This window comes from Anas platyrhynchos, chromosome 30 (assembly GCF_047663525.1).
Source record: "Anas platyrhynchos isolate ZD024472 breed Pekin duck chromosome 30, IASCAAS_PekinDuck_T2T, whole genome shotgun sequence".
NCBI classification, from domain to species: Eukaryota; Metazoa; Chordata; class Aves; order Anseriformes; family Anatidae; genus Anas; species Anas platyrhynchos.
In genome coordinates, this window is record NC_092616.1 from 2,566,844 (window position 1) to 2,626,729 (window position 59,886).

A 59,886-nucleotide genomic window follows, 5' to 3' on the forward strand; every position below is an offset into this window, starting at 1 on the left:
GGAAGAGCCTAGCCTTCAGGCAGGACTCTGGGGAGCTTGCATTTTGTTATAGAGATGCTATGGGGGAGTCCACACAGAGAAAGGCTTTAAGAAAACCTTTTATATAGCCTTCAGGTGAGACAATGCAAAGTCATTCCTCACTAGCAGTGGGAGGAATCCAAGTATTTTTCTAGGAACAGCAGAAGCCCAAGCATCAATAAATAATAATAAATACATATATAATTATAATGAAAAAATAACACAACGCAAACCTGGAAGATGATATATTGTGGGTCATTTCAGAAGAGAGAATGAAACCCTATGAATACTGAAAAACAATCAATAAACACTTTTCAAATGATATCCTTGAGCAGAACTGCCACCACCAGATCCAGAGATGGGTAGGAGATGGAAGGGACTTCAGGTAGGCAAACATGGCCATGCTGAGAAACTGGAAGACCATGGCAAGGTGAGGGAGGTACGTGGAGAAGGCTTTGTGCTGTCCCTGCTCAGAGGGCATCCTCAGCACAGCTTTGAAGATCTGCACAGAGGACAGCACAATAAAGCAGTCACAAACCCACAAACACAAATCCACTGAATGAGGATCACTGCCCACTCTGGGTACAGTCTGCTCATGGAGAACACCTGGGCCCTTCAACCAACTCCACATTCCTCTCCTGGAAGATGTCCTCTGCCCTGCCCCGTGTGGGACAGCCGTGAGTAGGCATCTCAGTAAACATTTGCCATCTCCACGGTCATCAGACACCAACAGGTTACTCCTAATTCCTACCCATGGTCTCTCACTGCTCACAGCATGGCAATAAGTTTCTTCTCTCCCAAATCCATGCAGCAATAGGCCTTTCAGGGTACAGCTGCACAGCCCCGAACTTGCCACCAACTTTGAAGGAAAAGACAAGTCTTCAGGCAGTGCACTGGGGAGACCCCATTTTATTACGAAGGTGCTAAGAGAGTCAGTGCTGACAAATCATTAGACGTGTATTTACAGAGCCTCAAGACTACAGAGCACTGTCATTACTCAATAAAAGGATGATGAAGAAAATACTTTATCTTTTTTTTAGAAAATTATAAATGCAAGTGACACTGAGGATAGCAATAACTAAAACGGTAAGGACACAAGGACCAAGCCTGCAAGAAGATACTCAGAGAGTCATTTGCGGAGAAAGAAGGGAAAATAAGCACCCTTAAGAAACATCCCTGAAAACACTTTCCTAATAGCACCCTTCAGCGCCTGGTTCCTCATGCTGTAGATGAGGGGGTTCAAAGTTGGAGGCACCACTGAGTACAGAACTGCTACCACGAGGTCGAGGGCTGTGTAGGAGAAGGTGGTGGGCTTCAGGTAGGCAAACATGGCTGTACTGAGAAATAGGGAGACCACAGCCAGGTGAGGGAGGCATGTGGAAAAGGCTTTGTGCTGTCCCTGCTCAGAGGGCATCCTCAGCACAGCCCTGAAGATCTGCACATAGGACACCACAATGAAAACAAAACAGCCAAATGCTAAACTGAAACCAACCAGAAGAAGCCAAAATTTCCTGAGGTAGGAGTGTGAGCAGGAGAGCTTGAGGATCCGGGGAATTTCACAGAAGAATTGGTCCAGGGTATTTCCTCCACACAGTGGCAATGAAAATGTATTGGCAGTGTGCAGCACAGCATAGAGAAAAGTAATGCCGCAAGCAGCTGCTGCCATCTGGGCACAAGCTCTGCTGCCCAGGAGGCTCCCGTAGTGCAGGGGCTTGCAGATGGCAACGTAGCGATCATAGGCCATGACGGTGAGAAGAGAATGCTCTGCTGAAAATAAGAAGACAATCAGAAAGACCTGTGCAGCACATCCTGCATAGGAAATGGCCCTGGTGTCCCAGAGTGAATTGGCCATGGCTTTAGGGACAGTGGTGGAGATGCAGCCCAGGTCAAGGAGGGCGAGGTTGAGGAGGAAGAAGTACATGGGAGTGTGGAGGTGGTGGTCGCAGGCTATGGCGGTGAGGATGAGGCCGTTGCCCAGGAGGGCAGCCAGGTAAATGCCCAGGAAGAGCGCGAAGTGCAGGAGCTGCAGCTCCCGTGTGTCTGCAAATGGCAGGAGGAGGAACTCAGTGATGGAGCTGCTGTTGGGCATTTGATGCATCTTGGCCTCAGCTCCTATCCAAAGAGAAAGGGACATGCACTGGGTACCTATGAAAGGAGGTGACAGATTATGAAACCCATAGTTTAGTTCAGATTCAGAGCACCTGTATTACAGAGGGGCTGTTTATCATCCTCCAGCAGAAGGGGCAATTGTCCAGGGCCAATGCTGGATGTCCTTAAACCAGAGTGACTTGAACAGAGCCAGCTCATTTCCGAGCCTTACGCACCACAGTGCCCAGAGCCATATTGACTAGAACTGCATGGGCACTTTGCTCCCAGGATGCACCACCAGAGCAGGACTCAGTATTCTGGTGTCTGAGATCTGGCTTTAATCCCACTGCCAGAGAGTCTGAGCGAAATACTAAGGGCAGGAAGGTTGGAAGGAGAAACACAGAGAAATGCCCCAGTGTTCCTGCTGAGGGAGGAAGGAAATGGAGTAAGAGATGGGCAGCTGGGGGGTTCTCTTCTGAGGGTCCTCCTGCCAAGGGGAAAATGCAGCCTGAGATCCCATGGATGTGGGGGCAGAGGCTTTGCTGAATGGGAGAAGACACCAAGTGGTTGGTCAGGGCTAAGGACCTGCAGTACAGGGATGGGAGAGAGGTGCTCAAATTCCCCCTGCCAATGAGTTCCTGGGAGCCGCTCTCTCTCACTTCATGCCCATGGCTGTGCTGCCTGCAGCTGTCCCTGCCTGCAGCTGGGTCTCTGTCCCCACGCCTCCTGCCTGCAGCTCACATCCCCCATCCCACCCCATCAGAGCTGGGTGCTCAGCTCTGCCCTGCAGACACCTCCTGGCAGCAGGGCTGTGCCCATGGGCAGGTCGCTGGGGGCACGTCCTAGAGCCCAGCTCACACAGACCCTGCTAACAGTGCATGTGTGGTGCTGCAGCTTTCTAGGGGCTGAGGGGCAGGAAAGGGTCCTTTTATCCCTCCTTATGATGGCATCTCAGCTCATCATGGAGTCTCAGGCACTTCTTGGATTAACTGTTTCTGTTTCTATTTCCACCAAGCCAAAGAAGAGAAGATTGGAAGTTCAGAAGGCTCAGTAGAGCTGAGACTGAAGTCTAAATCCCCTACCATATCCCAGCTCTTGAAAAGTCCCCTTGGATACACCCTGGTTGTGCTGTGGATCTGAGAGCAGGCTGCTCCAGGCAGCAGCCTCCCACCAGCAGCAGGACCCTGCCCTGCTGGGGGGGCTCCTTCCACCCGCAGCTTCTCCCTGCAGCGCCCTGGGCAGCTCCCCGGGCAGGCTGAGTGTTGAGCCTGGCAGGCGGCAGAGGCCCTGCCCCGGCACACAGCCCCTGGGCCACAGCAGGGACCCTGCTCTGCACCACAGCCCTGGACACCCCTGCCTGCACCCCCAGCTTCTCCTGCCTCCATGAACTGCGGCTGCATTGCCCTCCAGCCAGACACTTACCGGGTGCAGGGCTGGGAAGTCTTCTCCCGCAGTGAGCTCTGGGCATGCTGCCACTTCTGCCTGCCTTTAAGCACTGTGTCTCTGCAGGCAGTGCCCCCAGGCCTGCTGCGCTGTGCAGAGGAGCTGCTCCTGGGCAGAGCTGTCTCTCTGCAGTGCTGCCCGCTTGCCAGAAGCTCCCCTTGGGCCCAGGAGCCCGGCCCAGCTCAGCAGCAGAGGCCCAGCCCAAGGCCTCCCTTGCTCTGCCCCCCACCAGGCTCCCTGCACATGGCCCTGGGGCTCCAGGGCTCACGGCTCCCGGATGGCAGCAGGGTCTCTCCTGGGGAAAACACTTGGAAGCAGACAAAGCAAACACTGACTGGCCCTCTCTAAACACTGTGCTGACTGATTCCTGTAGCAGGCATTGCCCTATGGGTGTACAGGGCTACAGGACATGCCAAAGTTCCTCTCTGTTGTTCAACTTATTCATCAGTGAGGTGGATGATGTAACAGAATGCACCCTCAGTTACTTTGCTGATGACACAAAGCTGGGAGGAGTGGCTGATACCCAAAGGGCTGTGCTGGCATTCAGAGGGACCCTGACAGGCTGGAGAGAGAAGCTGAGAGAAACCCCATGAAGTTGAACAAGGGCAAGTGCAGGGTCCTGTCTCCTTCCTAGGGAGGAAAACTCCCAGCACCAGTACAGGCTGGGAATGACCTGCTGGAGAGCAGTTTTGCACAGAAGGACCTGAGATTCCTGGGAGACAGCAGGCTGCACACGAGTCAACAGTGTGCCCTTGTGGCCAAGAAGGCCAATGGGATCCTGGGTGCATTCGGATGGGTGTTGCCAACAGGCCAAGGGAGCTGATCCTTCCTGCCATAGTCAATGTGACAACCTGGCAGCCTTGTGCCTTGGTATTACTGTGAGATCAGCCAAATGGGATGAAGGCTTTGCACCTCGTCCCTTCCATTGAGAGAGGGGTTTTGCCTCTCGGCAGAAGCTGTCGCGGCTGCATGTCACCTGGGCAGCCTCTGTGAGTGGCATGCAGCCTTGGGGCTTGAACTTGTGCAAAGACTTCGTTCTCTTGCTTTCTAATATCCACTGGCATCAAGTCCAAGCCAACCAACCCAAGACCTTCACCAGAGCTGGTCATCAGGGAAAAGCACTTCCAGGACTCCTTGCAACAGGCTACAATAATTCTACTATAGCTTATGTCAATCGTGAGTGCCTGGAGTGTTTTGGACTCTTCTAGAGGTGAATTTGGAGAATGGGAATGCTCTATGCAAACACAAATGTGCTTTGATATTTTAGCTTGTGCTCAGTGACTTCTGTCCTAGAGCATGGCAGGTTATTGAATGAAAGCCTGGAATATCTGGAGTGCATCCTAGTCCTAGAGCCACTCACACACTGGCTGACGCTGACTGGGTTACTGAAAATACAGTCTGGTGGGGGACTTCAACTTCCCAGATGTCTGCTGGAAAGACAACACAGCAGAGAGGAAACAGTCTAGGAGGTCTCTGGAGTGGGTGGAAGATAACTTCCTGACACAGCTGGTCAGTGAGGCAACCAGGGAAGGTGCCCTGCTGGAACTTTTTGCTTGTGAACAGAGAAGGACTTGGGAGGGATGTGAAGGTTGGAAGGCAAATCTTGGGCATAGCAATCACAAATTAACAGAGTTTTTGAGTCATGGAGAAGTAAGGAGCAGGGTTAGCAGTGTTGCCTCCCTGTATTTCTGGAGGGTTAAATTTGGCTTGTTAAGGAGACTGATTGGCAGAGTCCCTCAGGAGGCAGTCCAGAAGGGGAAAGGAGTCCAGGAAGGCTGGACACACTTCAAGAACGAAATTGTAAAGGCACAGGAAAAGGTCATCCCCATGTGCTGAAAGATGAGTCAGCAGAGAAAATCAGTGTGGCTGAACAGAGCTTTGGCTAGAGCTGAGGAAGAAAAAGGGTTTATGACCTTTGGAAGAAGGAGCAGGACACTCAGGAGGATTAACTACAAAGATGTTGTGAGGTTGTGCAGGGAGAAAATTAGAAGGGTTAAAGACCAACTGGAACTCAGTCTGGCTACTGCCGTAAAGGAGAAATAATTTTTTTTAAGTGCCTTAGCAACAAAAGGAGGACTAAGGTGAATCTCCATCCTTAATTTTATGTGGGGGGAAACACCGTTGAGAAGAGATGAGGAAAAGGCAGAGGTGCTTAATGCCTTCTTTGCCTCAGCCTTTAGTAGGAAGTCCAGTTGTTCTTAGGGTACCCAGCCCCACGAGCTGGTAGACAGGGGTGAGGAGCAGAATGAAGCCCTCCTAATCCAAGAGGAACTGTTTAGTGACCTGCTACTCCATTTTGACATACACAATGGGGCCAGACGGGATCCACCCAAGGGTATTGAAGGAGCTAGCAGAAATACCAAGCCACTTTCCAACATTTATCAGCAGGTCTGGCTAGCAGGGGAGGTCCCAGTCAACTCTCCCCTAGCAAATGTGATGCCCATCTACAGCAAAGGCCAGAAGGAGGACCCAGGGAACTACAGGCCTGTCAATCTGACTTTGGTGCCGGGGAAGGATATGGTGAAGATTATCTTGAGTGCCATCATGCAGTTAATGGACTTGATGATTTGAGAGGTGTTGAGGGATTTCTTGAAACAGCAAAAATCCCATGGCTTCCTGTAGCTGAGCAAACCAAGCTACCAGGGCAACTATGAGAAGTTCCCATGACAGTGTTCCCACATCGCCCAATTGAGGAACTCAGAAAAATATTGTTACCAGTAGCTGGCTTCAAGGACAAGGTTTATGTGACTGCTAATCACAAGGGGGTTGTTTTCTTGCAGGTGGGGTTGTTTTCTTGCAGTTGTTTGTCTGAGTGCTTTTGACCAATAATCTGGTGTGAAACACTGTCCACCCCTGTTAAGTTCTCTATAAAAGTTAGGCTATTCGGGCAATAAAATGGAGCATGATCTGACTCTACTGTGTGTCTGTCGTGCTTTCGGCCGTGCTTCCTGCAACATATGGCGCCCGAACAGGCTGAGACCTGAACAGGGCCTGAACAGGACATCGCAGCGGGAGACCTGAACAGGACCTGAACAGACATCGCACCGGAGCAGGACATCGCAGCACCGGAGCAGACATCGCAGCCGAGCACGGACATCGCAGCGGCGCCGGGGCAAACATCGCAGCGCAGCGGGACACCAGCGGCGCCGGCACATCCGAACGCAGGTAGACCAGGAGACCAGCAGCGCCGGGACCGGCGGCGCCGGGACCAGTGGCGCCGCGATCTCGCCGCGCCGTCGGGACTTCGGAGCGCCCATCCGACCGGCGCTTCAGCAGACCGGACACCGGCCCGGAAACACGGTACACAGGCCTCACGGTGAGACGCGGTACTCCCGCTGAGAGACGCGGAAAACGGTGGGAAACGGGGTTTTTGCGGCGGGACGTGGAATTGCGGAGGGCCGCGGGAAATAGAGTTGCGGCGGGACGTGGAATTGCGGAGGGCCGCGGGAAACGGAGTTGCGGCGAGACGTGGAATTGCGGAGGGCCGCGGGAAATAGAGTTGCGGCGAGACGTGGAATTGCGGAGGGCCGCGGGAAATAGAGTTGCGGCGAGACGTGGAATTGCGGAGGGCCGCGGGAAATAGAGTTGCGGCGAGACGTGGAATTGCGGAGGGCCGCGGGAAATAGAGTTGCGGCGAGACGTGGAATTGCGGAGGGCCGCGGGAAAAAGAGTTGCGGCGGGACGTGGAATTGCGGAGGGCCGCGGGAAAAAGAGTTGCGGCGGGACGTGGAATTGCGGAGGGCCGCGGGAAAAAGAGTTGCGGCGAGACGTGGAATTACGGAGGGCCGCGGGAAATAGAGTTGCGGCGAGACTGGGGTTGTATAGCCTGGGAGGAATACAGGGGTGTCATCCGGAGGTGTGGAGATGGGATCAGGAAAGCCAAGGTAGAGATGGAGCTGAACTTGGCAAGGGACATGAAGAATAACAAGAAGGGGTTCTACAGATACATAGGCAGGAGGAGACAGGCCAAGGAGAGTGTTCCCCCTCTGATAAACGAGATGGGAGAACTGGCTTCCTCAGACATGGAAAAAGCTCAGGTACTCAATAAGTGCTTTGCCTCAGTCTTCACTCGTGGTCAAGTTTCCTGTATCTGTCAGGACCCTGAACCTGAAGGAGAGGGTGAGAGGAGAGGATTCTGTCCCACTGTGACAGTGGAACAAGTCTGGGGCTGCCTAATGAAAGTGGATGTGTACAAGTCCTTGGGGCCAGAGGGTATACATCCCAGGGTGCTGAGAGAGATGGCTGATGTGGTTGCTGAGCCGATCTCCATCATATTTGAAAAATCATGGCTGTTGGGTGAAGCACCAAGTGACTGGAAAAAGGGAAACATGACTCCCATTTTTAAGAAAGGGAGAAAGGAAGAGCTGGGGAACTACAGGCTGGTGAGCCTCAACTCTGTGCCTGGGAAGATCATGGAGCAGGTCCTCCTGGAAGACAGATTAAGGCATGTATGAGATAAAGAGGTGATTTGAAACAGCCAGCATGGCTTCACCAAAGGCAGATCTTGCCTAACCAATCTGGTAGCCTTCTGCGATGGAGTGATGGCATCAGTGGACAAAGGAAGGGCTATGAATATCATCTACCTGGACTTGAGCAAAGCCTTTGATATGGTCCCTCACCACATTCGACTCTCTAAATTGGAGAGGAATGGATTTGAAGGATGGCCTTTTAGGTGGATCAAGAATTGGTTGGCTGGTCGCAGCCAAAGTGTTGTGGTCAATAGTTCTATGTCTGGGTGGAGGCTGGTCACAAGTGGTGTCCCTCAGGGGTTGGTCTTTGGATGGGTACTCTTCAAAATCTTTATCAATGACATAGGTGATAGAATCCAGTGAATCCTCAGCAAGTTTGCAGATGACACCAAGCTGAGTGGTGCAGTTGATACAACAGAGGGAACGGATGCCATCCAGAAGGACCTGGACAGGCTGGAGTACTGGGCCCATGAGAACCTAATGAGGTTCAACAAGGCCAATTGTAAGACGTTGCACTTCGCTTGGGCAATCCCACGTATTTATATAGACTGGGCAAAGAAGAACTTGAGAGCAGCCCTGTGGAGAAGGGTTTGGGGGTCTGTGTTGGGTCTGTCTGAGCTGGAGTCACCTTTTCCCTGCAGCAGCCCGCACAGTGCTGTGCTCTGCACTCGTAGCTGGAACAGCACTGATATCACTCCAGTGTTGTGTCTATTGCTGCGTAGTGCTGGCACAGCATCAGGACTCCTAAGCCCCCAAGAGCCAGCAGGGTGGGGGTGGGCAAGTGATGGGGAGGGGACATTGCCGGGGCAGCTGACCTAAACCAACCAAAGGGATATTCCATAACACCTGATGTCACACTCAGCAATAAAAGGGGGGGCTCTCGTGGGGGAGGGGGCTGTTCCTCCTGAACAACCACTACGCGTTTGAGGCCCTGCTTCCCAGGACGTGGCCGAACACCGCTTGCTGATGGGAAGTAGAGAGTAATTTTTTTCTCTCTCTCTGTGCTTCCGCGCGGACTGATTGTTTCTTTTGTATCTGTTTCTCCTTCCCATTCCCTTTCCCTTTAATTAAACCTTTCTCATCTCAAACCTCGAGTTCTCTGTGTTGTATTTTCTCCCCCTCCTTCTGAGGAGAGGGGGAGTGAGAGAGCGGTTGTGGTGGAGCTTGGCTGCCCACCTGAGTAAAACCACCACAGGGTCCTGCTGGACAAGAAGCTGCATATGAGCCAGCAGTGTGCGCTTGCAGCCCGGAAGGCCAACTCTGTCCTGGGCTGCATTGTAAATGGCCAGCAGGGAGAGGGAGGTGATTGTCACCCTCTGCTCTGCTCTTGTGAGATCCCACCTGGAATACTGCATACAAGCCATAGGCCCCCAGCACAAGAAGGATGTGGAGCTCTTGGAACGGGTCCAGAGGAGGGCCACACAGATGATCAGAGGGCTGGAGCACCTCTCCTATGCAGAAAGGTTGAGGGAACTGGTCTTGTTTATCTTGGAGAAGAGAAGGCTCTGCGGAGACCTCATTGTAGCCTTCCAGTACTTGAAAGGAGTGTATAAACACGAGGGGGAAATGCGTGTTCATATGTGTTGGTAGTGATAGGACAAGGGGGAATGGTTTTAAAGTAAGACAAGGGAGGTTTAGACTAGAAATTAGGAGATCTTTTTTTACTCAGAGGGTGGTGAGGCACTGGAACATGTTGCCCAGAGAGGTTGTGGATGCCCTATCCCTGCAGGCATTCAAGGCCTTGCTGGATGCAGCTCTGGGCATCCTGCTCTAGTGGTTGGCAACCTTGCCCAGAGCAGGGGGGTTGAAACTAGATGGTTTTTAAGGTCCTTTTCAACCCAGGACATTCCATGATTCTATAATGTTTTTCCTCCCAGCGTCACATCCCAGAGAGGCGTCAGCTTCCAGGGAAACCTGGCCCTGGATTGTCCCCCATAGCAAGGAGGCATGCCTAGAGAAGGGCATCCCTAGCATCAGGACCCAGGAGTCCTGGCTGCCACATTGTCCCCTGAGCTCAGAGGAACACTCAGGCAGGGCTCTCATAGCAGCCACCAGCCTTCTCCAGCCTCCTCCCAAAGCCCAGGACTTGCAGCTTTGGACAGCTGACAGCCCCTGTGACACATCTTGGGAAGGGGCTCCTGACACCTTCACCTTTGGGGGAGAGCTGCAGGAACACTGGGAACATGGAAGTCATGTCAGAGGCGATGGTCACCCTCCAGCAGCCCTCCATCTCACTTGCTGCTAGCCCTCAGCTCAGGACAAGGGACGCCCGCCCTGGGTCCTCAACCACAGCTCCTCTGCAAGGTACCCCTGCTCCTCCGCCCGTCAGCGAGGGTCGCCCAGTGCAAGCTTGCTGCCTGCTGACCCCACTCCTGGCCACAGAAGGACAGTGGTGGGGAGCACCCAAGGAGTGCCCAGCAGGGACCAGGCCTTGCAGGGAAGTGCCGGCACTGCCGCTGCTCCAGTGACGATATCCTGGTGATGCAGTGCACCCCCTGTGACATCAGGCCATGTCATTAGAAGGCCTGTGAGGTCAGTAGCATGGAGACAGCACAGATCGGGAGAGAGACGAGAGATTTCCCTTCTTGTCATGAGAAACAGTCACCTCCCTTCTGCCCAGTTCATTCCTAGCGGTTCCTGACCCATCCACCAGGAACATCTACAAATGGTGACAAAGGCCATGGAATAAAGGAAGTGGAGCGCTGGAGAAGTCCCTGCTGTGTTCCTGCCCCAACACGCCTGTACTCTTGGAAGCCCTTCCAGGAAGGTGGGGTTTGAGGCTTGTCCTGGCACTGGGCTTTTTTCAAACGATGGGAGCGAAGGCACCTGGGATGCAGCAGCCCCTCAGTGTGCCTGAACTCCTCTGCACCGCATGTCTCTCACCTGGAGAAGTAGGATGCGTTATGTGGAGGGAATTGCAGCACATTCCCGGGCCTTCCTCCAGGCAGAGGGCCTTTGTGGTGTTGGGGCATCCCTGAGGGCCAGTTTTGGAGCTGGGGCCAATCTCCAGGCAGGAGAAGGGGCTGCTGAAAATGTCCTTGGCTATGGGCATCCTGTGATCAAGGGACACAGAAAAAAATCACTGGGCTGTGTCTTCACTGAGTAAGGGATGGGGGTAAGATGCAGCAGCAGTGTTTGCAAACCAAAGGACACAAGTGGAAACCTCGGTGTGACGTGCCTCATATCCGTGCACTGCCTGCCACTAACAGATAGAGGTGGGACAGACCTTGGCTCACGGCAGCCCTGGGAAGCGGTCACTTGCTCATAAGCACCAGGTCTACCAGAGATGCCCTCAGGGGTGCCCGTTAAGTACCAGCTGTGAATGGCCAGAGCTGCCCTGTGGGTCCTGTGCTGCCCATGTCAGCTCCATGCTCCAGTGGTGCTGGGCAGCGTTGGCATCTCAGGTAGCACTGCAGGCCAGGAATTGGCATTAAATGGAGCAGCTGCCCTGAATTTCATTAGGCAATGTAGGGATGTCCATGAGACAAGTGCCGTTACAGTCCCTGGAGATGGAGGGAAAACTAGAGGGAGAGAGAGACTCAGCTCTCCCTGTGGCACAGTTCTCCATTGGGTCAGGTGGATGCCTCTACAGGCTGCCCTGAGCCTACTGAGGAGGGACAGGTTTAGTTGTCCTAAATGGGTGCATTTGCTGTCATTTCAGCTGGCCAAAGGCACCCCCCACCAGCCTCCAAGGGGATGTCCCCTGTGCTGCCCTGTCCCTCATAGTACGTCCATGAGAGCTTGCAGATGCCTGCACGTACCTCTGCCTCCTGACATATCACCAGGTGTTTGCAGCCCCCTGATTTCCTCCATCTCCATTAATAATCCTGGAGATGAGACAAGGTGCTCACCTTCAGCTGCCCATGTTATGCACACTTAAACTGAGTGCAGAGGAATCCCGGCTCCCATGGGTTTGTGGCAGGCATGGGAGGGATCTGAGTCCCATTCCAGCCAGAGGACAAAAACCAAGCATGAGATGCCTCGAGTGACTCTGCTGAACCCCTTCCTTAAGCAGAGGATTAAAGGAGGTCTATGACCATGTCTGGGTGTCCCACCATCAACTGGCATGAGAAGAGAAGACTGCTACAGATAATTATTTTTTTGCTAAGAGAAATGAGCCTAATGTCAAGAGGTGTGTGTGCCAAGGTGAGGGAGGGAAGCCCAGGGATCCCTTCAGGCTGTTTCCCAGCAGGTTCCTCTGCAGCCCCAGGGCCATGTGCAGGGAGCCTGGTGGGGGGCAGAGCAAGGGAGGCCTTGGGCTGGGCCTCTGCTGCTGAGCTGGGCCGGGCTCCTGGGCCCAAGGGGAGCTCCTGGCAAGCGGGCAGCGCTGCAGAGAGACAGCTCTGCCCAGGAGCAGCTCCTCTGCACAGTGCAGCAGCGCTGGGGACACTGCCTGCAGAGACACAGTGCTTAAAGGCAGGCAGAAGTGGCAGCATGCCCAGAGCTCACTGAGAGAGAAGACTTCCCAGCCCTGCACCCGGTAAGTCTCTGGCTGGAGGGCAAAGCAGCCGCAGTTCGTGGAGGCAGGAGAAGCCGGGGGTGCAGGCAGGGGTGTCCAGGGCTGTGGTGCAGAGCAGGGTCCCTGCTGTGGCCCAGGGGCTGTGTGCCGGGGCAGGGCCTCTGCCGCCTGCCAGGCTCAACACTCAGCCTGCCCGGGGAGCTGCTCATGGTGCTGTGGGGAGAAGCTGCGGGTAGAAGGAGCCCCCCTGGCAGGGCAGGGTCCTGCTGCTGGCGGGAGGCTGCTGCCTGGGGCAGCCTGCTCACAGCTCCACAGCACACCAAGGATATTTCCAAAGGGACTTTTGAAGAGGAGAGTTAAGACAGCTGTTAACTAATTCAGGATCAACAGTCCTGAGTTTCCTTTCTTTTTTCTATTTTATCTTTTCTTTTTTTTTTTTTTTTTTTTTTTTTTTTGTTCAGTGGGAAGAGAATTAGATGCTATTTCCAAGAAAATTCTGAGAGTCCGAAGCCTTCATAAGGAGGATTATAAGGAACCCCAGCAAGTCGGGACCTTTCCTGTCCCTGAACCCATAGAAAGCTCCACCACCTCACATGCAGTGTCAGCAAGGTCTGTGTGACTTGGGCTCTAGGTTGTGCCTCCAGCAAGCTGCCCATGGGCAGAGCCCTGCTGCCAGGAGGTGTCTGCAGGGCAGAGCTGAGCACCCAGTGGGTGGGATGGGGGCTGTGAGCTGCAGGCAGGAGGCGTGGGGACAGAGACCCAGCTGCAGGCAGGGACAGCTGCAGGCAGCACAGCCATGGGCAGGGAGTGAGAGGGAGCTGCTCCCAGAAACATAGAAGGGGGACTTTTGACATTTCTCTGCTATCCCTGTACTGCTGCTGCCTTCCACAGTAAAGCCCCATGGTGTCTTCCGCTCCCCCAGTGTGGACCACCAGAGATATTGGTATGGAAAAGTTGTTCATGGTTCGCCTTTGGAGTCAGTGATGTAGGGGATAAGTCAAGTACAGCTCAGGCACCGATGCTGCCCGTTCTGTCATGCAGATACATGAATTGAGGAAAAGCCTCCATATCCCCTCATGACATGTAGGGTTGTGAAAGTGCTGTTTGTGGGGCTGTGAATGAGCTGACTGTGTTCGGGTCACCCCACTTTTAGGACATTCCACTCTTTTCCTGCAAGGGTTCTGCTGGGCTGAAGGTTGTCCTCCACTAGGGCACAGCTTGTCTATAGCAGCTCTGTGCTATCCACGGAGAAGACACCTAAGGGCATGGAATTTCTACTGGACGTCTCTACATGGTCAGCTGCAATGATGCATCTGTCTCTTGCTATGTGGAGAACTGAGACCATCCCCAAGAGCTGAAGAGATTGGAAATTTGCATGTTGAAATTGCATTCTTTTGATTTCAGCAGACTCTTGCCAGGTTTGTACAAGAAATAGGGTTTCCCTCACAGAGTCTAGCATAATATTTTCCTGTATTTTCCTCTTCAGACAGGTCCCCATGCCCAAAGGACTCAAATGTCCAACAGCAGCTCCATCAGTGAGTTCCTCCTCCTGCCATTTGCAGACACGCGGGAGCTGCAGCTCCTGCACTTCGCGCTCTTCCTGGGCATCTACCTGGCTGCCCTCCTGGGCAACGGCCTCATCCTCACCACCGTAGCCTGTGACCACCGCCTCCACACTCCAATGTACTTCTTCCTCCTCAACCTTGCCCTCCTCGACCTGGGCTGCATCTCCACCACTGTCCCCAAAGCCATGGCCAATTCCCTCTGGGACACCAGGGCCATTTCCTATGAAGGATGTGTTGCACAGGTCTTTCTTTTTGTCTTCTTGATATCAGCAGAGTTTTACCTTCTCACTGTCATGGCCTATGACCGCTATGTTGCCATCTGCAAGTCCCTGCAATATTGGATCCTCCTGGGCAGCAGAGCTTGTGCCCAGATGGCAGCAGCTGCCTGGGGCAGTGGGGTTCTCCATGCTCTGCTGCACACTGCCAATACATTTTCCTTGCCCCTCTGCCAAGGCAATGCTGTGGACCAGTTCTTCTGTGAAATCCCCCAGATCCTCAAGCTCTCTTGTTCACATTCCTACTTCAGAGAACTTTGGGTACTTATGGTTGGTATCTGTTTTGCTTCTGGCTGTTTTGTTTTCATTCTTTTCTCCTACGTACAAATCTTCAGGGCTGTGCTGAGGATCCCCAGTGAGCAGGGACGACACAAAGCCTTTTCCACGTGCCTCCCTCACCTATTTGTGGTCTCCCTGTTTCTCAGCACTGGCATGTTTGCCTATCTGAAGCCCCCCTGTATCTCCTCCCCAACCCTGGATCTCTTGGTGGCAGTTCTGTACTCGGTGGTGCCCCCAACATTCAATCCCCTCATTTACAGCATGAGAAACAAGGAGCTCAAGGGTGCTATTAGGAAAGGAATTTCATAGATATTTCTGAATGGTGATAAACTTCCCCTCTTTCTCCACAAATGACTTCCTGGATATAATTTAAAGGCCTGGTACTTGTTTCGTTAAGAATATTGGTATTTTGATCTTTATCTTTAGTGTCATTTCCATTTATTACTTTCTTAGAATAAAGGCTTATTATTTATCCAGCATCTCATGAGGTATTAAACTGCTTTGTTTACACTGCACCATTTTTGCCTCCATGCATATCAGTGTTATAAATGGCTCAGGATTCAAATTAGGATTAAATAAAAAAATAGGATTTATTAAAAGAATATAAAGGAATAGAGGTAAGCAAACAGCGCTGGGTGCACCGGGAGTCTCCGCTCCACCAGGACGCACACCAGTTACATCAAGCAGCTGATTTTTATGCACCTAGACTAATACATATTCATTACTACTTCTAAAAAAGTAGATTATTATAATTAGCTTCCGGAGTCCGGTTCCTCCTACTGGAGCATGCGCATCAGTCTCCTCTGGGGGTCTCTAGGGGTCTTTCATGCTGAAGGCTCGTAGTCTTCCTCTCACCCTTTGCACTTACTTGGCACTATTCCAAGTTTATGGAACACTCTCTGTAAACTCTCCCAGGTCTTGTCTCCCAGCCGTCCTTCAGCTTCTTTTCTCTTCCTCTCAATCTCTTGGCCCCCCTGGCCAGATACCAAGGATCCCATAACAGTCACCAGCAGTCACCGGTTATTATCAGTTGTTCTAAAACTCCCAAACAGGTTGGCAATTCACGAGCAATTAAAACATTCTTTCCCAGCTATTCACAGTCATCTACATAACATCTATAGCAGTGTTAAATCAATCTCGAAGAAGACAGAAAAGAAAAACTGTAACTGTTAGAACTAGAAGTCAGGAATAACAAAAGCAAACAGGTTCATAAATTTAAGGAGTGTTTTCTGAAGACGTGATAAACTGACTGGAATGAGGGGGAGACTGGGGCACACTGCATCTGTGGTTCAAGAATTAAACTGCCATTGCAGGGCCCAGAGGCAGACAGGATTCAAACAGAATTATTCTTTATGGACACGAATTTATGGACACGAATTGGAATTGTTAAAACATTCCTCACAATCCCTTATCTTCTTTTTAATATCCCCAATTCGTGTCTCTTCTGTTATTAATAATTGGATTTCATCAGTTTGTTCTTGGAGGGTCCAATCCTTAAGCATCATAATTGACATATTCCCTTCCTTTTTTAATGAAGTTATTACCAATGTACTATTTATCACCCAGTGTATTAATAATGTAAGACAAGGTATCATACAAGGTATAGACAATAACATCTTTACACCACATAACAATAAAAATAACACTCTTTTAACCCATGGTCCACCAGGCAGCCATGAAAATAAAAATAAATGAAAATAAATGAAAATAAATCCCATTCCATATCCTTCCAGATTTGTGTTTGCTCGCTCACGTCCCCCCTCTCCTTCTCTGGGATGGGAGAGAGAAATGGGAAAGTGAAGCCTGTGAGTTGAGATAAAAACAAGTAGATAATAACAATAATAATAATAACAATAATGATTATAATAGTACTACTAGTAATAATGTGTACGAAACAATGCACAATGCAATTGCTCACCACCTGCTGTCCGATGCCCAACCTAACCCCAAGCAGTCCGGCCCTCCTCCCAGCCTGCCTGCTGACAGGACAGTGAGAAGCTGAATTTAGCTTGGTCCTTGGCTTGATGTAAGCACTGCTCTGTAACAATTAAAAACAATTAAAACATCAGCATATTATTAACATTCTTCTCATCCTAAACCAGAACATAACTTTCTATCAGCTACTAGGAAGAAACACCCTTTTTATCAATTTTTAAACAGCAATTACTAAAGCTAAATTTTCCACAGACTTCTCCTTCTTGTGCTAGTAAATAATCCAAAGCTAGGCTATTTTGATACAAAGCAGTTCTCATCATTTATAACTATTTCTATTACAGCTAATAACCTAATTATTCTATTAAGTATATATACTGGGGTCCTATAGTCCCAGGATCTGTCTTCTGCCCACGTATCTGGATCATAATAGGCAAACACCTTCAGGGTCGATTCAGGCTTGTGTTACCATTCGGCCTGTCAGGGTGATCCAGCTCCTGGAAAACGAATCACAATTTTATATAGGTTAAAAAAAAGGTTCTTATGTTATTTTCTCAGGACAACCTGACCTTAGTGTGGGAGAAGTCCAGTCGAGGCCCTCTCACTCGGCAGTCAATACCCATAGGGGTTGCCTCCCTCGGTAGACCATACACACCGCAGTGGAGGGTCCTGCCCTGGTCTTGCCTTCTCCCTTTCCTCCCTTCAGGTTTGTCCCCTTTATTTGGCATCCTTAATTCACGCAGAGCCTCGTTGCCAGAATATTAGTTCTTCCTTAGCATGAGTTTCAGTTTCCCAGGAGCAGACTCAACCCTCCAAGTTTCAGTAGTTACTGGTCCTTTTATTCTGGATGCATGGGTCCCTTTCTGCGGTTCTCACAGCTGTTTCAGTAGTCAGTAAAACAAGGTACAGTCCCTCACACCCATGCCCTTGAGCCAAAAGCAAAAAGTCAATAGCAGCTTGATCCTGTAAAAGCAGATGTCGCAGACTATTTTGATCTGGTAACATCTCCTCAAGTATCTCTGTCGTGGCATAGGCTTGCCTCTTGGCCCAGCATACCAATTTTTCTAAGTTGTTACGTGCGGCCGCAGATGCCACTCCAGGCACTGAACTTGCTAATGCCGCTCTAGCTGCAACCCCACACAATTCAACATTATCATTGCAATCCGATGCAAGCAATGCCCATTTATGTCTGGTGATCTCACGCAACTGTAACAAGCTAGGAGCAAATACAATGAGTTTATCTAAGTAACATGGACATCTGATAGCATTTGCAGGGATACCTTGCCAGGCCCCATCCCCACAAATCAGAAGCACATCAGGAGGTAAGGCCAAAGCTGCACAATTGTTCCAAACACTGTAGTTGTTACCCCTTGTCTCCATGCTACAAACCCCTAAACCCTGCTTAGCAGCGTCATTGTAATCACAGGTGTTATTTGTGTTTTTGTACCAGTATGGCCCTTTCTCAGTTCCTGTAGCAGGATTCATCTGATAGCCACGGCTACGTTCACATTTGTAGCCACCTTTCAGGTTGATACAGATTTGACTACAGATACCAGGGTTTTGACATTCATCCATATCTCCACAGTTTCTCTTGTCTACAAACTCAAACCCAGCTGGACAGTCACATTCATGTATGTTGCATTCCTTCAGGGGCTCAGCACCCCAGTCCTTGCAGTCTCTCTGCTGGTTACACACTTTATTGATCTGCACTTGAATTTGCCAGGTCCAGAGCACTGAATAACATTGTTACAGTTTGCTTCATCAGTGCCATCCAGACAGTCTCTCACACCACTGCACTGCCTACTCACATGGACACAGTTCCCATCTTCACATCTGAACTGGTCCAGGAAGGGCAGTTAATTTCATCACTTCCATCCTTGCAATAAGGATCTCTGTTACATCACCACTTCTTGTGGATACATTCACCTGAGCCGCACTGCACCTCACTCACAGAACACTTCACCGGAGGTGCAGGCTGGCAGCCACACTGCTCCAAAGATTCATCCGAGTGGTCAGAGCAGTCACCTTGACCACCTTGACCATTGCAGACAAAGCTTTTGGAAATACATTGTCCACTACTGCATGTGAACTCTGCTGCACTACAAGTCACATTGCCACAATTCTCTTCATCTTCTCCACTGTCACAGTCTCTTTCACCATCACATTTCCACGACACTGGGATACACTGGGTCGACTGAGGACCACAGCTGACCACAGCTGATTTCATTTACCTGGCATGTTCTCATATGACACAGCTCAGCACTTTCGTCAGACCCATTTTCACAGTCCGGATCCCCATCACACTGCCATCTGTTTGGCACACACTGACCACTGTTGCACACAAAGTCAGATTCAGCACACATCTTTTTCACATATCTTCTTCACACAAGCACTCTCATCACTGCCATCTGAGCAGTCTTCACATTTTACTCTAGCACTGTCGTCAGCAGTGCACAGTCAGGCGAGGGCGAGCAGCAGGCAGAGCGCCCCGCACCGTCACCTGTGTCACTTATACTACTCCTATTACTCATGCTGTTAGTGTCAGTGGCATCCTCCTTGTACCATTTCTGTCTTTGTCTCCCCCCTTTTCTTTTTGTCACTGGCCATTCACCACAAATGGATGAGACACATGGTTACTAGTTAGGAAAGAAAGTGTAACGTCTGTTATACGGCTGCAGGCATTGCCAGCTGCAACCTTAGGTTTGTGAAAGAGCCTGCCGGTGGTCATTTGGCAGTGTAATCTGCGTCTCTGCACTCCTGCCCTGCAATAGAGCTAAGTCGTCATTAGTTATAGTTATAACACCGATCTGGGGACTAATAGTCTTTTTTTACATTGCAAGATAAACCTTTTATAAAAAGAATGCCAGAGTGAAGCAGCACAGCCGCTGCTGCCGCTGCCTCCATGGTTATGTCAGACAGGCTGCAGGGTCCTGATGTCCGCCCCTCTGCTATGTGCCGACTCGCCTCACGGTGAGGGTCAGCTACCGGTGTCCACTGACGCCTCTGGTCTCCCGTAGCAACTCGATCTCGGATGTTCTGCAATTACTTCAATTTCCCCGCGTTTTGCAGCTTCTGTCAGGTCTATTCTGTGTCTCTCAGAGCCATCCGTGGCTCTGCAGCGTCTCTCAGGGCTCTCTCCGTCCAGCGGTAGTCCGTAGTGTCTCGGGTCTCCCAGCGCCGCTCCGGTCTCTCGGCGCCGCTCCGGTCTCTCGGCCTGTTCAGGTCTCAGCGAGTCTGGGTCTCAGTGAGTCCAGGTCTCGGCCTGTGCGGGCCTCATATGTTGCAGGAAGCATGTCATATCATGCTCCTGCCTTTTTCTTGTCACAGTCAAAACATTTAAGAGCAAAAATAGGATACACAAGATACACAAGATACACCGGGCCCATATATTAGGCACCACCACTCAAAACTTGGATAAAACAGCACTTCTTTTCAGTTTGTCAAGCACTTTGTTCGTCTCTGCCCACTCCCCTTGCGGAGAGTACGGAACAACGGATCGGAACTCTGCACTCGCTTTGCAGCAACGCTGCGTCTCACTCACACAGCACACTCGCACACGGAGGCCTCCAGCACATCTCATTCATACCACAGGAATATAATTTAGAATGATAACCAACCAAATAAGTATTGTCTCTGACTGTGTTTTTCATGAAGTGACTTGTAACACTTTGTTTCAAACCCTTACATTTACACAAATACTTTCAACACAAAATACATACATAAAAACACATACAATTATTAACACTCCAGTTAGTATCCCTCCAGCAGCTGAAAACATACCATTTGTCTGCAGTTTCAGGAGATCTTTGCTCCTGCGGTGAGCAGCTGAGAGTGGAGTCCCCTCCGAGCAAAAACACTCAGGGTGCACCTAGGGGCGTCCACGCTGCAGCCGATCCCGCAGCCGAGCAGAGTGTCTCCTGCCTGGCTCACCAAAATGACTCACAGAAAGCTGACTCCACAATCAGTAGGATTGTAAAGTAGGTATGTTTACTCAGTTCCATGCAGCATGGGGCGGGTAGTCCCCCCAAAGTCGTGCAGGCCTAACGTGACAAATTGCTTTAGTAAAGAGTTACATATACATAAACATTCCTATACATATACATAACCTGTCCCTTTGTGAACAGTCCTCCTTATCTTAGACCCCTTGGTTAAAGTCTGAACCATGAGGTTGTTTTTGATCTGGTTCTCTGGGTCCGAGAGGCTCCTGTTATCTGGTGGTATAAGTGCAGCACAGCACAGTAGCACATATTCATTCTTAATCAATTGCTCTCTAAATTCTAATTCCAATGTTTCAGCTTGCTCTTTTCGGGATCCACGGGTATTCTAGTATTAATGTTCAAAGCCTGACAGACCCCGTCCTCCGTGGATCAAAATACAGGGGGTCTTAAGGGTTCTTTTGGTCATTCTATCATATAATACTGGATCATTTTCAATTTACTCTTTAATTTCCTGGGGCCCCTATTGTTCCAATTTCTAATAATTATTCATAATGGACTTTTTGGTCATATATCTGGTAATTTGCTCCCTTTCTGGTCCTTGGTCTTCGATTTTATCTGACCCATCCAGGAATTTTACTAGTGGCAATTCCCACAGCCCTTGGCTGCCCGGTGAGAGTGTCTTGCAGGGGGTTTAGGACCTATCACCCACCCACGTATCCCTCTTCTCACCAGCCCAGCCCCCCCGACAGGAGATTAGAACCAGTGAGAAAACAAAAAGACCTCCACGCTGACTTTAGAAGTCTCAGTTACACTCTCACACACAAAAACTGGCAACCGTACCCTTACCCAACCAGACGGTATCTTACGAATCAGTCGTCTTCGTCCAGACTCCAATCGGACGGTATCCACCAGCGTCTCTGCTGTCTTCGTCTGGGATCGAACCAGACGGTATCCAAACGACTGTCGTCTTCATCCGGTTCGATTCCGGACACCGGAATCCAACCGAACGGTATCCAAACGACCCTGTCGTCTTCGTCCGGATCTTCGCGCGCAGAATTACGGGCAAAAAACAGCCGGCAACACGGGAGCTCAAAAAAAAATTAAATTCTTTGCTTACCTTTATTCAGGTTCAGGATGGCATTAGTCCCGATCTGACTCAAACAGGAGCCACCAAATGGTGGGGCGCCTCTCCTAGATTAAATCAGAATTCAGGAACTATAGCCATCCCGGACGAGCCCCCAAATTGTTATAAATGGCTCAGGATTCAAATTAGGATTAAATAAAAAAATAGGATTTATTAAAAGAATATAAAGGAATAGAGGTAAGCAAACAGCGCTGGGTGCACCGGGAGTCTCCGCTCCACCAGGACGCACACCAGTTACATCAAGCAGCTGATTTTTATGCACCTAGACTAATACATATTCATTACTACTTCTAAAAAAGTAGATTATTATAATTAGCTTCCGGAGTCCGGTTCCTCCTACTGGAGCATGCGCATCAGTCTCCTCTGGGGGTCTCTAGGGGTCTTTCATGCTGAAGGCTCGTAGTCTTCCTCTCACCCTTTGCACTTACTTGGCACTATTCCAAGTTTATGGAACACTCTCTGTAAACTCTCCCAGGTCTTGTCTCCCAGCCGTCCTTCAGCTTCTTTTCTCTTCCTCTCAATCTCTTGGCCCCCCTGGCCAGATACCAAGGATCCCATAACAGTCACCAGCAGTCACCGGTTATTATCAGTTGTTCTAAAACTCCCAAACAGGTTGGCAATTCACGAGCAATTAAAACATTCTTTCCCAGCTATTCACAGTCATCTACATAACATCTATAGCAGTGTTAAATCAATCTCGAAGAAGACAGAAAAGAAAAACTGTAACTGTTAGAACTAGAAGTCAGGAATAACAAAAGCAAACAGGTTCATAAATTTAAGGAGTGTTTTCTGAAGACGTGATAAACTGACTGGAATGAGGGGGAGACTGGGGCACACTGCATCTGTGGTTCAAGAATTAAACTGCCATTGCAGGGCCCAGAGGCAGACAGGATTCAAACAGAATTATTCTTTATGGACACGAATTTATGGACACGAATTGGAATTGTTAAAACATTCCTCACATCAGCAATGACTTTCTTTTAGCATCTACTTAATAAAACAGCATCTCTCCAATGCACTGCCTGAATTCCTGCCTCTTCTTTCAAAGCTGGTGTCAGCAATAGGTCTGAGCATTGCGGTGGTTTCACACTGATGGGCAGCTGAACTCCACCACACGACTCTTTCACCCCTGCTCCTGAACAATACAGACAAAGAAAATAGAGTTGGAAAGGGCTGCAAGGTTTATTCAAGGGAAGGGGAGATGTCTCATCATTTGCAGTCACGGTATAAGCAGACTCTGTAGCGAGATTAAGATAATATATTTACTAACAGACTGGAGCAATGAGAAAAAAAAAAAAAAGTGAACTAAAAAGATATCCACCCTTCTCTCTCCTCCTCTACCTGCTTTCAGCTGTCAAAACCTGCAAGTCCTGGGCTTAGGGAGGGAGGAAGTGGGGGGCTGGAGAGGGCTGGTGGCTGCTGTGAGAGCCCTTCCTGAGGGTCCCACTTTGCTAAGGGACAATGGGGCGGCCAGGACTCTTGGGTCTTGATGCTAGGGCTGCTCTGAGCCCAAAGGCTGCTTTAATCACTGCTCTGTGTATCCCCATAAAGATGGAAAATCCAGGGCCAGATTTCCCTGGGAGATATCAGATCATGTCCTGGGTGCTGAGATGCCATCCTTGGATGGCCACGGCTCTGGTGCTGAACCCCTCCTCTTTGCCTTCTATGGTGGTTTTACTCTGCTAAGCAGCTCAACTCCACCACAACCTCTCTCTAACTCCTTCTTCTCAAAGGAAAAGGGGGAGAAAATATGATGAAAGGTGCTCAGGGTTTGTTTACCTAGTAAGATCAGATCAGCCACCGAGCTTCATGGAATCATAGAGTCATAGAATCATTAAGGTTGGAAAAGACCTCCAAGATCATTTGGTCCAACTGCAACCCCCTGTATTGTCACAGTCACCAGTTATTGTCATGGGCAAAAATGAATGAGCGTAGGGAAACTAATATAATTTGTTGCCTATCACCAGCAAACTAGAATAATGAGGAGCTACAAGCAAACTAAAACCCACCTTGCCCTCCATACATCCTCTTCTCCTTACACCCCCCAAATAGCTCAGGGGAATAGGGAATGGGGGCTGCGGTCAGTCCATGATGCTTCATCTCCACCACTCCTTCAGGGTCACTATCTGCCCCTGCTCCAGCATGGGATCCCTCCCATGGGATGCTGTCCTATCCAAACTGATCCTGTGTGCGCTTCCCCCCAGGCAGCAGCTCTTCAATAATTGCTCTTACACGGGTGCGTAACATTGGGGTCCATCTGTCAGTAGCAGACTGTTGTCCCCCACAGGCAGCAGTTCCCCCCCAGATCCCCTGCTCCTATAGGGGTTCTCCATGGGCCACAGCCTCCTCTAGGCCACAGCCACCTGCTCCACTGGGGGCTCCTCCACAGGCTGTGGTGTGGAGATCTATATATAGTCAGAATGCACACAAAGGTCTTTTAATTCAATAAGTAATTATAGAACTCTGCAGAGTCAGGTTTCTTGGTGAACTTTTGTAAAGCAAGCATACATCTAGCTTGAATCACCATTTTTTACACACAACAAACTTGAGAAACTCTCTCTCTGGCTACTTTTAATTGGCTGTTTCAGCTTTCCTAACTTTCCTCTACTGAGTTTGTGCATTACAGAGGACCAGGCGCAGGGGGAGGAGGGGTATTGGGAGGCAGGTGGGGAAAACATCATATTCCACATTAGCATACATTACCATTTTTACTGGTGTGATTTTTAATATATTAGTGACACTTAATGAGCAAAAGGTCAGTCTGGAATCTTCCTGCAGTTGTTTTTCTCCTTTTTGTTTTTTATCTTCCATCCCTTATCTCCTTTGCTTCTGATATCTCAAGGCTACCTGTCTCCCTGTTTTCTTTAGGTTTCACAGAATCTTGGAATGGCCAAGGTTAGAGGGACCTCTGAAGATCATCTAGTCCAACCCCCCTGCCAAACAGGATCACCGAGAACGCATTGCACAGGATGGCATCCAGGTGAGTTTTGAATATCTCCAGAGAGGAAGACTCCACCACCTCTCTGTGAAACTGTCACTCTCACAGTAAAGAAGTGCTTCTTCATATACAGTTGGAACCTCCTGTGCTTCAGTTTGTGCCCATTGCCTCTTGTCCTGTCACTGGGTACAACTGAGAAGAATCTGGTTCCATCCTCCTGACACCCCCCCTCAGATATTTATACACATGGATGAGGTCTCCCCTCAGTCTTCTCCTCTCCTAAACAGGCCCATTAATCTAATGCTCCAGTCCTCTAATCAGCCTAGTAGCCCTCCCCTGGACTCTCTCCAGTAGTTCCATATCCCTCTTGTCCTGGGGAGCCCAGACCTGGACACGGGACTGCAGGTGTGGCCTCACCGCGACTGAGTAGAGGGGGAGGATCACCTCCCTTGGCCTGCTGGCAACACTCTTCCGAATGCACCCCAGGATCCTGTTGGCCTTCTTGGCCACAAGGGCACACTGCTGGCTCGTGCTCAGCCTGCTGTCCCCCAGGACTCTCAGGTGCCTCTCTGCAGAGCTGCTCTCCAGCAGGTCACCCCCCCAGCCTGTTCTGCTACTTGGGGTTATTCCTCCCCAGGAACTTTCCATATGGAGTTTGCTTGTTCATTTGTTTGATTTTCCTTTCTGGCTTTGTGATAATGTTGCCTACACAGAAATGCCCTTCTCCATTCCCTTGTATCTAAGTATTCCCATCTGTGTGATCCATGGTTTCTCTAAACAATGAAACAGGCTCTCTGTGTATTTAAACCAAACAAATCTTGGTCTGAGACCCATTCTCATCAGATCAGGAGTGAATGGAAACTGGGGCTGTGGTGGCAATGCCCAAAGCCCTGCAGCAGCCTGCAGTGAGCACTGCCGTGGGGCCAGGCCAGCCTGGGAGGTGGACAGAGGACAGGGAGCTGGGAGAGCTGGGGGCCAGCTGGGCCAGGCTGGAAGCTGCCCAGCAGAGAGAAACATCTGTGTTGAGCTGGGATGTGCAGCCACGCAAGGGGAGGACACCCACTGCTGGCTTTGGGTCGTGTGGCAGGGATGGAAGACAGGCTGGTGCAGGAGGGAGGAGGCCGGGCTGTGCCCATCAGGCACAGACAGAGCAGGGAGGTGGCCCAGGGCTTTCGTCACCTGCAGCATCTCTTGTCATCCATGTCCAGCACTGGCCGCTCCCCCCAGGTTTAGGGGTGCATTTGGCTGCCAGGCCATCTCCATCCTTGTGCCAGGCTCAGGGCCTGTGTCAGGGGAACAGCCAGCCCTGCTGGCCTCTGTCCTGGCCCAGAGCCCTGAAGACTTGGAGCAGGGCTGTCTGCAGAGGCTCCCGTGGGATGTGGATGGGTCAGGGCAGGGGCCGGGTGTGGCATAATGACCACACGGACACCAGGGTTCTTTTAGGATCTGTAACTGCTACATCTTTATTGATGACATAACTTCAGCTCTTTCTTACTGAGGGCCTAACTTCATCTCTCATATTGAGGACATAACTTCATTATCCCTTATCGAGGACAGGCTCCCTTCTTATACCATTCGCCCCCCAGCAGTACTTTTCCACTAACTATTCATTGGTCAACAACTTTGCCCTGCAACAGAAAACACCCAGCAACTTCCATGCCTTAACGGCTGGAGAACAAGCAACCCCAGACAACAAGGGGTCTCCTGAATCACCCTTCTTTGTTCCCTCTAAACTCTTTACATTCCTGATGGACTCATCATTAAGAGTCCAATGTTATCACCAACCATGGGGCTTGTCGACCCCCATGGCCACACTCCCACAGCTGGGGGCTGGAGGGGGATGCAAACGCAGGAGGGCCATGGCAGGAGGGGACCCCAAGTGTGCCATTGGGATTGTAATAGCAGGACTTGACCCAACCCTGAATGTGCACTGCCATGTGTGTTGCCTTGGCAGCACGGCTGTGGGACCGTGTGTGGCAGTGGGGCTGGGCCGCTGCAGGGATAGGGCACTGAGATGGGCCATGAAGGATCTGCCAGGGGGTGACAGCAAGGACAGGCTCCAAAAAAGAAACTTACTTATCTTACCTTTGTGGTGGACATATGCTTTTAGGAAAGGCAAAGCTCACCTAGAGTTGGTGTCTGCAGGAATATCCAGCCATGTGTACACAAAGACACAATCTTTTAAACACACATGGATGTGCACACGCAGGCGGGTATGGCTGAGCACTCCCAGAGCAACTGCAACTGGAAGAAGGCAGGACAGAGAGATGTGATCAAGTACAGGGTATCTGGAGTCTCTAGAGCAAGGACCAGACCTCTGGTCTCCACTGCTCCCCTCCATCTCTCTTTGCCGTTTGTCCATAGCTCACATCTCTGCCCACCAAGGGCACGTGAGATACTGCTGTCCCTCACAGCCCTGCCTGTACTCTGCTCCTTTCTCCCACTGTGCTTTGTCACATCCAGCACTTTCTTGTGCCTTTTCCCATAGGCTCCCACCCTGTGTCCAGCTGGCATCACTGCAGGGCAGCCCTCCCCAGGGCACAGGCATCAGCCTTCAACTTCCACAGCTGCTGCTCCTGATGGCCTCCTGAGGCCTGCCTGCTCCTGGCCCATCGCAGTGTTGTGAGGAGGTGACCTCAGCAGCAGCAGCCCAGCCATGGTGGCTCGACAGAGCTGTCCCCTGTCAGAGCTGCCGCCTGTGTCCCGTGGGGTTTGTGATGCACTCGATGACATCGCCGTGTCTGCCTGCCTGCCACCAGGCAGTCAGGTCACTGCAGTAGGAATGGCATCACAACCCACCTCCCAGCTGTGTCACTGGGACTTTCCTCCACGTGTCCCCTTTCCCCAGCTCCCAGCACTGCTGGGTTGGTTTCCTGATAGTTTGGGCGATATAAAATTCTAGAATCCCATCCACTTGCCTGTGAGTCTCCCACTTATCTATATGTATGCAGTAACTGTGTATATACTTTTCCATTTACTTGCACATATATCTGTAGTTACAGATGGAGCTATACAAATATATATTTCTATGCATACAGAAAGATGTGAATATTCCCACCAAGAAAGGCAAATAATACAGTTATGGTTGGAACAACTTTAGCCATCTGAAGCATTTCATGAAACATTTTCACTCTGGTTTCCTCTAACATGCAGGAGAGAGTAACATGCCATGGAAAAGATCCTCCTTGAAGCAATGTCAAGATACATGCAAGACAAAGAGGTGATCCAAGAGAGCCAGCACATTTTCATCAAGGGTAAATCGTGCCTGACCAATCTGGTGGCTTTCTACTATGGAGTGATTGCATCAGTTGAAAAAGGAAGATCGATCGATGTCATCTTCCTGGACTTCTGCAAGGCCTTTGACGTGATCGCACATGACATCCTGCTCTCCAAATCGGAGAGGTATGGATTTGATGGGTGCACCGTTCAGTGGATAAGGAATTGGCTTAAACTTGCACCCAGAGAGTGGTGGTCAATGGCTCTATGTCCGAGTGCAGGCTGGTGATGAGTGGTGTCCTCAGGGGTCTGTCCTGGGACCAGTACTGTTCAGTATCTTTATCTATGACATAGACAGTAGGACCGAGTGCACCCTCAGCAAATTTGCAGATGACACCAAACTGAGTGGTGCTGTTGATATGACAGAAGGAAGGGATGACATCCAAAGGGACTTGGACACACTTGAGAAGTGGGCCCATGTGAACCTAATGAGATTCAACACATCTAAGTGCAAGGTGCTGCACCTGGGCCGAGGCAATCCTGGGCATGAGTACAGGCTGGGAGAAGAACTCATTGAGAGTAGCCCTGCAGAGAAGGACTTGGGGGTTCTGTTAGATGAAAAGCTTGATGTGAGTTGGCAGTGTGTGCTTGTGGGCCAGAAGTCCAACTGTGTCCTGGGCTGTATCAAGAGATGAGCAGCCAGCAGGTGGAGGGAGGTGATTGTCCCCCTCTACTCTGTCCTTGTGAGGCCCAACTGTGTAATTGCACTTCTATTCGTCATTTCTAACCTATGTCAATCTTTTCTTGTATAGCCAACCCTTGGAAGGTGCACCTCATTGGAGGCAACTTGGATTTGGCTTACTGTTGAGGACTGTGGGGTTTGTTTGTTACCTTGGTTGGTGTTAGATGTTAACAACAAAACCAACAACAAAAACTGTGTCAGTGTGCAGTCAGTTGAATGAGGAACAGAGGTGGGAATGGGTGCAAAGGAGCTGTAACAACAACCTGCAGAATACAGTGTAGAAGTCTGGTGTAAGGAAAAGTGATGCAAGTCCCAGGTGGCTGATGAGAGAAGTGGTGGGGATGGAGAGCTGAGCAGCAAGGTTGTCCATACAGTCTAGGACTGCAAGGGACTGCTTTTCCACCCATACAGACCTCTTTAGGAGACACTTTGGATCTATGACAACTAGAGAATGATGCTATCAGTTCTTCTGAAAACTCTAAACTAATGGAAAATAATCTTAAATAAGGAAAATGCTCTTAGAAATCTGGTCATTGAATACTTTCTCTTTAAACTGCATTCTTGAAATCTCACTAATTAACTGTACAAGTCTGGAAGACTGGATGAAAATGGCTGAATTGTAATGAGCCCCATGGTGCATTTGGTGCTGAGTCCATAAACTTCAGGTAGTGAGAGGAGAATGATGTAACTGCAGGAGAAGTAAAAGTCAGAAGGAAACTTTGAAGTGTCTAGGAGCATTAATGGGCCCCAGTGAGGGTCATTACTGACAAAGCCTCCCCATGGACTTGTTAGAGCAGACAATTGGAGGCCATGATTGCAGGTAGGCAAAGGCACTGGGCAGGAGACTCTGCTGCTGAGTAAAGGCCTTGGTTTGTTTGGTGAAGCAGAAAGGCCAAGCCCTGGCCCCCAGCCCCTGGGCAGGGAGGTCCTGTTCCTCACCCATGGCTCAGGGCTCTTCCTGGGGCAGTAGGATGGGGGGTGTGTGATGCTGTGTTAAGGACAACGCTATGACACCTGCTGGCCTCCCCACTGGGTTGCAAGGAGGCCACAAGACCCCAGTGTCATGAGCACAGCATGTGTCCTCATGAGCCTCAGTAGCAGAGACAACTGCCATAGCCAGGGGGACAAAGACCTTGGTGCTGTTGGGGCCTTGCAGCCTTGTCAGTGCTCTTGGTATTCTCCACTGCAGGCTGTCCTGCACTGTCCTATCCCTGCCCCCAAATCGCCCTTCAAGCAGGTGTCCTAACCCATCAGCCTTCTGGTACACTGTGAGCTGATCAGACAGATGAAACCTTACCAGCATCTTCCAATCCACATACCTGCTGCTGGCCTTCCAGCTTCTCAGAGAGATGTGACCAAGCTGTGTGCCTGTTGCTGTTACACTGTATAATCGGGCAGAAGGGACTTGAAAACCCACACCCAAGGCCTCTTCTTTCATGGGGTCTATCAAGCTCTGTTGTAGTTAGATTCCAGGGGCTGAAGCTGATTGGTTCAGTTTAGCAAAGAGCAGACTATATGTATATATATAATTACATTTATATATATATATATATGTATAAACTAAGCAAGCTTTATTATGAGCTATTTGCATACATACAGACCCCAGGGCGATGACACTGGTACCGATGAGCATGGTGGTTTCCCCAGTCAATGATGTACTAGAGGAAGGAGTCAGTAGGCATACTGCTTGAACGGTTGTCCCCATTGAGGCAATGTCCTTGATAGTGCATCACATCTCTCTCCTCTGGTGGACTACTCATTTTATCCCCTCCTATCCGGTAGCTGTTCTGACACGTGGGGCCAACACATGTCACAATGGCCGCCATGCTCCTCCTTGGTGTTGTATAAGCACGACTACAAATGCACATGTGCACCACTTGAGTTGGTGTTGAACTGGCTCCGCGAAAGTTGTTACTTCATCCATCATTATCTTCCCCCGCTGTCCTCTGGTCAGCTTTTCCAGCTGCAAGTGTCATGAGTACAAGCTAAGCCATAAACTTTCTCCAGCCTTGCCACAGTCTTGCCAGCATTGTCTCAGTCATCTAATTGACACAAATTACTACGCCATGTATCACAAACTGCTTCAAATATACACTCTTCAGAGGATCTACTGTGTTCATAGTAACACATGATGTACATGTATCTCTACCTCTGCTCTCTCCTAATTCCAAGATTTAATAAAGACATTCAACAGTGTTGGCCCAAGTGCTGATCACTGAGGGATACTGCTAGGAACTGTCTGACAGGAGAACTTTGCACCACAGATGACACCTGGACCTGATTGTCCAGCATGCTTCCCACCCACAGCCTCATCCATTTGTTAAGTCCACATAGCACCAACCAGGCTAGAAGAAGTCTCTGGCAATGTCAAAAGCCTTCCTAAAGTGCACGTAGACAGCATCCCTTTCTTTCCCCTCACCTATGGGTTCAGCAATCCCGTTTTTGTCCAAGTGCCTGGAGGTGGCTGTAGCTTGGTCCATCACCTTCTGAGGGACTGAGGTGAGGTTGACCAGCCTGAATTCTCCCCACCCTCCTCTGTCTTCTTCCAGAAGAAAGGTTTGATGTCATTCCAAGTTTCAAGAAAGCTCTCTGGTCCCTCTGGCACATTTCCTGACACAGTCCAAAAAGGCAGGGGAGGGTGATGCAACAGACAGGGGCATTTGCAATGAACCTGTGCAGGGCAGGTGAGATGGATCTCATGGGGATGGTGGGGATTGTTCATGGCATCATACATGGAAGCATCAGGGTTTTGTGAGGCGTCCACATTTGAGCTGGCCTTCTGCACTTCTCGTACACAGAACAGTATTCAGAGACACAAGTCCTTCCCTTGCACACCCAAAGGCAGGGCATTGCAATGGTTGTGGTGTCTCTCTGGCTCCTTCTGCCTCTCCTAGAGCCTGGGAGGCATCTCAGCCCTGTGGTGCATTGCCCTTCTGGGTACTTGTTTGAGATACCCTATGGCATGAGGTATGGACACAGACTGAAGACATTAGTGCTCACTCAGGTTATCCTCAGCACATTACAGAATCATAGGATCATTAAAGTTGCAAAAGACCTCCAAGACCATCTGGTCCAACCACAGCAAAATCAAATGATCGGGAGCAGAGCAAAAGCAAAAGAAAAAAGCAGCCAATAAGAAGTGATCTTGCAGAAGTTGCGCCCTTATGTGCCCAAGTGGCATGGGCAGTGCTGGTTTCCCTCTCTAATGTGGAAAAGGCTGGGTCACCTTCTCAAGAGAGAATTTTTGCCAGGAAGAAGTGCTTTTCTGTGACTCCTCTTTCTGCACAGCAGAATGACAAAAAGACAAACATTTCATCAAAGCTTTTCATACAGGCCCTGCTGCAGACAGGAAGCCTCACTGTGAGCTCTGGAGGGAACCCAGAAGACTGTAACAAGCACCAGGAAGATCCAGCAAGCTCAAGATATCTTCTATAGAGTAGAAAATGTTTGAAATTGGAAAGAATTCATGTCTGTGAGTGAAGGAGAAAGACATATGTTATGTCAACATGGCAGTGCTGAAGGCCCTTACAAAATCAGAGATGATGATGTTTCTTTTTGGCATTTGTGCCTTGGCCTAGGAGGTGGGGAATGCCCAGTGCTGGGGCATGTGTGCTCAGCTGTACCCTGTGAGTTGACCTTGCTCTCTTCCCCTCTGTCACTCCCCACACTTGGATGGACACATGAAACATCCACAATCCTGGAGGATGCATGAACCTCCTGGAATGATGTCCCTTTATTGCAGGGGGACGGTGAAATACATGAGATGCAGGGAAAGACCAGAGTGTGTGTAGCAGTGAGTGTGTATGTCCTCATGAACGTAAATGATTCCATAATTCAATAGAGAGCATGGTCAATGGGGCATAGGGCACCCTCAGCAGGTTGCTGAGGACACAAAACCGGGAGAGGTGGTTGATAGAGAAGAAGGGTATTCTTCCATCCAGATAGACCTCAGCATGCTTGGGAACCGGAACCTCAGGAATTTTAACAAAGAGAAAAGGAAGTCCTTCCCATAGTGAGAAATAAGTCCTGCACCTGTACAGGCTGGGGAGGGACTGATGAAGAGACAAGGACCTTGGGGTACTGGTAGACAGCAAGCTGACCATGAGCCAGCAGGCTGCCCTTGTGTCAAGGGTGGCCAACAGCCTCCTGGACTGCATTAGACAGAGCATTGCCAGCAGGACAAAGGAGGCGGTCCTTCCACTCTGCTCAGCACTGGTAATGCCATTTTTGCAGTCCTATGTCTGTTGCTGGGCTTCAAAGTACAAGAAGGACATGGGTTGAGAGAGCTGGTACTATTCAGCTTGGAGAAGAGACCGTTCCGAGGGTGTTCTTGTCAATGTATATACATGTCTGACAAAAGGACAGGATAAGGGAACCAGGATGTTCTCAGGGCAGCTGAGCAGCAGGACAAGAGGCAATGGCCACTAACTGACCCTAAGAAAACTTCTCTTTACTGTAGGTGACTGACGAACATTGCCCAGAGAGATACTGCAGCTTCCATCCTTGGGGATGTTCTAAACACTGCTGGACCCTGTCCTGGCCAACCTGCTCCAGCTGGCCATGCTTGAGTGGGAAGTGCTTGAACTAGACAGTCTCCATAGGCCTCTTCCAACCCTCATTATTTTGTGATTCTGTAATGCCCAACAGTGTTTCTGAGAAATTTTCTGTGGTACCCTCATCCTCGTTGAGTCCTGCAGCCCATGGATCAGAGCTGCATTTTGAGGATGAACGTGGTCACTGGGTAGTGCTGAGGACAGGGCCAAACAGGGATTACAAAAGCCAGCAACGTCACAACACACAGAAGTGCCCATTACCCCTGCCTCCACTGTCCAGCCCCTTCCCCTGACAAGACTTAGGGTCACAAAGAACCTCTGGAGCTCTCTCGCACCATGGTCTGCTCTGAGCAGAGATAACTTAACTAAGAGATCGGATTGGTCAGTACTTTCTCGTGACCAAGTGTTAATTCACATTCATGGTGATTTATTTTCTCCTTAAAACCATTATAAATTTCTTTCTGCCTTCTTCAAGCCTAACTCTATTAGGTGTGGCTGGGATTGAGTTAACATTCTTACAGCAGCTTAAATAGTGTTGTTCTTTCTATTTTTTCAAGGGCAAGAAGAAGGACCAATGAGACTTATAGGCTGGTCAGCCTCACCTTCTTCCCTATGAAGATAACAGAGCAGCTCATCCTGTCAACCATTTACAGGCAAAGAAAGGACATGAAAGTCATTGGCAGTAGTAAGCTGGACTCACCAAAGGGAAGTCATGCTTGAACAACTTGAAAACGTTCTATGATAAAATGACTGATACCTCAAGCATTCTGTGAAATTGTGTGATCTTGGACTAAGGCTCCTGTGAAAGCTTCTCCTATCTGTTCATGCAACAACAAGCCAATTGGGATCTTGGGCTGAGGGTCCCATGTGCACAGTGATGGTCAACAGTTTCCCAAGCTAATAGAGTATCCACATTTTTGTCTATCAGAAAATTTCCAACCCAGGTCAGCTCCTGTCTGATCCCTCCCCATTCCTCCTCTGATCAGGCCTGGTGCTCCTGGCCTCCTCCAAGTGCTCCTCACAGGACCCTGAGTGCTGCTCCACAGAGAGAGGGGACCGTGATGCCCAAGGTTCTGGAGTTACTTTGTACTGGCTAAGATGGTCAAAGTAGGAAACACCCACAATGCACAAGAGTCCAGTCCTCATTCTGCAACACACCTCCCTGTGACCCCCACCCCTGAACCTATAGAAAATGAAGCACAGCCAAGACAATGGAGACTGCAATTCCTGAAGCTAATTCCTGCTTTCATAAGGAAAAAGAGCCCAGCCTTCTGTTTCTGCAGTGAGGAGACACCCTTTTATTAGAGATGCTCCTCAGGAAGACAGAAATAACACCTTGATGACAACTGTACACAAGGCCTTTGGGTTAGCAGGCACAGCAGGTTCATGCCTTTGGAGATGAGGGGTGGATAAATACATTTGTGTATTAACATGATCATCAGACTTTGAAAGAAAAAATGCACAGACCTTCCCTGGGGTAAAAGAAGGAAAAACCTGTCAGGAAACATGGGCATCTTCCTGCTCCTGACTGTGAACCCATTGAATCAGTTTCCTGAGGGCATATTTGAGTTCCTGGTTCCTCATGCTATAGATGAGGGGGTTCACTGCTGGAGGAATCACTGAGTACAGAACTGCCACCAGCAGATCCAGAGATGGAGAGGAGATGGAGGAGGGCTTCAGGTAGGAAAACATACTGGTGCTGATAACCATAAAGACCACGGCCAAGTGAGGGAGGCACGTGGAAAAGGCTTTGTGCTGTCCCTGCTCAGAGGGCATCTGCAACACAATAGTGAAGATTTTAAAGTAAGACAGGATAATGAAAACAAAACATCCTAGAGCAAGGACAAAACTGCTGGCAAACACCCCAACTTCCCGGAGATAGAAATCTGAGCAGGACAGTTTGAAGATCTGTGGGATTTCACAGAAGAATTGGTCCACAGCATTGCCTTGGCAGAGGGGCAGAGAAAATGTATTGGCAGTGTGCAGGACAGCATTGAGAAAGCCACTGCCCCAGGCAGCTGCTGCTATCTGGGCACAAGCTCTGCTGCCCAGGAGGGTCCCTTAGTGCAGGGGCTTGCAGATGGCAATGTAGCGGTCGTAGGACATGACAGTGAGAAGAGAATATTCTGCTGAGATGAAAAATAGAAAGAGAAAGACCTGTGCAATACACCCATCATAGGAAATGTCCCTGGTGTCCCAGAGGGAATTGGCCATGGCTTCGGGGACAGTGGTGGAGATGCAGCCCAGGTCGAGGAGGGCGAGGTTGAGGAGGAAGAAGTACATGGGGGTGTGGAGGTGGTGGTCGCAGGCTATGGCGGTGAGACTGAGGCCGTTGCCCAGGAGGGCAGCCAGGTAGATGCCCAGGAAGAGCGCGAAGTGCAGGAGCTGCAGCTCCCGTGTGTCTGCAAATGGCAGGAGGAGGAACTCGGTGATGGAGCTGCTGTTGGACATCTGATGCCTCTGGACATGGGTCCTGTTCATGGAAGGAATTACAAGTGAAAAGTCAAACATGTACGACACCTATTGCATATCTTGTAGGAAGTGCCGTCCACACAACATCAAAGACATACTACCTCCTGCTCGATTCTGGAAGAAATTTGTAGTGCTCCTTGGCCAGAACTCTGACTGAGCTCTGTTGGCTAAGGCTCGGTCTGTCAGCAGGAGTCTGTGAGCAGAGCCCTTGGGCACTGGGGCATAAATGAACTGGGTGCAACCTCAGATGCCCACTGTCCAGGGACATCCTTCTCATTGCAGATCTGGAGGAGTAGGTCAAATAATCCCTCAAGAAACAACAAAATTGATGTTGTTGCTGGCTGTAGGCTGAGGTATCTAAAAGGTCTTTGTAAAGTGCATCACTGAGCTGTATGTCTTTTACAGAGGAATGTTCTTGGAGCCTCAGTCTCTGACACAAACACTATAATTTCATTACTAACCGCATGGCTCCCCAGCAGGGCATGAAAATGTTAACTGATACTCAGGAGAGCTCTTATCCTGGAAGTAGCCCCTACCTTGAACACTGCCTTGACAAATCTAGTACAAAGATATCTGAATTCTCCCCCAGCACAAGGGAATCCAGAGCTCATGACCAAGTTCCCCTTAAATTATGGATGGAGATCAATTCTGTAGGCAGGAAAGGGACTGGTTATGGTCCTCTTAAGCCTCTTGTGAAGGCTTAGGTGTCACAACCTCTACTCTGAAATAATAACCTCTATTTCTATTCCCAGTGAGCCGAAGAAGAGAAAATTGAAAGCAGAGAGTCTGGAAACCTAAGCCTGAAGCAGGAATTCCCCACCTTCTCTGTGTTCTTGCGAAGCCCCCTTGGATACGCCCTGGTTGTGCTGTGGAGCTGTGAGCAGGCTGCCCCAGGCAGCAGCCTCCCACCAGCAGCAGGACCCTGCCCTGCCGGGGGGGCTCCTTCCACCCGCAGCTTCTCCCCGCAGTGCCCTGGGCAGCTCCCCGGGCAGGCTGAGTGCTGAGCCTGGCAGGCGGCAGAGGCCCTGCCCCGGCACACAGCCCCTGGGGCACAGCAGGGACCCTGCTCTGCACCACAGCCCTGGACACCCCTGCCTGCACCCCCGGCTTCTCCTGCCTCCACGAACTGCGGCTGCATTGCCCTCCAGCCAGAGACTTACCGGGTGCAGGGCTGGGAAGTCTTCTCCCGCAGGGAGCTCTGGGCATGCTGCCACTTCTGCCTGCCTTTAAGCACTGTGTCTCTGCAGGCAGTGCCCCCAGGCCTGCTGCGCTGTGCAGAGGAGCTGCTCCTGGGCAGAGCTGTCTCTCTGCAGTGCTGCCCGCTTGCCAGGAGCTCCCCTTGGGCCCAGGAGCCCGGCCCAGCTCAGCAGCAGAGGCCCAGCCCAAGGCCTCCCTTGCTCTGCCCCCCACCAGGATCCCTGCACATGGCCCTGGGGCTGCAGGGGAACCTGCTGTGAAACAGCCTGAAGGAACCCCTGAGGCTCTCTCCTTCAGCTGGGCACGCACACTTCTTGACAACAAGTACATTTCTCCAAAAAGTTAGGCAGCAGAATCCGTTAAGACATCTCATGCTGGATTTTAATCCTGTTGCTAGGAGGGCACTCAGCTCACACCCATGCCTGCCCAAGGCACACAGGAACTGGGATTCGCCTGCCCTCACTTCAGGTGTGCACCACATGGGCACCTGCAGGTTAGCTCCTTGTCTCATCTCCAGGATCATAAATGGAGATGGAGGAAATCAGGGGGCTGCAAACACCTGGTGACATGTCAGGGGGCAGAGGTACATGCAGGCATCTGCAAGCTCTCATGGAGGTACTATGAGGGACAGGGCAGCACCTGGGGATATCCCCTTGGAGGCTGGTGGGGGATGCCTTTGGCCAGCTGAAATGACAGAAAATGCACCCATTTAGGACAACTAAACCTGTCCCTCCTCAGTAGGCTCAGGGCAGCCTGTAGAGGCATCCACCTGACCCAATGGAGAACTGTGCCACAGGGAGAGCTGAGTCTCTCTCTCCCTCTTCTCCATCTGGTTTTCCCTCCATCTCCAGGGACTGTAACGGCACTTGTCTCATGGACATCCCTACATTGCCTAATGAAATTCGGGGCAGCCGCTCCATTTAAAGCCACTTCCAGGCCTGCAGTGCTACCTGAGATGCCAACGCTGCCCAGCACCACTGGAGCATGCAGCTGACATGGGCAGCACAAGACCCACAGGACAGCTCTGGCCATTTATAGCTGGTACTTAGAGGGCACCCCTGAGGGCATCTCTGGTAGACCTGGTGCTTATGAGCAAGTGACTGCTTCCCAGAGAGCCAAGGTCTGTCCCACTTCTATCGGGTAGAGGCAGGCAGTGCACAGATATGAGGCACATCACACCAGAGTTTCCTTTTTTTGTCATTCAGCTTGCAAACACTGCTGCTGCTTCTCATCCCCACCCGTTAATCACTCTGATGGTACTATCCAGACACAGTGATTTTTTCTGTGTCCCTGGATCACAGGATACCCATATCCAAAGACATTGTCAGCAGCCCATTCTCGTGCCTGGAGGTCGGTCACAGCTCCAGCACTGGCCCTCAGGGCTGCACCAACACCACAAATGCCCTCTGCTGTCAGGGCAGCACAGCCCAGGCCTGATTCCTTCTGGCCTCAGGAACACCAGGGCTTGCCCTCCTTGGGACCCCTGAATTCATCCTTTTGTGCCCATCTGCCATCCACGGCAGCATATCTGCTGTGATGGAAAGCCTTTGCATGCCCAGGCTCTTGAGCAAAAGATCTGGGACAAGTCTGAGTTTGGCCCTTGTGCCACAGCTGAGGTGCTGCAGCCCAGATGTGCCCCAATGCCCTCGGCCTGGGGCACAGGCAGGAGGAGCTGGATCCCCACTGAAAGGAAGCTGTGTCAGCATTAAGGAGTGCACTGCATCTGTCCCAAGCTGTTCTCCCTTCCTCTGCAGTGCTGCACTACCCCTCTCCCTTACCATGAGGTGCTGAAGGTAAGTTTGCCATTCCCTCGTGTGCCACCTCTGCCTGTGGCATGGCAGCGGGGATGTCCTGGGCGAGGGTGCTGAGGCCTTCTCAGAGCACAGAGCCTTGTGGGACATGAGGGGAGAAAGGCCCAGGAATGTGCTGCAATTCCCTCCATATAACACATCCTAATGCATCCTAACACATATAATGCATCCCAGGCGCCTTCGCTCCCATCGTTTGAAAAAAGCCCATCCCCAGGAAAAGACTCAAACCCTACCTTCCTGGGAGAGCTCCCAAAAGCAGAGGTATCTTAGTACAAGAACACAGCAGGGACTACTCCAGTGCTCCACTTCCTTTATTCCGTGGGCTTTGCCACCATTTGGAGATGTTCCTGGTGGATTTGTCAAGAAATGCCGGAAAATATGTCTCCTTGCTACTGACCTCACAGGCCTTCTAATGACACGGTCTGATGTCATAGGGGGAAGCCCTGCATCACTGGGATATCATCACTGGAGCAGCGGCAGTGCCAGCACTTCCCTGCAAGGCCTGGTCCCTGCTGGGCACTGCTTGGGTGCTCCCCAGCGCTGTCCTTCTGTGGCCAGGAGTGGGGGCAGCAGGCAGAAAGCTTGCACTGGGCAACCCTCACTGACGGGCGGAGGAGCAGGGGCACCTTGCAGAGGAGCTGTGGTTGAGGAGCCAGGGCGCGCATCCCTTGTCCTGAGCTGAGGGCCAGCAGCAAGTGAGATGGAGGGCTGCTGGACGGTGACCATCACTTCTGACATGATTTCCATGTTCCAGGTGCTCCTGCAGCTCTCCTCCAAAGGTGAGGGTGTCAGGAGACCCTTCCCAAGGGCTGGCCCTGTGGCTGTCAGCTGTTCAAAGCTGCAAGTCCTGGGCTTTGCGGGGAGGCTGAACAGGGCTGTTGGCTACTACAAGAGCATTTCCTAAGTTCCCCTCTGGGCTCAGGGGACAATGTGGCAGTCAAGATTCCTGGGTGCTGATGCTAGGGATGCCCTTATCCCTAGGGCTTCTCTGGGCATGGCTCAGCTTCCTTGTGATGGGGACAATCCAGGGCAAGTTTTCCCTTGGAACTTGTGCCTCTTTGGGATCTGGGATCTCTGGGAGGAAGGACGTCCAGTGTCCCAGACACTTTTGTGGCCTGCAGCTCCCACAGGCCTCTCAGGAATTTGCCAGAAATGCCTCTGTTGGAAATCAAACCTTCCCCTTGTACTGATCTCTTTCAGGGGAACCTCTGCTCCTTCTCTTCTGTGCAGCCAGGCTGGCAGAGCATGTCCTAGATGCTGAGATGCCATCTCTGGATGGTCACAGCTCTGGTGCTGAACCCTTCCCGTGCCCGTACTATGGTGGATTTACCCTGATACACAGGTGACCTTCTCCACCACCATTCACTCTCTCCCTCTTCAAAGAGAAAAAGGGGAAGTAAATATTTTTTGAGTGGTTGTTTGGGGTCCCAAGATTTGGAGTTTTCTTCAGCGATAGCACTCTATGGGCTGCAGCCTCCTCTAGGCCATATTCACCTACTCCACTGTGGGCTCCTCCACAGGCTGCAGCATCAGGATCTGCTCCTCCATGGGACACATGGGTTGCAGGGGGACAGCCTGCTCCACCAGGGGCCTCTTCATGGGCTGAAGGGGAACTTCTGGTGTCTGGAGCACCTCTTGCCCTCTTTCTGCAGTGACCTCGTTGTCTGCAGGGCTATTTCTTACACCTCCCTCTCCCAGCTGCTGTTGCCCAGCAGGTTTTTCCCTTTTTTTAAATCTGCCCTCACAAAAGTGCAACCAGCATCACCCATTGGTTCAGCTTGCCAGTGGCTGCCCTGGCCTCAATAAGTCTGGGCATTTTTCAGCAGGTGGCGAGCAATTACATTGTGCATCACTTGCTTTGTGCATTCTACTATCATCAGCATCATCATCAACAACAATAATAACATTTTTATTATTATTATTTCCCTTTCATTTTTTTGTACTATTAAACTGTCTTTATCTCCATCCACAAGATTTCCTTCCTTCCTTCCTTCCTGCCTTCCTTCCTGCCTTCCTTCATGCTTTCCTTCATGCCTTCCTTCCTTCATGCTTCCTTCATACATTCCTTCATGCCTTCCTTTCTCTCCCCAATTATTCTCTCCCCTATCCCACTGGCAAAGTGTGGAGCAAACGGCTACATGGTGCTGAGCTGCCAGCCAAGTTAAACCACAACACTCCCTTTGGCACATAATGTAGGGCCCAAAGGGTAGAGATAATGATTAAAATAAAATAGTTATAAGCATTAGATCAGCTTATTATTTGCTGAAATCAATGTTGATTTTTGGGGGATCAGGGTTGTAGATGTGTTTGATGTCAGAATTATGTTGGATAGCACATTGCAAACTGTGAGTGTTCCTTGTGGTACTGTTTATCATCTCTGGGGGCTGGCTTAAGGTTATTATTTTGCTGTAATGTGTAACACTGGCCTATGGTATGATAAAATTATTGGATGTGAGACTGCTCTAGTAGTTGTACTCAGCATTGCTGTCGCCACTGTACTTCAGGAACCAGCTATGAAAAACTATTCTGCTCTTGTGAGGCCCCACTTGGAGTACTGCATCCACGTCTGGGGTCCCCAGTACAAAAAGAATGTTGAGCTGTTAGATTGGGTCCAGAGGAGAGCCACGAAGCTGGTCAGTAGGCTGGAGAACCTCTCCTATGAAGTAAGGCTGAGAGAGAGCTGGGAATGTTGAGCCTGAAGAAGGGAAGGCTCAGGGGTGACCTCATTTTCAATTTTTAAAGGGGCCAATAAAAAAGATGGAGAGTGACCTTCTCCTCATGCAGCCAATGAGAGGACAAAGAGGGATGATATTAGACTAAAAGTGGGAGATTTAAAGTAGAGATTAGGAGGAAATTCTTCATGGCGAGGCACTGGAACAGGTTGCCCAGAGATGTTGTGGATGCCCCATCCCTGGAGGTGTTCATGACCAGCTTGCATGAGGCCCTGAGCAACCTGTTCTAGTGGATGGCATCCCTGCCCATGGCAGGAGGGTTGGAACTAGGTGTTCTTTAAAGTCCCTTCAAACCCAAGACATTCTATGATTCTGTGATTCTCTTCTGGGGCCTCCTGTGGTTGCAGCTTCCCTTCAGTCTTCCAGGTGGACCTGAGCTGAAGAACCTTGTCTGGGGGTGATCTCTAGGGTAAGGGCCAGCACATGGGTTAGCAGAGGCTGTCTGATTGTCTCAAGGACATGTGCTGCATACAAGTACAGCAGGAGAGCAGGAAGCTCACATGGCTGCTGGCTCATGCTTCCATCAATGCAAACCCTGACACAGGATCCCAGCCTTGCTTTCCAAGACTCTCTTCACACAGGGCAAGGGCATTAAGAGATCGGCAGGTTAGGGCACCAGTCCTTCTTCAGTCACTGCTCAAACCGGGTGGTGCACCAGGAAGCCATGGACATGTGGTTCTGCATGAGGAGTACAAGTTAGGGTACCCACAGTCCAGTTCTTGTCTTAGATGAGATGAACATCAGTATTTGAGGCAACTTCTAGACAAGGTCAGCTTCCATCTGACCTCTCCTCATCCCTCCTCTCGCCTCTCCAGCTCTTCCTGGCTGTCTCCCCATGCTGCCCATAGGGCTGGTAGTGCTATGAGCAGACCAAGCAGGCTGTGGTGCCCAAGAGGTGACTGCACACTGGCTGTGCTGCACACGGTGGGAAGTAGACCCAGCTGGATTGGGATCACAGCTGCTAAGCTCTCACTCTGGGTTCAACATCTGTGTCTGATGCTCAGAAAGACTAGGGAACCTTTCCAAGGACTCTAGAGGTTTCCAGGTATCTTTACAAATCCAGGCAGTTGTATTTCCTCGAGGATGAGAGGAACCCCTCTAATGGGTTTATGTGGCAAGGTTTTGGTAGCAGGGAGCCATAGGCATGGCTTCTGTGAGAAGACTCTAGAAGCTGCCCCATGTTAGGTTAGGGCCGTGCTGCTGACCAGAGCCGAGCCAATAAGCGATGTTTGTGTCTCTGTGAGAGCATATTTAAGAAGTTGAAAACAAACAAACAAAAACAAACAACAACAGGAACAAAACCATGCTGCCACACAGCAGCTGGCAGAGAGAGAGGAGCGAGAAACAGCCTTGCAGGCGCCAAGGTCAGTGAAGAAGAAGGGGGAGAGGTGCTCCAGGCGCTGGACCAGAAGTCCTCTGCGGCCTGTGGTGAGGACCATGGTGAGGCACTGTCCCCCTGCAGCCCATGGAGTACCATGGGAGAGCAGGGTTCCACACTGCAGCGTGTGGAGGAGACCACGGTGGAGCAGGTGGACTCGAACTGACGGAGGCTGTGGCATGTGGAGGACCCCTGCTGGAGCAGATTCCGGGCCGGACCTGTAGCCCATGGAGAGGAGCCCACGCAGGAGCAGGTGACCTGGCAGGAGCTGCTGCCCGTGGGGGACCCAGGTTGGAGCAGTGTGCTGAGGGATGGACCCTGTGGTATGGACCCATATCTGGAGCAGTTCTTGAAGAACTGCTGCCTGTGGGAAGCCCACGCCAGATTGGTTCACCAACGACTGCATCCCATGGGAGAGACCCCACAGCACAGGGGATGGGAGTGATCAAGAAGCAGTGGCAGAGGCAAAGTGCTATTGTCTGACCACAACCCCCATTCCCTCATTCCCCTGCACCACTTGGGGAGGAGATGGAAGAGAGTGGATGGTGGGGAGGCATTTTTGGTTTCTTTCCTGTGTTTCTCACTTCTCTAGCTTGTTAGTAATAGGCAATAAAACTTACTATCTCCCTACTCTGAGTCTGTTTTGCCCATCACGGTAATTGTTGAGTGATCCCCCTGTCCTTATCTCAACCCTTGAGCCTTTTTTATTGTATTTGCTCCCCTTTTCCACTTGAGGAGGGGGAATGAGAGTGTGGCCGTGGTGGAGCTTGACTGCCCACCCGAGTAAAACCACCACATGTCTGACACTCTCATGGTGAGGAAATGTTTCCTAATGTCCAGTCTGAACCGCCTCTGGTGCAGCTTTGTGCCAATCACTTGTGCCTGAGGATGACTTGAATCCTTTTCCAGACCCACCTTCCCTGTGCCTGCTGGTTCAACATTTCCTCCATGGAGACTGCAGACATCTCATTTGCCTGTAGAAGCCAACATACCAAAAAGATAGTATGAGGGAGTCAGCTCAGACCCAGTGGCACACATATTTTATCAAGGCTACAGAGAAGGAGAGCAGGTTGATGTTTCAGATGAAATGAGACAAAATCAAATGTGTGTCAGAACATCACAAAGGTACTTAACAACAACAACAACAATATAATAATAATAATAATAATAATAATAATAATAATAATAAATAAATGAACAGGACTCACATGAATATACTGTGAGTCATTTGTGGAGAGAGATGAGAAGTTTACCAGCAATGAAAACTCTCAATGAAATCACTTTGTTCAGTGCAACTTTCAGCTCCTGGTTTCTCATGCTGTAGATAAAGGGGTTCACTGTTGGGGGCACCACTGAGTACAGAACTGCCACCACCAGGTCCAGAGATGGAGAGGAGATGGAGAGGGGCTTCAGGTAGGTAAACATGGCAGTGCTGAGAAACAGGGAGACCACAGCCAGGTGAGGGAGGCACATGGAGAAGGCTTTGTGCCGTCCCTGCTCAGAGGGCATCCTCAGCACGACCCTGATGATCTGAACATAGGAGAGCACAATGAATACAAAACACCCAAAGTCGATGAAAAGATTACCCATAAGAACCCAAACTTCACTGAGGAAGGACTGTGAACAGGAGAGCTTGAGGATTTGAGGGATTTCACAGAAGAACTGGTCCACAGCATTGCCTTGGCAGAGGGACAGTGAAAATGTATTGGTAATGTGCAGCACAGCATTGAGAAAAGCAGAACCCCAGGCAGCTGCTGCCATCTGGGCACAAGCTCTGTTGTCCAGGAGGGTCCCATAGTGCAGGGGTTTGCAGATGGCAACGTAGCGGTCGTAGGCCATGATGGTGAGAAGAGAATACTCTGCTGACATCAAAAAGACAAACAGAAAGACCTGGGCTGCACATCCTGCATAGGAAATGTCCCTGGTGTCCCAGAGGGAATTGGCCATGGCTTTGGGGACAGTGGTGGAGATGCAGCCCAGGTCGAGGAGGGCAAGGTTGAGGAGGAAGAAGTACATGGGGGTGTGGAGGCGGTGGTCACAAGCTATGGCGGTGAGGATGAGGCCGTTGCCCAGGAGGGCAGCCAGGTAGATGCCCAGGAAGAGCGCGAAGTGCAGGAGCTGCAGCTCCCTTGTGTCTGCAAATGCCAGGAGGAGGAACTCGCTGATGGAGCTGCTGTTGGGCATTTGATTCCTCTGGGCATGGGGACCTGTCTGAGGAGGGAAATACAGCAAAATATTAGGCTCAGCCCTGTGAGCAAAACCTACTCTGTTTCTTGTTAAACCTCAGAACTGCTGCTTCCCTATCAGGAAAACCTCTGCTGCACGTTCCTTGGTAGAGCTCTGGTTTTTCCTACCAGAGGGTGCCACTGGGAGCAAGGGACTCTGGAAGTCCTTGGCATTACTGCTGCACTCAAGTGAAATCTTGCCTGAGAGGCAAGGGCTCTGTCCCTTAGAGCAGAGTAAGGGCAGCTATCCTGTCCCAAAGTCCTGGTTACAGCTGCCCTGGACTGGCACCACTTTGAGCTCAAAGATACCATCATACCCAGGTGTTCCCTTAGAGAAGAGCCTGCACACTGCTCAGAGGAAAGGAATCCAGTTTCCAAGTGCAAATCTCTCCTGTGGCCTTGAGGATGGTCTCAGTTCTCCACGTGTAGCAAAGAACACTGAGGGATCACTGCAGCTAACACATAGAGATTTCCAGCAGCATTTCCACGCCCTTAGCAGTCAGGTGTCTTCTCCATGGATAGCACAGAGCTGCGATGGCAGAGCTGTGCCCTGGAGGGGGGCAGCCTGCAGCCCAGCAGAACTCTTGCAGGAAAAGTTCTGAATGCGCTAAAAACAATGCGACCTGAAGACAGAGTAAGCTCATTCACAGCCCCACATACAGCCCTACATGTCATGACAGGACATGGAGGCTTCTCCTCAATTCATGTATCTGCATGACAGAACGTGCAGCATTCTGAGCTGCACCTGACTTATCCCCTACATCACTGACTCAAAAGGAGAATCATGAACAAGTTCCCATGCCAATATCTCTGGTGGTCCATGCTGGGGGAGCTGAAGAGACCAAGGGCTGTACTGTGGAAGACAGCAGCAGTGCAGGGATGGCAGAGAAATTTCAAAAGTCCCCTTTCCTTGTTTCTTGGAGCAGCTCCCTCTCACTCCCTGACCAGGGCTCTGCTGCCTGCAGCTGTCCCTGCCTGCAGCTGGGTCTCTGTCCCCACGCCTCCTGCCTGCAGCTCACAGCCCCCATCCCACCCGCTGGGTGCTCAGCTCTGCCCTGCAGACACCTCCTGGCAGCAGGGCTCTGCCCAGGGGCAGCTCGCTGGGGACATGTCCTAGAGGCAGGGACCCTGATCTGCACCACAGCCCTGGCCTCCCCTTTCAGCATCCTGGCTGCAGAGCCTGCTGCCAGCCTGTGACAAGAGAGCACTCAGGGCCTGGCCTTTCTGCATTTTCCTTCTGCCACAGACTTACCCTGTAATGTGCTGCAAGCATTGGTTCCCCATTGAGCTTTCAGTATCCCACAATTCACGCAGCCCGTAACCTCTATCTCCCTTCTCTCCCCTCCCAGTGCCAGCCACAGGTAGTGCCCCCAGCCCTGCTGTACTGTGCAGAGGAGCTGCTCCTGGGCAGAGCTGTCTCTCTGCAGCGCTGCCCGCTTGCCAGGAGCTCCCCTTGGGCCCAGGAGCCTGGCCCAGCTCAGCAGCAGAGGCCCAGCCCAAGGCCTCCCTTGCTCTGCCCCCCACCAGGCTCCCTGCACATGGCCCTGGGGCTGCAGGGGAACCTGCTGGGAAACAGCCTGAAGGGATCCCTGGGGCTCCAGCCCTCCCATGGCACACACACTTCTTCACACCAGTGTCATTTCTCCTTACAGAACACCAATTAAGTGTAACAATCACATCTTGTCCCACTATCAGTTTGGCCATGAAATCAGGGTCAGGGACTGATCTCCTTCATCCCCACTTAAGGAATTAATTCAGCAGAGTCAGTCAAGGCATCTCATGCCTGTTTTTATTCCTGGGGCTGGAAAGGGATCTCAGCTCCCTCCCATGCCTGCCACAGACCCACAGGAGCTGGGATTCCTCAGGCCTCAGTTCAGGTGTCCACAACATAGGCACCTTAATGCGAATTACTGAGCCACAATAGCTCCTTAGTGGAGATGGAGGACAGGCAGGAGCTGTTCGGATGGAAATACCTGCTGAAATTTGAGGTTGATCCTTTGGTCTGATGGGACATTCCTCAGGCCAGCTGAAATGGCAGAAGATGCCACATGTAGGACAACTGAGCCTGTCCCTACTCCTTATGTGCAGGGCAGCCTGCAGAGGCTGTCAGAAGAGAAAAAGGAGTCATATGTCACAGGCAGAGCTAAACCTATTCTGTTCTCTTTTAAATGTTCTCTTTTTTCCTTTCTCTTCTCTGTGACCCTTGGCTGTAATGGCTGTTGTGTCTCGGACATCTCCATAGGGCCTCAGCTCTCACCAGCAAGGTCTCCCTGCCCTTTGTGCCTTGAGGCAGGACTCTTCAGGTGTACAACAGGTAGTGGGTGGGGATAAAATCCGTGGTTATTTTGCAAACTACACCCTTAACAGTCCATGGGACCTAGGGGCCTGCATCCAAGGGTACAGGGAGAGCGTTCTGGCCTGAAGGTACTGGCTCCTTATCATCCCAGGAAGAGATCAGACAGCAGCATTCAGGTGCTGTAAGAGATCATTTAAATGCTCTTAGAGCTAAGACTATAAGGAGAGAAGACTATAGATGATCTATTAATTTGGTGTGACTTCATTCTAGACACAATACTCTACCGTTAGCCTCAGATCTCCATCACATGTTTGCACTGACGCTATGGGATTATTAAAGGTGAACAAATTTTGCTGATCAGTCCTTGGCTCTGCAGTTGACGAATCAGCATATATATGGGAATCAGGGAATCTTGGGTGGTGCCATATTGCCACTGGTGCATCATTTGGGTAGCTACTGGCACGTCGACCCTCAGCAACCCCACAACTGAAGGATCCTGTGAGGCACCGGGCAAGGTAGAAAACTGTTGAATGTGCATAAATCACCATAAATCACCTCCAGCATGGCCAATTGCATCAGATATGGGCTGCCTCTCTCCCTGGTTGTCCATTTGCCTGGGTGACATACAACATCTTCCTTGAAGGGATACTTTTCCTTTACACCTGACAGGAGTTACCTCAAGAGAGGGAGGATTTGTGCCCCCTTTGCAATTGCTTTGTCAATGCCCCCTTCCCTGGAGAGGGATCCCAGCTGCTTGCTTTCCCTGCCCTCTAATTCCAGGCTACCGGCCCTGTTATCCCAGTATCAGAGCAGCCAGGTGACAATGTGCTGGCCTAGATGATGGCTGAAATCTAATCACACATCTCACAGCTCCCCAAGGTATGGTGCTCAGGAGCTTACTGCTCCTTTTATGTTATCTCTGTCTTCATCCACCTTTTCCTGTGATGGCTCTACTTGGGAGTAGCCTGCCTCGTTTTCTTCTTCGTCCTTCCCCGTATGAGCAGGAGCTTATTTCCTAGCTAAGCAAGCTGATTTTGTCTCTCCTGTTTCTTCTCATATGCATGTATGAGTGATAGAGGCACAGGTTGTTTCTTTGGCCCAGTCGCAGGGATTGGAGTTGTGTAGATTGCAACTCAGTAAGCATAGGCCAAACCCCAGCACATTGCAGTGATTTCTCTCTCTTTGGAATCGCAAGGGTGATGACACTCCTTTTTCAAGCACTCTGCCTTTTTATTTATTTATTTATTTATTTATTTATTTATTTATTTATTTATTTGGAATCTGCACTTCTTCAGGGGTGAAGTTAGAAAGCATTGGAGGTGCCCACAGTTCTAGGTGCCTGCCCATATCCTCCCACACACCCTGCCCCTCATAATTATCCCGCCTCAGGGCAGATCATTGTGTGGCATTCTGAAATAGTTTACTCTAACCTTAAACAAAACCTGAAACACATTCAAGACACATAACAATATGTACAGGCTGATTTGAACATCCCAAGGATTCCAAGTTTTGAAGAGCTATTATAACTAGCTGTGGGGAGAAGAAGTGTCCCCCCTCTCCCCCCCATCATTTCCATAGATTGGCTCCCCGAGGTGAAAAGTAAAGACTGTTAATTATAAATAGTTTCTGAGAGAACGTTCCTCGAGCATGGAGGTGACAGCAATGCTGAGTACAACTACCAGATTTGTCTCATGACCAGTAATTTTATCACAACATAAGGCAGTGTTAGGCCGTGGAGTAAACTAATAACCATAAACCAGCTCCCACAAAGGATAAACAGCACAACAGGGAACACACACAATATGTAATGTGCTACCCAACACAGTTCTGAGACCAAACACAACTACTACACCAACAAAAAATGAACATTGTGGTCAGCAACTATGAAGCTGATCTATTGCTTCTAACAACTTTATTTTATCATGATCCAGTCATATCTGTCTTTATCTGAGCCCTTTATGGCCCACGCAGGATTCATTTGGGAAGGAGGGCATCCCACAGGAGGGACCCAGAGAGGGCAGAGATTGACCATCAAGGAGCAGTGGAAACAATGTCATGGACTCACTGCAATTCTCAATTATCCTGTTCCACCCAGGACAAGGAGTTACAGGAGGCTGGATGGGGGGAATGGTGTTTTTAGTTTGCTTGTAGTTCCTCAAGGTTGTAGTGCACCAGTGATAGGCAATAAAATATCTTAATCTGCCTATGCTAAGTCTGTCTTGCCTGTGATGATAATTGGTACCCATGAGGATATTTGGTGGGTGACCTCCTGTTCTACCTCAAGCCTTGAGCTCTTTTCATCATATTTTTCCCCCTTTTTCTTGTAGGTGGGGAAGTAAAAGAGCGGTGGCCATGGAGTCCACCTGTGTACCTGTGTAAACCCACCACAGTATGGAGATTGGAAGGGTCCAGCACCAGGGCTGTGGCCATCCAGGGATGGCATCTCAGCACCCAGAACACGCTCTGCCAGCCTGATGGCACAGGAGAGAAGGAGCAGAGGTTCCCCTGAAGGAGATCAGTACAAGGGGAAGGCTTGATTTCCAACACAGACATTTCTAGCACATTCCTGAGAGGCCTGTGGAGCTGCAGGACACACCAGTCTCTGGGACAGCAGACGCCCTTCCTCCCAGAGCCAGATCCTGAAGAGGCACCAGCTCCCAGGGAAACCTGGCCCTGGACTGTCCCCATCACAAGGAGGTTGAGCCATGCCCAGAGGAGCCCTGGGGCTTAGGGCACCCCTAACATCAGGACCCAGGAATCCTGGCTACCACATACTCCCCTGAGCCCAGAGGGACACTCAGGCAAGGCTCTTGCAGCAGCCACCAGCCATTTCCAGCCCACCGCAAAGCTTTGGACAGCTGACAGCCCCTGTGACACATCTTGGGAAGGGGCTCTAGACACCCTTACCTTTGGGGGAGAGCTGCAGGAGCACTGGGAACAGAGAAGTCATGTCAGAGGCGATGGTCACCCTCCAGCAGCCCTCCATCTCGCTTGCTGCTGGCCCTCAGCTCAGGACAAGGGATGCGCGCCCTGGCTCCTCAACCACAGCTCCTCTGCAAGGTGCCCCTGCTCCTCCGCCCGTCAGCGAGGGTCGCCCAGTGCAAGCTTGCTGCCTGCTGACCCCACTCCTGGCCACAGAAGGACAGCGCTGGGGAGCACCCAAGCAGTGCCCAGCAGGGACCAGGCCTTGCAGGGAAGTGCCGGCACTGCTGCTGCTCCAGTGACGATATCCTGGTGATGCAGTGCACCCCCTGTGACATCAACCTGTGACATTTGAAGGCCTGTGAGGTCAGCAGCATGGAGATGGCACAGCTCAGGAGAGAGATAAGAGATTCACTTCCCTTCTGCCCAGTTCTTTTCGGGATCAGGAACAGATCAGGGACATCTCCAAATGGTGGCAAAGGCCATGGAATAAAGGCAGTGGAGCCCTGGAGATACCACTACTGCCCCCTTATACCAACATGCTTCTGCTGTTGGGAGCCCTCCCACACTGGTTGGGTTTGAGGCTTGTCCTGGGTCTTGGATTTTTCAAAAGATGGGAGCAAAGGCACCTGGGATGGAACAGCCCCTCGGTGTGCCTGAACTCTTCACTGCATAGAACTCACTTCTGAAAGAAAGATGGGCTTTACAGAGTGAAGTGGGGTACATACCAGGGCCTCAGCACCATCCCCCAGTCTGCCATGCAGGAGGCAGAGGTGGTACACAAGGGAAGGGCAGCCGTACCCTCAAAATGTCATGATGAGAGAGAGGAGTAGGGAAGTGTTGCAGACAAAAAGGGGAGTGGGGAGAATGGTCTAGGACAGATGCCGTGCTCTCCTGTAGGCTGCCACAGCCTCCCCACAGCACACAGCTTTGGGCCTTCAGAGGAGTTGGAGACCACAGAAGAGGCTGAGGTGGGAGGGCAGCCTGCCCCTTGCAGCTGGGCTGCCAGATCTGCCTGCAGGAGACCACTTGTGTCTGTGTCCACAATGGAGGAGGAACCCATCCTTATTTAGGATCTAAGCTCTCTCATTTCAGGAGACCTGTGGCATGCTGAAGGCAGGACTGCAGCCCCTGACCGTACTGCGCACAGATGTACCTGGTCCCGTGTCAGCTGGACCATGTCAAGTGGGCTGCAGGGAAAGACAAGAGCTCGCATGTGCAGTGCTGGGTGTAGGTCTGTCTGTGAAAGCTCATCTCTTTGCATGTGTTGAAAAGCAGCTGGACTACATCATGCCTTGTGCAAGAGGAGTGTCAAGACACAGGTTTTCCTGTTTGCAAGTCCCAGATCCTGGTGAACATCACCTGGGTTGGCCCATCTGGCTGCTGTGCACAGAAGCTGTCTCCAAGAACCCACAGAAAACATGGGGAATGTTTGCACCGAGCACTGTCACTGTCCTGTGACTCTCAGTGATTAAAGGCCCCCAAGGTGACATGGGGTCATTGAACTCAACTTACTCCAATGGCTTCCATAAGACTTTGCCCAATTCTTTAACCTGCCTTCAGAGATTTACCTCCTGCCATGCTGTCACCTGACTAACGCACATTTTGAACCCACAAGGGTTCCCCCAATCTGCTGCCCAATCCATAGAAGAGATTGACGCATCCAGGCAGCTTCTTTCATGCTGAGGGCAAATCCCTGTTGATCATCCCCAATTGTCTCTTCTGAAGAATCTGCACCCATTCAGCATGACCACACTGTCACCCTGACTGACTCTCATCTGACCTTCACCCACAACGGCTCCCCCAAGCTGCTGCCCATCCCATAGAGGAGCTGCTCCTGCAAATGGAGGACAATACTCTGTTATTCATCACCCCATCCAATGTCCCTATCCAGCACAATGCCCCAAGCTGAGGGACATGTCTCCTGACACCTCGTCAGATGTCAATGTCCCAGCCCTGTGACAGCAGATTGCGATCCAGCTGCTCCTGCCTGTGCCCTAGGCTATGGGCATTGGGGCACAAGTGGGCTGTGTGTCGTGCTTGTAAACAGGACAAAGGGACAGGACAAAGAAATTGATTCCTTCTGGAAAAGGAGAAATAACCCTGCTGTCAAGAAGTGTGTCTGCCAAGGGGAGGGAGGGAAGCCCAGGGACCCCTTCAGGCTGTTTCCCAGCAGGTTCCCCTGCAGCCCCAGGGCCATGTGCAGGGAGTCTGGTGGGGGGCAGAGCAAGGGAGGCCTTGGGCTGGGCCTCTGCTGCTGAGCTGGGATGGGCTCCTGGGCCCAAGGGGAGCTCCTGGCAAGCGGGCAGCGCTGCAGAGAGACAGCTCTGCCCAGGAGCAACTCCTCTGCACAGCGCAGCAGGGCTGGGGGCACTGCCTGCAGAGAGACAGTGCTTAAAGGCAGGCAGCAGTGGCAGCATGCCCAGAGCTCACTGCAGGAGAAGACTTCCCAGCCCTGCACCCGGTAAGTGTCTGGCTGGAGGGCAATGCAGCCGCAGTTCGTGGAGGCAGGAGAAGCCGGGGGTGCAGGCAGGGGTGTCCAGGGCTGTGGTGCAGAGCAGGGTCCCTGCTGTGCCCCAGGGGCTGTGTGCCGGGGCAGGGCCTCTGCCGCCTGCCAGGCTCAGCACTCAGCCTGCCCGGGGAGCTGCCCAGGGCGCTGCGGGGAGAAGCTGCGGGTGGAAGGAGCCCCCCCGGCAGGGCAGGGTCCTGCTGCTGGTGGGAGGCTGCTGCCTGGGGCAGCCTGCTCACAGCTCCACAGCACAACCAGGGTGTATGCAAGGGGTCTTTGTAAGCGGTGAGTCAGGTCATGGGTTAGGTGCTTTAGTCACAGATTTCCTCAGACTCTGCTTTCAGTTTTCTCTTCTCTGGCTCACTGGAAATCTAAGTAGAGGCTGTTATTTCCCAGAAGATTCAGAAACTCCTGAGCCCTCATAAGGAGGTTTATAAGGATACCCCATTAAGTCCCTTTCCTGCCCCTCAGCCCATAGAAAGCTCCACCATCACCCCTTGCTCAGTGTCAGCAGGGTCTTTGTGCTCTGGGCTCTAGGACATGCCCCCAGCGAGCTGCCCCTGGGCAGAGCCCTGCTGCCAGGAGGTGTCTGCAGGGCAGAGCTGAGCACCCAGTGGGTGTGATGGGGGCTGTGAGCTGCAGGCAGGAGGCGTGGGGACAGAGACCCAGCTGCAGGCAGGGACAGCTGCAGGCGGCAGAACCATAGGTAAGGAATGAGAGGGAGCTGCTCCCAGAAACTCCATGGCAGGGTAATTTGGGCACCTCAGTGCCATCCCAGCACTGCTGATGTTTTCCATTGCCTTGACTGCCATCCAGCAAAGCCTCTGCCCCCACAACTATGGGATCTCAGGCTGCGTTGTCCCCTTGGCAGCAGGACCCTCAGAACAAAGAACCCCTCCTCCCCCCCCAGAATCCATCTTTCACTCCATTTCCTGCATCCCTCACTAGGAACCCTGGGCCTTTCTTCTGTTTCCCCTCCCATCCATCTTGCCCTTGCTATTCCCCTCAGACTTCCTGGGGAGTGGGTTTAAAGATAGAGCTCAAACACCGGAATACTGAGTCCTGCTCTGGAGGTGAATCCCTGGGAGCAGAGTGCCCAAGCTGTTCTAGCCAAAATGGCTCTGGTCACTGCAGTGCCTAGTGCTGGGAAATAATCTGGCTCTGTTCAGGTCACTGTGGTTTATTTTCATCCAGCAGGGGTTTTCCTGGAGTTATCCTGCTGTAGAATGTTGAACACCCTCCCTGTATTACAGGTACACTGCATCTGAATGAAATTATGAGTTTCAGAATGGGTCACCGCCTTTCCCAGCAGTGCTGAATCCAATGGAGCTCATGTGCAGAGGTCGTGGCTCCAAACAGTGCTCAGCCAGCACAAACCAGAGCTTCAGCCAGAAAGGAGAATGAAGATGCTGTTGAGAAAGTGAATAATTGTGGCGGTGGGTGAGAAAGGAAGAGTGGTGCTGAAAGTGGTTCTCTGAGATTTGCTCAGAGAACTCTGCCAAAGATCTCTGTGTCCTTTTGTCTTTGGACAGGCCCCAAGGCCAAGAGGCATCAGATGTCCAACAGCAGCTCCATCTCCGAGTTCCTTCTCCTGCCATTCGCAGACACACGGGAGCTGCAGCTCCTGCACTTCGCACTCTTCCTGGGCATCTACCTGGCTGCCCTCCTGGGCAACGGCCTCATCCTCACTGCTGTAGCCTGCAATCACCGCCTCCACACCCCCATGTACTTCTTCCTCCTCAACCTCGCCCTCCTCGACCTGGGCTGCATCTCCACCACTGTCCCCAAAGCCATGGCCAATTCTCTGTGGGACACCAGGGCCATCTCCTATGAAGGATGTGTTGCCCAGGTCTTTCTGTTTGTCTTTTTGGTCTCAGCGGAATATTTTCTTCTCACTGTCATGTCCTATGACCGCTACGTTGCCATCTGCAAGCCCCTTCACTACGGGAGCCTCCTGGGCAGCAGAGCTTGTGCCCAGATGACAGCAGCTGCCTGGGGCAGTGGGGTTCTCTATGCTCTACTGCACACTGCCAATACATTTTCCCTGCCCCTCTGCCAAGGCAATGCCTTGGACCAGTTCTTCTGTGAAATCCCCCAGATTATGAAGATATCCTGCACACATTCCTACCTGAAGATTTTTTGGGTAGTTGTGGTTGGGGTCTGTTTAGCGTTTGGCTGTTTTGTTTTCATTCTTTTTTCCTATGTGCAGATCTTCAGGGCTGTGCTGAGGATGCCCTCAGAACAGGGCCAGCACAAAGTCTTTTCCACATGCCTCCCTCACCTGTTTGTTGTCTCGCTGTTTATCAGCACCTGCTTTTTTGCTTACATGAAGCCCCCCTCCATCTCCTCTCCATCTCTGAACCTGGTAGTGGCAGTTCTGTACTCGGTGATGCCTCCAACATTGAACCCCCTCATCTACAGCATCAGGAATAAGGAGCTCAAGTGGGCTATTAGGAAAGTAGTTTCATGGATGTTTCTCAATAGTGACAAATTTCCCCTCTTTTTCCAGAAGTGACTTAACTTGGTACCTCCCCTCAGGCCTGGTCTTTCTTTCATTATCAATATTGTTATTGTTCTCTTTGGTATCATTTGATTTATTATGCTCTTAGAGTAATATCTCTTTTTCACCCTACTTCTGCGGAGGATTGAGACTCCCTCTTGCTCTTGAGGGTCTATAAATATGTTTCTAAGAGAAGGTCTGAGTAGTCTCTTATATAGCATTTGCAAAATAAAATGGGATCTCTGCAGTGCACTGTCTAAAGTCTTGGCTGTTTTTTCAAGGTTGTTACCAAGCTTTCCAGAAGCTTGTGCCACTTTCCATCACCTATCAGCCACTTTCCATCATCTATCAGTGGTCATGGTCATCCAGAGAGTTTCTAGGTGAGTAGAGACTTGCAAATGTGATGCCCATCTTTAAGAAAGGTCATAAGATGGACCCGGAGAACTACAGGTCTGTCAGCCTGACCTGGGTGCCAGGAAAGGTGATGGGACAGGTCATCTTGAATGCAATTATGCAGCATATGCGGGACCACCAGGGGATCAGACCCAGTCCGTATGGGTTCAAGAAAGGCAAGTCCTGCCTGACCAACCTCATCTCCTTCTATGACCAGTGACATGTCTGGGGGATGAAGGAAAGCCTGTTGACATAGTCTACCTAGACGTCAGCAAGGTCTTTGACATGGTCTCTGACAGTATTGTCCTGGAGAAGCCAGCAGCCCATGGCTTGGACAGGCACACGCTTTGCTGGGTTAAAAACTGGCTGGGTGGCCGGGCCCAGAGAGTAGTGGTGAACGGAGTGAAATCCAGCTGGTGACCAGTCACCAGTGGTGTTCCCCAAGGGTTGGTGTTGGGGCCCATCCTCTTTAACATCTTTATTGATGATTTGGATGAGGCAATTGAGTGCACCCCCAGTATGTTTGCAGATGACACCAAGGTGGAGCGAAGCGTCGATCTGCCAGAGGGTAGGAAGGCCAAGCAGAGGGACCTGGACAGGTTGGATTGATGGGCAGAGGCCAGTGGGATGAAGTTCACCATGGCTAAGTGCTGCGTCTTTCCCTTTGGCCACAACAACCCCATGCAATGCTACAGGCTTGGGGCAGACTGGCCTGAAAGCTGTGCAGAGGAAAAGGCTGGATGTAGTACTTAGGGACATGGCTTAGTGGGTGATATTGGTGGTAGGGAGATGGTTGGACCAGAAGATTTTGGAGGTCTTTTGCAACCTTAATAATTCTAAGATTCTGTGCTTCTTATTATGCACAAGTCCATGGTTTCCTGGTGCTTTGCCAAGCCTAGGAAGTGTCTGAGGAAGAACTGGTTGGTGCCCTATATTCTCCAGCCCTTAATGCAACCATCTTTCCAGTTGGGTGACATCAAAACTATGCCTGTGCCCTGTGTCAGGGCTTTGACTGATGGAAACATGGTCCAGCAGCTGCAACAGTTTGCTGCTGTTCCTCTGGCTGTGTCCAGCACATGTCCATGAGACAGTCTTCTCCAATCCGTGTGCTGAACCTCAGCCCAAGAGTCATCAGCAAGTCCTCATCCTGGGTCCATCCCAAGGACTGAAATGCAGTTGTGACCAGAGGAAGTATGAGCCCTCTCCTGTCCACGGCTGGATGCCTTTGTATGCTCCACAGGAAAAGGGAGCATATTGATAACATGCTAACACTCCTTTCACCACCTCTGTATCTGTGGGAGCTGCAAAAAATGTCTCTCAGTCCTAAGATCCAGCAAAGCCCAGCTTCTTCTTTCATCAGGAAGCTGGAGAAATTCTCTCAGAATTTCCAATACTCTCATTGACACAGGCAACTACACACAAGTGCATGCACAAACACACACTCTCATAAATACACAGATGTGCACACAGGGCATGGACACAGCCGACCACACTCAGACCAACTCCAACAGGGAGCAGCACCTTCACAGCAACCACACCACCACCAGCACACACAGAGCCTTGAGCAACACACCTGGCCCCATCCCATTCCCCACCTCAGCCTGCTCTGCTCTGAAGGTCACCAGTGCTCCACACATCCCCAGCAGCAATTACCCATGGGTGCAGATGCACACATGGCTATGTGGTTCCATGATTGTATGATTCACCCCGACACACCCAGGAGTGAGCACACTCACACAGCAAATAGCCAGCAATAGAGTTGAATGAGAGGGCAGGACAGTGATCAGGCACAGGGCCTGACATGACCAGCCCTGACCAGCTCCATATCCACACGCAGCTGGCCCCTTGCATCCCTCTCCCCTCCTCTTCCACAGGATTCTTCCTCCTCAAAACACGTTAATCCCTTCCTTTCTTACATGCAGTCCCCTGCTCAATTATCAGTTCTCAACAATCACATTGTCCCCCACTGATCCTTAGTTTGCTATACCCGTACCCACATTTGGTAATTCAGATAACATTGCCTACATTATCTGGGCCTCCAACAGGAAAGAGAGCTTGACGTGTCACAGATTTGCTCTGTGCCAGACTGAGGAGTGGCATGAACAGTCCTGGGCAGGGCATGTTTTATGGTAACTGGGCTCCATGCAAGGCAGAAAATCGTCAATTTAAGGCTTTAGGTCTGAGTTGGGCTGAAGACCTGAGATGGGCCAATTTTTTTAACCGTTTCAATCATTTCACTTCAATCAGCACACTTCAATCAGCTGAAATGATTGAACACTTCTAATACAATGTTTGAGCTGTCCCATGACATTTTTTCCCTTGGATGTTTATTACAGCAAGAGAAAAAATATCAGTCTTCCCCTGTACTTGCATGACTCTGTCTCTTATGCTCTGCACTTCATCTCCCTAGTCTTTCTGGTATTTTCGCTTGGCTTTATGAAACAGACCATGTTGGAAGTCACTTTTCCAGCACAATGTCTGGACATGTGCACTCCCCATTCTTCTCCAGATTCCCCTCCCCTCACTCTTTGATCATTCAGATACCTCTCACCTGCACAGTTGGTTTTCAGAACTTGAGGAATCTTCAAGATTGCCCATATTTCACTTTCCTATCTCATCAACCCTACAACCAACTCTGTAATTGCATTTCTACTCATCATTTCCTATCTATGTCAAACATTTCTTGTATAGCCATCCCTTGTGGAAGGTGCACCTCATTGGAGGCAACTTGGATTTGGCTCACTGTTCAGGACATTGGAGTTTGCTTGTTTGTGGTTAAATGTTAATAACAACATCCAAAACTGCCTGTGTGCAGCCAGTTGTCTGAGGAAAGGAGGTGGGACTTGGTGAAAAGATGCTGTAACACCCTGCTGTGGACTTCAGTGGAGAAGTCTGGTGTGAGGAAAAGTGATGCAAGTCCCAGGTGGCTGATGAGAGAAGTGGTGGGGATGGAGAGCTGAGCAGCAAGGTTGTCCATACAGTCTAGGACTGCAAGGGACTGCTTTTCCACCCATACAGACCTCTTTAGGAGACACTTTGGATCTATGACAACTAGAGAATGATGCTATCAGTTCTTCTGAAAACTCTAAACTAATGGAAAATAATCTTAAATAAGGAAAATGCTCTTAGAAATCTGGTCATTGAATACTTTCTCTTTAAACTGCATTCTTGAAATCTCACTAATTAACTGTACAAGTCTGGAAGACTGGATGAAAATGGCTGAATTGTAATGAGCCCCATGGTGCATTTGGTGCTGAGTCCATAAACTTCAGGTAGTGAGAGGAGAATGATGTAACTGCAGGAGAAGTTAAAGTCAGGAGACTTTGAAGTGTCTAGGAGCATTAATGGGCCCCAGTGAGGGTCATTACTGACAAAGCCTCCCCATGGACTTGTTAGAACAGACAATTGGAGGCCATGATTGCAGGTAGGCAAAGGCACTGGGCAGGAGACTCTGATGCTGAGTAAAGGCCTTGGTTTGTTTGGTGAAGCAGAAAGGCCAAGTCATGGCCCCCAGGCCCTGGGCAGGGATGTCCTGTTCCTCACCCATGGCTCAGGGCTCTTCCTGGGGCAGTGGGATGTGGGGTGTGTGATGCTGTGTGAAGGACAACGCTATGATACCTGCTGGACTCTCCACTGGGTTGCAAGGAGGCATCAAGGCCCCATTGTCATGAGCACAGCATGTGTTCTCATGAGCCTCAGTAGCAGAGACAACTGCCATAGCCAGGGGGACAAAGACCTTGGTGCTGCTGGGGCCTTGCAGCCTTGTCAGTGCACTCGGTCTTCATCACCACAGGCTGTCCTGTACTGTCCAATTCTTGCCCTTTTCTCCCTGCAGGCTACAGGCATGCACTTCACTTTTCCACTTTGCTCTCACCCTGGCATTTCCTTACTTTCACTGAGGTCTCCCCACCCTCCCTGGCTGTCCTTTGAAACACACTGGCATGGGCTGACCATAGACTCCTTCTGCGTGAATTCAGGTCCCACAGCACTACCCGTTTAGTGACATTTCCTCCTCCTCATTCCCACTCTTCACCTGCCAAGCAGCACTTTATCCCACTTCTGACTCTCTCCTGCTATTTCCCACCACCAGAGAATCCGCACCAGGATCTTTGACACCACATGCCTCCTGCTGGCCTTCCAGTTTCTCAGGTAGACGTAACCAAGTTGTGTGCCCATTGCTGTCCCACCATGTGCTCAGGCAGAAGGGACTTGAAAACCCACACCCAAGGCCTCTTCCTGCATGGGGCCTGTCAGGCTCTCAGACAGAGGGCATCTCACAATCAGTCTGCCAAGCAGGTACCTTCTGCTGCCTTATCAAGGATGCTGGCGGGTGTGAGCTGAAAAGCACAGATGTTAGCCAGGAGGCAAGGGCTGACACAGCAGCTGCTTCAG

The 59,886-nt window shown here is 50.8% G+C and overlaps 3 protein-coding genes and 1 pseudogene across 3 annotated transcripts; 2 read left to right on the plus strand and 2 right to left on the minus strand.

Annotated features, from left to right (window-relative positions):
* Nucleotides 1-1,147: 1,147 nt before the first annotated feature.
* On the minus strand, nucleotides 1,148-35,510 carry LOC139999806 (olfactory receptor 14A16-like; annotated as a pseudogene).
* LOC139999930 (olfactory receptor 14C36-like) lies at nucleotides 13,991-14,927 on the plus strand. The gene has a single exon (XM_072029592.1). The coding sequence runs from the start codon at nucleotides 13,991-13,993 to the stop codon at nucleotides 14,903-14,905; it is 915 nt and encodes a 304-aa protein (XP_071885693.1). The 3' UTR covers nucleotides 14,906-14,927.
* An 8,363-nt stretch (nucleotides 35,511-43,873) lies between the features above and the next one.
* On the minus strand, nucleotides 43,874-44,884 carry LOC139999807 (olfactory receptor 14A16-like). Its single transcript, XM_072029433.1, has one exon. It carries the CDS (start codon nucleotides 44,831-44,833, stop codon nucleotides 43,874-43,876), a length of 960 nt encoding a protein of 319 aa, XP_071885534.1. The 5' UTR covers nucleotides 44,834-44,884.
* A 9,272-nt stretch (nucleotides 44,885-54,156) lies between these two features.
* Nucleotides 54,157-55,116, plus strand: LOC119714674 (olfactory receptor 14C36-like). The gene has a single exon (XM_038171652.2). The coding sequence runs from the start codon at nucleotides 54,157-54,159 to the stop codon at nucleotides 55,114-55,116; it is 960 nt and encodes a 319-aa protein (XP_038027580.2).
* The last annotated feature ends 4,770 nt before the right edge of the window (nucleotides 55,117-59,886 follow it).

Excerpts from the sequence above, each read along its gene's own strand:
- LOC139999807 (XM_072029433.1), bottom strand. The coding sequence starts at position 44,833 with ATGCCCAACAGCAGCTCCATCAGCGAGTTCCTCCTCCTGGCATTTGCA.
- LOC119714674 (XM_038171652.2), top strand. The coding sequence starts at position 54,157 with ATGTCCAACAGCAGCTCCATCTCCGAGTTCCTTCTCCTGCCATTCGCA.
- LOC139999930 (XM_072029592.1), top strand. The coding sequence starts at position 13,991 with ATGTCCAACAGCAGCTCCATCAGTGAGTTCCTCCTCCTGCCATTTGCA.